Source organism: Panicum virgatum, chromosome 6N (assembly GCF_016808335.1).
Source record: "Panicum virgatum strain AP13 chromosome 6N, P.virgatum_v5, whole genome shotgun sequence".
Classification (NCBI taxonomy): domain Eukaryota; kingdom Viridiplantae; phylum Streptophyta; class Magnoliopsida; order Poales; family Poaceae; genus Panicum; species Panicum virgatum.
The window spans coordinates 49,773,375-49,840,978 of NC_053150.1; the positions used below are offsets into that span (position 1 = coordinate 49,773,375).

At 43.9% G+C, this 67,604-nt stretch overlaps 9 protein-coding genes across 32 annotated transcripts in view; 5 read left to right on the forward strand and 4 right to left on the reverse strand.

The window, feature by feature from the left end:
* Positions 1–2,183, forward strand: part of LOC120678715 — a 3,497-nt gene extending 1,314 nt beyond the window's left edge. For 4 of the 11 annotated variants that reach the window (XR_005676706.1, XR_005676707.1, XR_005676708.1 and 1 more), the window contains 5 exons: positions 281–586; positions 947–1,092; positions 1,241–1,375; positions 1,703–1,797; positions 1,893–2,183. Coding sequence is in view for 3 of the 11 variants with exons in the window: in XM_039960027.1 (XP_039815961.1) it covers positions 281–586; positions 978–1,092; positions 1,241–1,269 (450 nt within the window). In the remaining 8 variants the exon portion in view is untranslated. Of the gene's footprint in view, positions 1–280; positions 587–946; positions 1,093–1,229; positions 1,376–1,702; positions 1,798–1,892 lie in introns of all 11 variants that reach the window. The other 7 variants (XR_005676704.1, XM_039960027.1, XR_005676709.1 and 4 more) reach the window with 6 other exon arrangements.
* Positions 2,184–10,868: 8,685 nt separating this feature from the next.
* On the forward strand, positions 10,869–16,718 carry LOC120680175 (MADS-box transcription factor 7-like). The gene is made up of 8 exons (XM_039961794.1): positions 10,869–11,321; positions 12,677–12,755; positions 13,667–13,737; positions 14,580–14,679; positions 14,820–14,861; positions 14,937–14,978; positions 15,558–15,700; positions 16,327–16,718. Exons 1-8 carry the CDS (start codon positions 11,137–11,139, stop codon positions 16,394–16,396), a joined length of 732 nt encoding a protein of 243 aa, XP_039817728.1. The 5' UTR covers positions 10,869–11,136; the 3' UTR covers positions 16,397–16,718.
* Positions 16,719–25,520: 8,802 nt separating this feature from the next.
* LOC120677777 (MADS-box transcription factor 51-like) lies at positions 25,521–30,363 on the forward strand. Its single transcript, XM_039958972.1, has 6 exons — positions 25,521–26,083; positions 27,332–27,428; positions 29,508–29,569; positions 29,667–29,754; positions 29,885–29,963; positions 30,056–30,363. Exons 1-5 carry the CDS (start codon positions 25,809–25,811, stop codon positions 29,924–29,926), a joined length of 564 nt encoding a protein of 187 aa, XP_039814906.1. The 5' UTR covers positions 25,521–25,808; the 3' UTR covers positions 29,927–29,963; positions 30,056–30,363.
* Positions 30,364–31,183: 820 nt separating this feature from the next.
* On the reverse strand, positions 31,184–33,369 carry LOC120677778 (nuclear transport factor 2-like). Its single transcript, XM_039958973.1, has 2 exons — positions 32,936–33,369; positions 31,184–31,512 (listed from the first exon to the last, which is right to left on the reverse strand). Exons 1-2 carry the CDS (start codon positions 33,236–33,238, stop codon positions 31,441–31,443), a joined length of 375 nt encoding a protein of 124 aa, XP_039814907.1. The 5' UTR covers positions 33,239–33,369; the 3' UTR covers positions 31,184–31,440.
* Positions 33,370–34,886: 1,517 nt separating this feature from the next.
* Positions 34,887–39,931, forward strand: LOC120679240 (protein NUCLEAR FUSION DEFECTIVE 4-like). Of its 4 annotated transcripts, none has more exons than XR_005677057.1 (4): positions 34,931–35,933; positions 37,420–38,357; positions 38,595–38,730; positions 38,965–39,136. XR_005677057.1 is itself a non-coding variant. In XM_039960790.1 (4 exons), exons 1-3 carry the CDS (start codon positions 35,598–35,600, stop codon positions 38,653–38,655), a joined length of 1,335 nt encoding a protein of 444 aa, XP_039816724.1. In that variant the 5' UTR covers positions 34,931–35,597; the 3' UTR covers positions 38,656–38,686; positions 38,965–39,103. The 4 variants fall into 4 exon arrangements, 2 of the variants coding, with proteins under 2 accessions (XP_039816723.1, XP_039816724.1); XR_005677056.1 differs by having other exon boundaries at positions 38,595–38,722; positions 38,965–39,113; XM_039960790.1 differs by having other exon boundaries at positions 38,595–38,686; positions 38,965–39,103.
* A 1,791-nt stretch (positions 39,932–41,722) lies between these two features.
* Positions 41,723–50,369, forward strand: LOC120678393 (plant-specific TFIIB-related protein PTF2-like). 10 transcript variants are annotated; one of them, XM_039959571.1, is made up of 6 exons: positions 41,723–44,653; positions 44,794–44,896; positions 45,016–46,417; positions 46,949–48,643; positions 48,728–48,857; positions 49,371–50,369. In XM_039959571.1, the coding sequence occupies exon 1, from the start codon at positions 41,853–41,855 to the stop codon at positions 43,611–43,613; it is 1,761 nt and encodes a 586-aa protein (XP_039815505.1). In that variant the 5' UTR covers positions 41,723–41,852; the 3' UTR covers positions 43,614–44,653; positions 44,794–44,896; positions 45,016–46,417; positions 46,949–48,643; positions 48,728–48,857; positions 49,371–50,369. The 10 variants fall into 10 exon arrangements, with proteins under 10 accessions (XP_039815505.1, XP_039815499.1, XP_039815498.1 ...); XM_039959565.1 differs by having other exon boundaries at positions 46,949–47,020; positions 47,356–48,857; XM_039959564.1 differs by having other exon boundaries at positions 46,949–48,857.
* LOC120678394 (peroxidase 51-like) lies at positions 49,121–51,906 on the reverse strand. 2 transcript variants are annotated; one of them, XM_039959576.1, is made up of 3 exons: positions 51,552–51,901; positions 50,039–50,230; positions 49,121–49,951 (listed from the first exon to the last, which is right to left on the reverse strand). In XM_039959576.1, the coding sequence occupies exons 1-3, from the start codon at positions 51,789–51,791 to the stop codon at positions 49,376–49,378; spliced, it is 1,008 nt and encodes a 335-aa protein (XP_039815510.1). In that variant the 5' UTR covers positions 51,792–51,901; the 3' UTR covers positions 49,121–49,375. The 2 variants fall into 2 exon arrangements, with proteins under 2 accessions (XP_039815510.1, XP_039815509.1); XM_039959575.1 differs by having other exon boundaries at positions 49,145–50,230; positions 51,552–51,906.
* An 8,922-nt stretch (positions 51,907–60,828) lies between these two features.
* Positions 60,829–63,185, reverse strand: LOC120679614 (non-specific lipid transfer protein GPI-anchored 1-like). Its single transcript, XM_039961250.1, has 4 exons — positions 62,693–63,185; positions 61,666–61,725; positions 61,271–61,569; positions 60,829–60,937 (listed from the first exon to the last, which is right to left on the reverse strand). Exons 1-3 carry the CDS (start codon positions 63,042–63,044, stop codon positions 61,442–61,444), a joined length of 540 nt encoding a protein of 179 aa, XP_039817184.1. The 5' UTR covers positions 63,045–63,185; the 3' UTR covers positions 60,829–60,937; positions 61,271–61,441.
* Positions 63,186–66,047: 2,862 nt separating this feature from the next.
* Positions 66,048–67,604, reverse strand: part of LOC120679347 (transmembrane emp24 domain-containing protein p24beta2-like) — a 2,991-nt gene continuing 1,434 nt past the window's right edge. Inside the window, exons 3-5 of the mRNA XM_039960916.1 lie at positions 67,051–67,237; positions 66,857–66,964; positions 66,048–66,360 (exon numbers count right to left, since the gene is read on the reverse strand). Coding sequence (XP_039816850.1) covers positions 66,227–66,360; positions 66,857–66,964; positions 67,051–67,237 — 429 coding nt within the window. The 3' untranslated portion in view covers positions 66,048–66,226. The remainder of the gene's footprint in view (positions 66,361–66,856; positions 66,965–67,050; positions 67,238–67,604) is intronic.

Here is a 67,604-nt window from a genome sequence, read left to right on the forward strand (position 1 = left end):
AAGTGCAGTGTGAAGAGCCTTTTTAAACTGTCCCTAGATGACTGTAAAGGAAAGGGGTTTCCATACATACTACCTTTATATATCCAATTCCCTAGATCAGGTTTTAAATACATGGTTTACTAGGCAATAATATGGTTCTTATTTTATATAATTTTATAATTATAACAAGGCAAAACAATGTATTTTGTTAGGCAAAATTATAGTTACCAGCTAGGCAATAATATGAGAGGGAATTTGGAAATATTATGGTTCCTGATTATAAATCAATATACTTTATTAGGCAATAAACTACTTCGGAGCTGCCGCCGGCTCCTGCTACTTCGGAGCCAAGGGAATCGAGGGTGTTTTCCGCTCCTGCCTCCATCTCGAGGAGCTCTCCATCAAGCGCCTCTATGGCCTCGCTAAATCTGAGGCCATCAAGGCTATGGATCCGGGGGCGGTCATCAAAGCTGCACTGGGAAGCTGCAGCAGCGGCTTGGAACCATTGCCCGATAGTAAGCACAAGCAGCTGTCCAGCAGCGAGCTGCAACCTGCAAGCATAAGCAGAGCTATTTGCAATCGTATTGTACATATACGCAACATTAAGGTTCTTCACTAACTGATATTTATTTCTACTCACAGTTGTACTATTTTGTGTTAGCATTTTTTAGGAAACTTATGCTAAATCAACTAGCATTTTGGTAAAAACTCATAAGCATTTTGGTAAAAACTCATAAGCATTTTAATTGGGTTAGTAATGTCCTTTTACGATCTCGTATAGGCATTTTAATGTTGGTTCTCAAGAATATTCTACAAAGGCAATAATATTAGTTCCGGTAGGCAATAATATCAGTTTCCATAAGCAATAATAATGCTCTACCTAGGCATAACAATACAATTTCACAAGAATTGTGTCTGCAGGTGTTTTATAAACCGTAGTTTTAATGTTGATGTTTCTATTTGGTAGCTTGCTGAGCCTCCTTTACCGTCAACACCAGGGAACACATATATGTGATCCTCATGATGGAGGTCCACCACTGGGGGGAGAATGCTGGTACAATTGCACCCTTAAGGACATAGCTGGGGAGGAAAAGAAGCGACTGCTCCCGGAAGGTGCAAATCTTGTGTCTTTTCTTTTTCCCCTCTATAGTACCTGTTAAAAACAACCCAACTGACTTGATGACTGTTATAGAGATGGAACTTTTGCTATCTCCATGTGTTGTTGACTTCTGTTTTGTATGTTATTGGAGCCATTTGACAGGCACCGGGACAAACAGTAGTGTGGTTTAGAAAAGCTCTAGCTGTTGAACCTGCCAAGGGCAATCTGCGGCTCAATTGGTGCTCAGCTTGTGGTCATGATGGAGGTGTGTACAGCTCCCCCATGCGTATGTTGAAGGTAATACATCATTACGATGAGTCATTTTCTCAATCTTACTTTCTGACTGCCTGACTATGTTGTCATATGAACCTGTTTATCTAGGGGTCTTATTTTGCTAAATGATATTTTAATCAGTGAGCTAGGCAACCTAGTGCATTATCTAGGCAATTCTTCTGATTTCATGTATGCAACTCAATGCATTTATCTAGGCAATTATACTAATCTTAAAAAAAAAGTTCAAGCAACGTTTGTTTACTGAAGTATTCAGTCTTGGTGATGTTTTACTCCTGATACTAACTTCACTTGCTAATCTTTCACTAATTTGTGTTCCTTTCCTCCTTTTAGTCCTCCAAAAGTGTGTTCATAAGTTGGTTGGTGTGCTTTTCTTTTCTGCCTGCAAGTTTCTTCAGCAGATCAACACTATAACATGCTCTACATCTGTAAAGCTGCTAACATTTTTTTTATATCTAGAGTTTAATTAGAGTTTTCAATTTTTGATCCATAGTGAAATAAAGACATTCCTTTTTTATTACAGATTTGGTGTTTGGTGATCAGAAAGTTCATCAGATCATCATCGGCAGCAGTTTAGTTGCACCTCAACCTAGCTTGATTTTATTCATGTGTAACTTGATATTAGTTGTAGTACCTCCAATCTTTTTGTTTGGTGGTAGTTTTAATCATCGGCTGTAATCAGCACTACAACAGTTGAGGCAATCATGATTTGTATGTGGTAGTAGTTTTGAAACTATGTGAATATTTGGAATTTAGATGAGGTGAAACTTTGTAAATGTTCTAATTTGCTTTCAGATTTTTATAATTTTGCTTATGAGGTTTCAAAAGTTGCTTTTGTCATTGCAAATTTTGAAACATCTAGAAGCAAGAAAATTAGGAGAGGGACGGTGCCACAGTGGTACAGGTCTGATTTTTTTGGTGAAAACATTAATCATGACCGGCGCCAACTATTTTTTTTCCTGATCTAGCAATTCTTTGTCAAATAAGAAAAGCTAGTAACCCGCTTATCTAAAAAGGGACGGGCCGTACGGCCGGCCTAAATTACGGCCGGCCGTATGTTAGCCAACCCCTTATATTATTAAGGGAGTGTTAAAAGAAGCCACCACGTTCGACGAGAGGGTCTAGAAATTCTCACGTTAATCTAAAAAAGAGAAGAATTTGCACCGTTGGATTTTATGAAGATCTAACGGTTCAATATAACTCAAGAGTCCATGTCAAATATGATTAATAAATAGCTATTTTCGGATTTAAAAAATTTTAAAAAATAGGACATGACAAAGTGTCCTTGCCGAATTTGATTAGTAAATAGCTTAATTTGGAATTTAAAAAAAAGAAAATTAAGGCTTAACCAAAGAGTCCATATTGAATACAATTACTAATTAAAAAAATTAGGACATGACAAAGAGTCCTTGCCGAATTTGATTAGTAAATAGCTTAATTTGGATTTTTTTAAAAAAAAGAAAATTAGGGCTTAACCAAAGAGTCCATATTGAATACAATTACTAAATAGGCACATTTGGAATTATAAAATTAAGGAAATTAGCATTAGCACTAGACAAAAAATTAATATTAGCTGAATAGCTAAATTAAAAACTAAAAGTATAAAAAATCTATCTATTATATTATTAAGGGAGTGTTAAACGAAGCCACCACATTCATCGAGAGGGTCTAGAAATTCCTAAGTAATCTAAAAAAAGAGAAGGATTTGCACCGTTGGATTTTATGAAGATCTAACGGTTCAAACTAACTCAAGAGTCCATATCAAATTAGATTAATAAATAGCTAATTTTGAATTTAAAAAAATTAAGAGAAACTAGGACATGACAAAGAGTCCATGCCGAATATGATTACTAAATAGCTTAATTCGGAATTAAAAAATAAGAAAATTAGGACTTAACCAAAGATACTAAATAGGCAAATTCAAAATTATAAAACTAAGAAAATTATAGCGCTCGATAAAAATGATATTAGCCGAATAGCTAAATTAAATATCTAAAGTATAAAAAAAATTGGCATCGAATATGACTAATAAATAGATAAATGCAAGAACTAGAGTACAAAAAATTATTGTTAATGTGTATAGTTATTAAAAAGCATATTAAGAAGGAAAATAGCTAAATAAATAGTATAGGTCAAATGCAATAATAAATACCCAAATTTGAGTTTCATGCCAAATAAAGTTAATAAATACTCCAATTTAATGGAGATCTACATAGTATTTGTGTATAGGATTTACACCATTCGATTTAATGAAGATCTAGCAGTCTAAATTGGCCAAAAGAGTCCATGTCTAATTTAGTGAAGATGCAATATTCTAAACTACCCAAAAGTGTTTGTCTCTAATTAAATTAAAATATAGAGGCCGCATGACATAAAAACTCACGTTACCATCTATATCTCGCATTAACCCTCCTTAAAGATGAAAAAAAATGACAGCAGCATAAGCGTGACAACGCGACCATAGTTGTATTGTGTCTGTACTATAGAAAGAGATAATTGTTTTTAAAAATCTTCAGAATGCCCTGCACTACGGCGCCACCATAGTCTTAGCCAGAGATTCCAAATCACAACTTTTCGAGTTTTAAGAACGTCCTGCACTACATGCAGCTGCATGAAGCACACTGGATTCTACTCAAAATCATTGCTGAACTCAATCAATCCATTTCTTCTAGAGCAACCAAAAGTCAAGATAGGAATGAAAAAAAAATGACAATGCGCAGAGTTTCAGATATTGCAATCTATTGCAAGACCATCATCACCTTTATGATTGTCAGTGTGGGCCGATGAATACGCAGGCCAATCAATGTGAGAGAAATATCCACCGAAGAATCAATGATTTCTCCATACAAGAACTATCATCATAAATGTTGCATATTCCTGAAGAACTTTAGTTATACAAACTAATCTGATGGTGGTCAACAAAGATTCATGATTCTCTGGGCATACAAATAGTTCCATACAAATAATAATCACTGGGATAAAAAGTAAATCATTGGAAAAAAATCAAGGACTTAGTCGTGCGAGGAATCAAATAGCATAAATAATTCTTAACTTTATTATCCCTGTCTAATCTTCTATAAGTACATGAAAAAACACTAGGCACATATCACAAATGTGATCTATACCTCTAAAGAAGTATAAAAAAGAGAATAGAAAAGGATAAAGAACCAGTAAGGTTGAATGGATAAGGAAACTAGAAAAAGGAGAATGGAAGAGGCAGGCGGGCATAAATGTTGCATATTGCTGAACACCTTCAGTTACACAAACTAATCTGATGGTGGTCAACAAAGATTCACGATTCTGTGGGCATATAAATAGTTCTATACAGGTAATAATCACTGGGATAAAAGGGTAAAGCACAGAAACCTACAAATAAATATGAATATTTATTAGCTCAATCTAAATAGATGCATGGGAAAAATCAGGGATTTAGTCATGTGAGGAATCAAATAGCATAAATAATTTTTAACATTATTATGCCAAGCTAATCTTCTATAAGTACATGAAAAAATACTAGTCACGGAACACAAATGTGATCTATACCTCTAAAGAAATATAGAGAAAGAGAAGAGAAAAGGATAAAGAAGCAGCAAGGTGAACGGGTAAGGAAAGTAGAAAAAGGAGAATAGAAAAAGAAGGTAGAGAAAATGAGGGCAAAAGTGAATTTATTGGTTTAGTCTATAACTAATATCATTAGTCACTACTATGTTATTTCATATGAAGTTATGTTATTATGAAATCATATTAGATTATGAGAAAAATATTAAATTATAGCCATGGCACGTTGGACATTTGACATCTTTTATATATTCATGAATAAAATAGGAGAAGCAGATTTACTGAACAGTTTTCAAAACAGCTCTATATCGATAAGCGAAGCCGCTCTATTAAAGAAGCTACAACCAGAGTTATTTTAGCCATAGCTACAGGCATGGAGCCCTGCTAATCTATCCCAAAGTCGATTGCCTACAATACAAAACAAATGATTCAAACAAATTTACGTTGTTGATGCTCCTATTCGCTCAGAAAAAACAAAAGCCCTGAGACACAATACTAAACAGGGAACTTCTCCATTAGATGCATCAGACGCGATACATACTAATTGATGTCAAATATACGGAGGAACAAGACAGAGAAATCAATAGAAATAGCTAGAGAAAATGGAAGATAGAGAAAAGAGTTAGAAACAACTGCAAAGATATATATGGAACTATGTATCACCGAGATGACAAAACTCAAAAGTAGGCCAATTTATGCAGTCATATGGAGTAAAAACTAATAAATTGTGCAGTAACCAAAATGAAAAATAATAATAGGTTCGGTTAAATAAAAAAATTAAAACATATATACATTAATATAGCGCACATATATAAGTGTTGCATAACATTTATTTACTAAAGTCAGCAGGAGGCCCTAACTTATTTTTTCACATAACTATTTTTTGTCTAATTCATGATCATTTTTATTTCACGTCCATGATTAGTCAGATCTAGATCCGCTAGAAGCTATTTAAGTGCTCTAACAACTACACTAGATATATTTTCACTAAATAATAATCAAAATATTGCAAGATACAAATCGAACTCCAACATCTAAGTTACAAATTATTGGCAAACATAACTAACACATACATATAAATATTTTCATAACTACTTATAAAAACTTTATATAAATACAAATATGTACAGTATGCATCCGTATTTAAGGTGACCCAAAATTAAATTTAGTCCTCAAATTAAGATTTTGCAGGTTAAAATACTAAAATATACAACTATAATATATAACAAAACAACATAAAAATCGGATATGTTCCATTAAAAGATCCCAAAGTTAGATATATACCATCGTGACCCACATATCATTGACTCATGTGAGCCTCACATGTCAGTGAGATAAAATTTGATGATTGATATGAACTCCTATGCATAAAAAGCTGTAGGTAGTATTCAACAAGACCAAACGAGAGGTAAATAAATTACCAAATACATTTCTTCTATTAATGTAAATTTTTTAAAGAATTAAATAAAAAAACTAGCTACCCGCACTATTAGCGCGGGCCACCTTGTTAGTTTGTAGGAGACTAGAGAGGTTATTACTTTACACATTGCGGGGGATGATGATGATGATGGGCTTGTAAGAATTTTTTATAGGCTAAGGCCCAAGTGAATCGGTAACGGGCCCAGTTTGGTCCGTCTGGACTGAAACTGCCAACCTTTTTTCCCTACGGGCCTGCGCCGGTGCAGCCAGCTGCTACTGTGGACCCTCTCAAAAAAGAAAAAAATTGTAGAACCCTCTTTTCTTCCTCTGGTTCTCGGGGGGCGGGGGGAGTATCTACCTGCCACCCGAGTGATTTTGGCATAAATTTAAAATCACTCTTTCTATGAAACAAAATAATTTCACACCGCCGATAACAATTGATATGATTAAAGATAACTGAGCGGCACAACTTGTGTTTTCATTTTCATTGGAAAAAAAAAGAAACAAAAAATATAATGTAGCTCAGTTGATAAGATTTCTTGTTGTGGAATGTTTCCACCTAGATTCGAGTTTTGACTCAGTACCTGTGCTCATATTTCTCAACACTATTTTCAGTTGTAAATGACATGCTTGTCGACAGGTTAGCGCGCCTTCCATTACAAAAGTCCAAACCGAAGTTGAAGCACTGCTTCAATCCGACCCATAGCTAGCGGACAGGTGTGTGTGTGGGCGAATCTACCAACAATGAACAATCTCGCGCCAAAAAAAAAAACGTGTGAAAACACAAGACCGTAGTAACACCAAGTTCCTTTTTTTTACAAGGATATAAATCGGTCATCCGGAAACTCGTCGTCAGCTCGTTTGTCTCACTTTCTGTTTAGTACCCCATTTTTGCCAAAACTTTTGCTGTTTTTCTCACTTTTATAAAATGGATCTGCAAAACTTTTGGCATTTGGGAGCGAGGAGTTCCAAAAATCGCCAAAAACATGTTGGGTGGCGAGCCAAGAGAATAACTTTTGGTATTTGGCAAAAATTTGCTCTTTTGCCATGCATCTAAACACCAAGATGTAAAGTCTGTATGCCAAAAGATTTGGTGCAAATTTTTGGCCAAAGGTTCTGGCACTCCAAATGCATCTAAACAAACAGGTCCATAAAATACATAGCAGTATATAGCAGGCGCAGCAGCAGGAACGTGATCGAATTTGTTGCACGCCAATAAAGGCTGCCTACGGGAATCCCGTCGTCTAAGCGAAAGCCCCCTGCAGCCGATCGATCTCGCTCGGCGCCAGCAGCTCCTCCGGTAGCTACTCGTATTCGTACACGCACGTATCGTAGGCGTACAGTACAGCGCGCTCTGTGCAGACGCTTTCCGCCATTCATGGCACGTAGCACGTCGTCGGTACGTGTACGGTGCACGTGTACGCGCGCACTCGTCTGCATCATCAATTGTAAGCGCTAGGAGCACAGCGGTGGGAACCCACAGGCACCGCGCTCGACCGATCTCTTAGCACAACAAAGAATGGAAATGGTAATAAAATAGAAAAATGGATATCTGAGATATCAGAGTCTGTTTTTATACGTATCCGATTCGTATTCATTCTAGAGGGTGGAAACTGGAAGAAAACAAGAAAATCGATATCCGAGATATCTAAATCCGTGCGTATGTTTGCATCCTTCAAAGCATGCTCAGCAGCAGCCGGCTGGCAATGCGTCAGAGTCACAGAGCGCTAGCTAGCTCAAGGTAGGTCAGGGGGGGACGGTCGACGCGACGAGACGACAAGGATAGAAAGGTCAGGCGGCCGCGGGTGCGTTCCGTCCACGTACGTATGATGCATGACACGCAAACTTTTTTTTCGAAAAGAAAAGATGACACACGCGGACGTCCAGTCGTCGATCGATCGATCAAATCCGTCGTGTCGGCTGACTGATTGCACCTCGGCTCATCCATGCATCAGATCGGACCGACGGAAAGCAGCGCCCTTCCTTGCGCTTGCGCCCGTCGAGGAAATTAAAAGGGTGCGCGCGCGCGCGTCGTGACGTGTGTCGTGAAGAGAAGCATGCTGAAGTGCACAGCCACGCCGGCAGAGGCGCGGAGCACGTTCGCACGAGTACCGGAGCTGCCTCGCACGGCACGAGACCAAAATTATAATGTACTCCGCCACTTTACTATTCGTTCTAAATGATAGTTTCCTTTAGATTAATTAGTGTACCTCAAGTTAAGGTGCAGATCAAGTTTATAGGGAAAAAAAACACAGTAATACATACAATAGCAAGTAGAGTAATACGAACTAATAATTCAACGATGCTAGAAATGTTAAAATGTTGATGCTTTTTTTTTCTGTATAAGTTTGATCCAAATTTCAGAATGTTTCCCTTAGGGTAAGACTAGAATGAAATTGAGGGATATAATGCGCTAAATAAGCTCATTTACTATACTCTTTATCTTTGCTCAGAGTTGCTTTCTCTTGTAGACGCGGATTCAGCGGTGGGTCGTTTGGGGAAGCTCGAGCACCTCCTAGCTCTGGAAATCCCATGGAGCTCCTTCTAAGCCTTCCCTACAAATTTGAGAAGAAAGAAACAGGGAAGAGCAGGCGAGAGGATGAAGAACAACATAAGAGCCCCTCCTAGAGCTCAATTCTACCTCCACCACTGCTCTCATGTGCTACGTACAGGCCCCTGCAGGTACATGCATTCGTATACGTACGCTAAGCACAGTAAAATGACAGACCTTTTCTGTGCCGTGAACGACGCACCGGTAGCAGTTCGATCCTGTACGTGCCAGATCGATACCTGACCGACTCGATTTCCTGCAAAGGCGACGGAGGCCCCGTTTGTGCCTTCCCCTTTAGACACATGTATGGAACACTAAATGTAGTTAAATAACAAAACTAATTGCACAGTTTGGATGTACACGACGATACGAATTTTTTGAGCCTAATTAGTGCATGATTAGCCATAAGTGCTACAGTAACCCCACATGTGCTAATGATGTGGTCAAATGCCTCAAAAGATTCGTCTCGCGGTTTCCAGGTGAGTTCTGAAATTAGTTTTTTAATTAGTGTCCGAAAAGTCTTCCCGACGTCTGGTCAAACTGTTGATGTGACACCCAAAAAATTTTGGTTTGGGAACTAAACGGCCCCTTAGATCCCCCAAAAACTCCCACAAAAACCAAACTTTCTATCACATCGAAACATTAAATGTAGCAAATGACCCATGCATGGAGTACTAAATGTAGGTAAATAAAAAAAACTAATTGCATAGTTTTGATGTACATTGCGAGACGAATCTTTTGAGCCTAGTTATGTCATGGTAGGACAATATCTACCACAAACAAACGAAAAGTGTTACAGTGTGCTACAGTATTTTTCGTGTCTCTACAGTATTTTCCAAGGGAACTAAACACAGCAGGAGTTCAAAAGCTGAACCCCAAGAATCTCGTTCGCTTTTCTTTTTGAAATAAAATCGATCTCGTGCGCTTCACCCGCTATCTGCTCGTCCTGCGCGACAGGGCTGCGTGCGTACGCCCAAGTACAGGCACCCTGATGTGCAGCATGTGTGCTCTGTCTGTACCCGTACGTACGCTGCCAATGCAATTTCTCTCGAGCGGACGGTTCCAACTCGCAACGCGCCAACACGCACTCCTCACCCCACGTTCTGCTCACCCGATCGGCCGGAGGCGGGGACGGCGCGCGCGCGGGCGACGACCGTGGCGGTCGCCGGCCGGCGGATAATCGGCCGTCGCCGACCGGCGGCAGGCCCGGCGCGGCAGGCGGATCGAACAGTGGTGCCCGAGCATGCGCGCCCATGCATGCCACGGCGAGAATTAGTAGATCGGTCGGTCGCCGCTCCGCCCGGACCCCGGCCGGCCGGCGCCCCAGATCGGCTGCGAGCGGTGGGGGCAGGCGTGGTCGTCGCATCGCATCGTCGGCTTGCCTCGATCTCCCTCCCCCGGCCATTGATGCCCCGGCCGGCGGATCGGATGGCCGCGCGCGCACGGCACGGGGACCACGCGCGGCCGAACAGACCGATGGCATGGCAAGCGGAAGCGGCTGCGAAGCCCGGGGGGAGGGGGATTACGCCGATGGCTTGCTGCTGCAAGCAATGCTAGGTGGTCTGGACAGCGACCCGGCCGGCCCGGCTGCCGGGAGGAGGCGAGGACGCGCCCGCCGGGCACCTCGCTGGTGCGCGCGCGCGCGCGGCTACGCTTACGCTGCGAGTGGACGGCCACGGACATTAAAGCGGGGCATGTGATCGCCCGCTCGAGCACCGCGTGTGCGGAGCTGGTTGGCTGGCTGGCTCGCTCGCCGGCGGGGCCCGCCGAGATAAAAGCCGGTGGCAGGCAGGGGCCGACGGCGACGTACACGACGCGGCGGGGCCTACGGGCGGAGTGGAGTGAGTGGTGTGGTGGCGACTCCCATCCCCTAGCTTTCCGCAAACGCGCTACGCTGCTGGGGGCCTAGGGTTTCGCCCCCTACGGATGCTTTGCCGGAAACGGCAACCTGACGCCGCACCCTTGCGCCCACCGGCTACTTCCCTGAGCTGCGCCTCATCCCACCACCACCACCTCCACCGCTAGACTCTGGCTGGTGGCTGCTAGCCCCGTGCCGCCACTTTCCCCTCGTCATTTAATCCCCGCTCCGATCCGTCTCAGTCTCACCTCCGCTCCGCTCAAGCTCCCCGGCTCTCGAGTATCTCTCGCTTTGCTTTGCTGCTGCTGCGGTGAGGCGGTCGATCTGGCGGCGGCGGGGGCGGAGGGCTCGGGGGCCGTGGGGAAGGCGGGGGCGCCGGCCATGGGGCGGGGCCGGGTGGAGCTGAAGCGGATCGAGAACAAGATCAACCGCCAGGTCACCTTCGCCAAGCGCCGCAACGGCCTGCTCAAGAAGGCGTACGAGCTCTCCGTGCTCTGCGACGCCGAGGTCGCGCTCATCATCTTCTCCAACCGCGGCAAGCTCTACGAGTTCTGCAGCACGCAGAGGTATACACACGCGCACATGTTGGCAGGTTGGGCCGTTGGGGTACGGTGGCAAGTCTCGGCGGATCTCGCCAGATCTGCCCATGGAACGCATGCTGCTGTGTCGAGCATCGCGTGCAGCTTCTGCTGGCAGCTTAACCGAGCTGCGCGCGTTCGATTTTGAGCTGCCGGCAGTGGGATTTCGCGGTGGTGAGAGGTTAGCGTGCAGAGATGTATCATATCGATCGTCGCACGGACGCTTAGAGCTGGGTGGGTCTTTCATGCCTTCTGGACACAGGATCCGCCTTAAGGCCTCATGCCTGGGTTTAGGGTTTTCTTTTCTGGCCCCTTTCCTAGCTAGATAGGGGGTGGGGGGTAGCGGACAGGGGCTGGCCCCCCGGTCCCCAAATTTACATTAGAAATTTAAATTTTAATTAAATCTTTATATAAATTTGTATAGTTAGCTCCCTTAATAATGAAAAAATCAACTTCCTAGCTCCGCCCCTGGCTAGATAGATCTTACTTACTGTCTCGCCTTGGGAACGTATAATATATTTTGATCCAGCGGTCTTTCAAGTGCTTGTAGGCAGCTGTGGCTGTAGGCTCAAATTCAAGATCCAGACATGGTTTCTGTGGTACAATCATGGGATATATATAGCCGTAAATCTAAGGTAGCTCAACTACAAGAATTTCCTGGGGATCCGGTTTTCGTCCTTATTGTTTCTTTATTTTCATATGATGGCCTGATGTAATTACCCAAACTTCAAATTATCATAGTCGTTTAACAGACAGAAAATAGACATACAGACTCTTAGAGAGAAGCATAACAAATCGATCGAGCTGATCTATGAGCTAATAAGGTGTTTTGAAAATTTTGCCATCCCTGTAAAATATGATTGTCACATGATTTAGCATCCTAGCTCCCCTTTGGTTACTCAAGGATCCCACATGTCAGTGACATAAGTTAAGTTATGGACACTCTAAGAGAGTGGTAGAAAGTCAAGGTTCGTTTATGAGTTGAAGAAAACTTGCCCAGACACAAAAGAAGTTACCTATATATGCTTGTCATGAAAAAAAATCTTACTCTCATGACATTAGGGCATTATGCCATGTCAGCTCTTTATTTTAGCTTATGTTAACTATGAAATGATCAGTTTAGCACTTCCAACCGAACTATGGCTTCCCTAATTATGAATTGCAGCAATTTTTAATTTAAAAAATTATGCTACACATTCACATATTGCTACAAAACTTTAGATCAGATTCAACAGAATATTTTTTGCCTTATTCTTGTGCGTTTGCACACACTCTTTTGATGGCATGGTTGATTTTTAAATTGTATGAATTAATTATATGTATAATTTCTCATTCCCTTTCAGCATGCCAAAGACACTTGAAAAGTATCAGAAGTGCAGTTATGCAGGGCCTGAAACAGCACTGCAAAATAGAGAGAGTGAGGTAAAGTCGTACTTTCTCTAAGTTTAATTAGTTCAGACTAATGTGCAGAAGTTTGTATTCATTTGAGCACAATTTTAATATATACTCATTTATGTACCAGCCTATAGAAAGAAACTTCGGAAGTTATGACACTATTGCTTTGCTTCAAAGAAGTAACGACATTTTGCAATCTAATGGCTTAGATTTTTCATATTTGAAGGATCACACCTGACAACACACCTATTATGCATGTATAGATTCAAAAGAGGCACCTGTCAAAGGCTATTTTAGAGGATAGTATTAACGTCAAGCAAAATGCAAAAACTCATAAACTTCTTCTCAATAATATATAGGAGTGTGGAAATACAGATGTCGAGTTTCTCCTGATTATTCACTGTGTACATTTCCGAATTGAACAACCCTGATTCTGTTTCGGTTTTGTAATAAATAGACTCGTGACAATACCATTTAATGACTCAGAAATACAATTATGATTGAGCACTTAAGCAGATTCATTCTCTCGTACGAAAAAAATTTGAGCGCATTTCATGTCGCATATCAAATGTATATGAGTGGTAGCAAAAAAGTCTCGTCTATATGTGCACAGTTCTTGACTTGACTTGTATTCTGCAGCCACAAACTCTCGCTGGTCCTATGGCCTTAAGGTTCAGAACTACATATTCTAACTAACATCCTGTATTGCATCCTAAAGAAATATGGCAATTAAGCGGGGTATACTATCAGAGTGATAGTGCCTTGATAGAATATGCAATCTAGACAATCCTATCCCCTCTTCAATTATTCAGTACAATAATTTTCCATTGAAAAACATAAAGCATGCGCTGTATAACGTGTATATCTGTCTTTTCACAATACATCATGTTGAACAATTCATTCAGCTTATGATATTTTTTCATTACTTTTTCATTCAGCAATTGAAAAGCAGCCGTAATGAGTACCTCAAATTGAAGGCACGCGTTGAAAACTTACAGCGAACTCAAAGGTTAGATCTCTTTTTATAAGTTCATGTAATTCGTCTTTTTGTAAATAGATAATTAAAAAGAGCAATTTCTTTTGAAAATATGCTTTGATATGGGAAAACATACGTGAAAGGATCACATCCAGCAAATTAAACTTGCTTGTCTGTGATTAGGGGTGTCAATTAGTGACCCTCAGGTGCACCTCCAACCCTCTTTAATTCAAAATTTTGTACTACTTCTGCAAAATCAGATCTCATTTTGGAAAATTAGTACAAAATTTTGAACTAAAGAGGATTGGAGAGGTGCATCTAAGGGTTACCAATTTGCACATCTATCTGTGGTTATTAAACTTTTATCAGAAACCTTTTTTTGAGAGCATGTTTTATTTGTTCATCTCGATAAGCAAGTTGATGAAACAAAATAGTAAGTTTCAAATGTTTCTAAAGTTCAGGGTTAAAACACTTAAATATTTTGCCAATATTGCTATCCTCCCCAATAAAATATTATTATATTTCTCTAAAATCTTCATTTTGTGGACCATATTTGTTAGCCATATGGAACACAGCAAATGCAATTGGTTAGATTCCGAAACTAATTACCATGAAGGCAAGTGATCTATAAGTAGAACCATTAAATGTTCATCTAGTCCATGCATATCATCTACTACTGGAGCAACAAGAATGGAATTGTAATTAGCTGGAATGAAAATGAAAATTTCAAGTATTGTCTGCTAGCAAGTCAAGTTTGCAGCTCTCTATAGAGATACAAAAATTATCGATTTTAGTTCAATGCATTTCTGCAAATGATATACGGTTCCACATTTTCATATCCATTTAAAAGTCTGCATCTTTTTGAACAATCATAGGAATTTGCTCGGCGAAGATCTTGATACATTAGACATAAAGGAGCTGGAGCACCTCGAGAAGCAACTTGATTCATCCTTGAAGCACATAAGATCAACAAGGGTACTAAAAATTCTCAAAATATCAACAACTGTATATTTTGTGAACTATGTGGCACCAGACACTCTTAAATGGTATCTCAGCTAGGCGCCTAGGTCTACCTCCATGTATCAAATATTCTGACCATTATGTCCCTCTTGTAGACACAGCACATGGTCGATCAGCTGACAGAACTTCAGAGAAGGGTACGCTCTCAAAATTTACCAAAATAGATTTGCCTTCCCGCAACCAGTGAATAACTTGAATCCTTCAATTTGCAGGAAAAAATGTTTTCTGAATCCAATAAATGTCTTCGCAGAAAAGTAAGTCGAAGAACTTGACTATTGCCGTTCCATTTGAAAACTGCATTCATAGATGAACTTGATCAGATGGTTAATTAGGTTTCAATGCTCAGTCCCTAGAAAGGATCAGAATAACAATAGAATTCAGGGCTATGCAATATTTTATCTTTTCTCTGTGTAGGTTTTATTGGGGAATATAGAATTTAAGATTACAAGGTATTATTAGAAATTTTCATTTTCTTTGACTGAATGCTTTCATACACTCTCATTTCTTTTGGTACATGCTGTCTAATGTATATTATTTCTGTTGCAAATCTTAGATTCTGTGGCGTGCAATCATGCATATTTGCAATACGATGCTAAAATACCAGTGTAATATTTTGGAACTATTGATCATACTTTCCTTATTCAGGAAAAGGAACTATTAATTGGTCGAAGAAATAACCTATTCAGTTACTTAAGGCTCCCTTATAAAAAAAACTAAACTTCTCGGAGCTTGAATAATGGAGATACACATTATCCATCTTTACATGATAATAATCATGTATAGGCTTTAAGAAGTAAGGATGCTGACCATTATACTTGTTCTGAGATGTGCAGCTGGAGGAGAGCGACCAGGTTATCTGGCAGCAAGCGTGGGAGAACGGGGAGCCACAACCAGAAGTGCAGCATCAGCTGCATGGCGGCAATGGATTCTTCCATCCCCTCGACGCTGCTCGTGGTGAACCCACCCTTCAGATAGGGTAAGTTCTTCCTACCTTCAAATCATCTCGTCCTACTCCAAATCTCTCGGAGATTTCCCAATCTTGGCTATCTTCTTCTTTTATCTTAATACGAAACGGTAGCTCATCACATACCTGATTTGTTTAAAAAAAATACAAGGATCTAAACTTTGTGCAATATTTAATGATGCCCTAGTTTTGGATAGATGCATATATGCCCACAGAAAGCACACGTCGTTTTAATCCCACACAAATGATGATCAAATAATAAATGACGTTTTTTAGTTATTTTCATAATCCAGTTTTACCCCTGCTCGTTTTTCCTACATACAGGATCGTCACCCTTCAAAAAAAAAACATACAGGATCGTCAAAAGGACACCTTGTCCAGTTATTTTTCCTGGTGGCAAAGAAAGAGCATGGTTTATCTGTCACACGACCGTGTATACTTAGCCAACGAAATCATATGACATGTCATCCAATAGCTAGAGAATTGACTCTCTTTTTATGTTCTTTAACTTGGCCCAGCTAGATACATAATCGCTAAAACCTCAAATAGAAAACTTGCGTAATGTAGCACTAATTAAGATGTCGCCAATTTGCTCTTGGAATGAAATTGAAGTTGATCCTCCCATTGTACTACTGCAGGTACCCTTCTGAGGCACAGCTGCCTAGCTCATGCATGACCACCTTATTCCTACCCCCATGGCTGCCATGAGATCACACTACTGTGTGATTCTGAAATAATAAAGATGCGGCAGAGCCGCCCATCGCGCGCGCTGCCGTATGTTGTGCGACGAGTGATGGATTCGACTTTAAGATTCGTGCGTGGCTTGTATGTGTGTAACATTTGTGATGAGCTTGTTGGAAATTATCCATTTGATTTTCGAATAATGCATAAGATCGTGACTGCTTTGCCCCTCCAATGTAATGTTGTAGCGTGTCTGCGTGTGTGTGTGTGAATGTCGTGGGCTTGTAGCTGCACTATATTTATTTATGTTGCAATCGTGACGACCTTTTGTCTAAGTAGCCAATGTTTAAGGAAATTGGATGCACTGTAGCTACTCCATTGTATTGTGATGCTTGTCATGTTGTTGAAAAGTCATCCTGTGTTTGGAAACTTGGTACTCCCTCCGTCCTATTATATAAGCATTTTGAAGCTTTCAAATGCCAAAATAGCAGGGATGGAGAAAGACGCATGTGCCCTTGCTTTTGTCAGTACACAGGTCCTGGAGGAGACAGTGACCACGGCGTGGTGGATGGGGATTGGCGCAGTAAAAGGATGTGGGGTCCACTGGAGTCTAGGAATGCTTATATTTATGCACAAAGTTTGAATGCTTGGAATGCTTATATAAAGGGACTGAGGGAGTAGAAAGTAATACTGCATGGAAAGCGATAACATTCTTGCATGTGCTTATAAAAAATGATAATCTGTAGTAGTACTGAATCTATTAATCGAAATCTCATTCTCTATATGCTCTTTTTTTTTTGAGGAGGCTCTATATGCTCTATTGTGTTGATTGCCGGCGCCGCCCGTCCGTGTTGGCGCCAACAGCCCATAAACCTTCGGTGTGTCTGTGGGCTTGGTCCGGGGAGAATTTTCTTGGGCCCTCCCGATGTTGGTGGGTGGGACATAGGATAGGACGACGGACGGGCCGAGCCGCAGTAGAGGCGTGGATGGCAGCCCAGCACCGGAGCGAGCGGCCGCCGCCAAAATCCACCACCGGAGGCCGCCGGAGCCGAGGAGCCGTCCTCCTCCTCCTCCCCCTCCTAGGCCACCACCGAAGCCGAGACGAGGGAGGAGGCCACGCCATGCCAAGCCTACGCTATTGCGCTTCCGTCGAGCATGCTCTCTGCCCGCCAACGGTGCCGCACCGCACTGCTCTAGTGCTCTTCCGCGGTCTCGAGAGACCGCGAGCCTTCTGGGCTGCGCACTTCTGTCTGAAAGGCTTCCCAGCGCACATGACTCGAGGCATGCGATGCAGTAGGCACTAGAATTGATGGCATGACAATGGCTCTGTTTGGAACTTTGGATCTCTTCTAGAGATTCCAGAGACCAGAAGGCTACTTCTACGCTTCGCATGCAGGGCTAAATGAAATATATTTGCAAAAAAAATTTAATGATGAGTTTAACTTTTGGGATCGAGCCTAATAATAATAATTAATTGATGATTGACTATAGTGATGCTATAGTAATCATTCTCAAATCACGCGGTCAAAAATCTCATTAAATTCGTCAGGCTTTCTAGCATAGGATTCTTAAGTTAGTTTTATAAATTTTTTTATTTAATACTTCTAATTAGTGGTCAAAGCAGTGAACAACGTCTTCTCTAGAGATTCTAGAAGCTAACCAAACAAGGCAAATAAAACCTTCCCAGCACTGATTTTTGCTGGTGGAAAAGCTAGTTGATTTTAACTAATTTCGAATGACTCAATAGTATTATATGAGAGAGAATAAATCAGAATAAATCGAAACTCGGGTCCGACCTTATCGTGAAGTCATGCCACGGTGTCACAACCGAACTATATTAGGCTATCCGCACTCGTGATACTCTAAATCAATCCTTTAAAAAGAATATTCTGTCCTAGTCATCAATATGCTCTCCTCTACATTCAGTTTTTCCGCACTCACTTATACTCTATATCTATCCTCTATACCAACTACCAACTACGGTCCCACATGTCATACTCCATTCCATGTTTTCACTCTCTCTCTTCCTTTTCACTCTCTCCCCACCCATCCAGGTCCAGCCATCCTCTCCCTGCTCGGCCTCCCCATCTCCCTGACTCCCTCTCGTTTCCTCGCCGCGGACGGTAGGCCGAGCTCCGTCCTCGAGCTCCACCTGCTCGGCCGCCTCTGCCACCTCCTCCTACCCTCCTCACCTTCCTCGTGGCGGTGACCGGCTGGCCGGAGAGCTGCGCTCGCCGCGGGTCGACGGAGGCCCGCAAGGGGGCACGGCGGAGGACCGCAAGGGGCGGACGCGGCGTCCAGCTCCGACGGCCTCCTCGGCCCTCCTTGGCCGGCACCGTGCCTCCTCGCGGCCTCCGCGTTCGCAGGCCGCACGTGGCGGGACGGCGCAACGAGACGCGCGGCGGCGGCGTGCACGTGGGACAGCGGCGGCGCGCGCGTGTGGCGGCGGCGCGCGCGCGGGACGGCTGCCGCCAGATTTGCGCGCGGCGGCGCATCGACGCGCATCGCCGAGGAACCTTCCTCGCGGCGGCGGCGGCAGCGGTCGGCGCGGGCGGAGACGCAAGGAGGCGCGGCGGAGGCCCGCAAGGGGCGGACGCGGCGGCCATCTGCGGAGGCCCGCAGTGAGCTCCGCCGGCCTCCTCGGCCCTCCTTGCAGCTCACCCGCCCTCCCCTAGTCCCTACTCCCTCCGCCTTCCAGCTCTGCCATCAGCTCGCCCGCTCTCCTCGGCGCGGCCTGCGAACCCGCGGCCGCGCGGCCCGCGCGGCGGACGGCTTGGCGGGGACGGGGCGGCCTGCTCGTCGCGGCTGCCGGGCTGGCCGGCTCTGCTCGACGCGGCGGGGCGGGCCGGTTCTGCTGGGCGCGGCGGGGCCAGCCGGCCAGGCCTTGAGCTCCGCCGGCGAGATGCGGCGGGACGCCGTCATGCCGGCCTGCACCCGGCGCGGATCGAGGCGGCACGCGCGGCATCGGGTACGGCGGCGGGAGCGGTGACCGGCGCGAAGGCTCGGAGCAGGGGCACGCCGGCGACGGCGACGAGGCGAGCGGAGGCGGAAGACGGCGGGGAGCAGCCGCGGCCGTGCCATGCCGAGCTGCGGCGCGAAGGTGGGGGTGGTTGGGACGCGGCAGCGATAGCGTGCGGGCCGTACGACGCTGGGAGTAGCAGACGAGAGTCGCAACGCTAGCGTAGCGTGTTGTTTACAGATCCCCGTTGCGGGAGTTTTTACTGTAAAATGGAACTGCAGTGTGGCGTCCCGTATCGGATACAGGTCCCAGTGCGATGCCACTGTGGAGCTGGCAGGACTGATACTGCCCAGCCCGTCCAAAGGAAGGCTGTGAGCATTATCGCACGTGGGAATAAGCAACGTGGACCAATCGAAACCTCCTGCCATTACAGCCAGCCTTATCCTTATCCACCTGACCATTGGAGCGTTGGACAGTGTAAAGGCTGCCTCAAGGACCGCGCCCAACTAGTACTGTCTTCACACGTTGCCTTTTAATTATAGTAAATCATAATTATATAAATAATCTCATGTCTCAACCTATTAGAGTTTTAATTATTTTTATGGTCCGGGAGGGCTTTGGCTTCTGTTTTCGGTTCATTTCGGAAATGGCTGCTATGGGTTGTTTTTCTACAGTGTCGAAGCTGTTTTCCGTTTGATTTGATTTGACGCCGTCCAAGTTGTTTGGGTAGAATAGCTGAAGCCATTTTTTTTGATGAAACAGGAGGGGTTAGAACCCCTACTGATTATATTAAAGTAAATAAAGTTACAGAAAGCATTCTCAAGAGACAAAAAAAAACAAAGAAAATAAAGAAGATTACACATGGGCTGTTAGCCATGAAGACATCGGGTCTTTAAATCTAGCTTTTGCTTTTAGAATAACTAGAGCAAATTCTTTTCTGAAATGTTGAATACAAGCTTCCACCGAGGGCTGGATTCCTTTGAAAATATAGTCATTGCGTTGCATCCAAATGCACCAACACAAAATAATGATGATATCCATGAAGAAAGGAACCCCTAGCTGAACTCTAAGAGCCTGTTCGGCTGGTAGAATGAATAGTACTCGGCTGGTAGATTGAATAGTATTGTGTGAGAGGAAATAAACCGTAAGACCGTCCACAGCGATAGGAGGAAATGGAGGAGTAAATCTACTGTTTGGCACTGTAGATGTACTGTTTGGCACTGTAGACAGAGAGGGCGTGGGAAACGAGGCAAGAGTAAATTTGCTCTTGCTCTTGCCATTGTGGACAGCCTAATAAGCCAAGCCTACACCAGCCGGACAGGCTCTAAGTTGAACCAGAGTGGTAAATGGATTGCTTTGCCCAACAAGTAAGCCCAGTCCATTCCAGCATGCCCTTGCAAAATGACACTGGATGAACAGATGCTCTAGGTATTCTTCCTCAACTTGGTCATAGCATATGCATGAATAATATGGGAGATACATATTTTTTCTTCTCAGAATTTCTCTTGTGCTAAGTCTGTCCTTCAAAAGTAGCCAGAAAAAAACTTTGTGCTTGTTTTGGCAGCTTGATTTTCAAAGCCATTTAAATGCTGCATGTACAACTCTGTGACTAGTTAGATGTTTGTAGGCCTTGGCTGAGGAGAAGAAGGGCGAGCCCCAAATATAGGACCAGAGATCCAGATCGTCTGAATCTGTCAGGCTATTGAGATTTTCAGCAAGCACAATGACCTGTTGCAGAGCTGTATCAGATATAGGGAGGTGAAAAAGATCAGGAGGGCCAGAAGCTGAGAGAGCATCATAAAGTGTAATCTGAGGATTGATGGCGAATGAGTATAATTCAGTGAAGTTCAACTTTGGTATATGGCTGAGCCACATGTCTTGCCAAAGGAAACAACTTTTACCATCCCTAACATTAACTGCAGCCATTCCTTTGAAAGAGTCTAAGAGTTTGAGAAGGTCTCGCCACCAGAAGGAACCTTTTTACTGTGAGCATGGCAGAGATCCATCACTGTAGTGTAATTCCCAAATCAACTTTACCCAAGGGATATCCATTCTGTTAAAGAATTTATGCAAATATTTCAAAAGTAGAGCTTCATTTTGGGTTCTGAGATTGAGAACACCAAGTCCTCCCTCTGATTTTGGAAGACAAACCATATCCAAGTCTGCTTTAGGTGGCTTCTTGGCATTGATATCTGACCCTCTCCAAAGGCAGTGTTTTCTATATTTGTCGATCTGTTTGATAACAGTCTTGTGCAACTGAAATGTACACATGAAGAACATTGGCAGGGCTGTGAAAATTGAATTTGTTACCTCAAGACGGCCAGCCTGAGAGAGAAGAGCTGAGGTACAAGTTAATCATATTGGATATTTCCTTCAGAGTCTTCCATGGTTGTGATGAGCTTCTTTCTATGTTTGATAGTAGCATTGGCATGAAAAAACTTAGTAACTGCATCACCTTCTTTGACCCAATGAATAGTACCACGTTGTTTCCAGTAGATTTTCTGCTGTCTTAGCAAGAAGAGAAGTTTTTCCTCTAGGAGAGATCTGAAGTTCCATTCAGAAATAGAAAGATCTCGAAATTCCTCCAATAATGAGATGAGCTCAAGAATAAGCTTCACATTTTTGATATTTTCCTTAAGACTGGACAAATGAATCTGCCAAGCTTTTATAACCCTCCTTAGATTCTTAAATTTAGCCGAAATAATTTTAGCTTTGTTAGTTGCAAAAACTAGGAGACTCCAACCATGTTAAATAACTTCTAAGAAATGTTCATGTTCCATAAGATAATTCTCAAATCTGAAAGTGGTACCTTTGGGGATGACTGTCTCCATGGAAATCAGGCAAGGAGTATGGTCAGAAGTTGGTCTGTTCAGAGTTTTGACTGAGGTTGCAGGAAACATGGTTGTCCAAGAATTTGAAGTGAAGAACCAATCTAGTCTTTCCAAGAGAGGGGGGTGTTGCTTATTGGTCCAAGTGAATCTCTGACCTTGTAGTGGAAGCTCAACTATTCCCAGTGAGCTAATGGCTTCATTAAATAAAAAGATCTCATTGACATCACCCCAGATCGGTTTCTGTCATCTAAAGATCTGATAAGATTGAAATATCCAATCAAGAGCCAATTAACTTCATCAGGCATTTGGATATTTTTTAGCCAATCAATGAATTGGAGTTTACCAGCCGGTGCATGGTGCATAAATATTTGTCAGAACCCAAGCACTAGCATCTAGGCAAGAAACAAATTCCACCGAGATACCAAAATCATTGCTGAACACAAGCTGCCCACTGAATAAATGTGATTTCCAAATTGTAATGACACCCCCTGAAGCTCCCAATGATGGGAGAAATTCAAAAGAATCAAAGTCTCTGGGGCAGAAATTTTTGATGAAATAAGTATCAAAGGACTCTCTCTTGATTTCTTGCAAGTAGATAATGTCACAGTTTGTTTCAGCTATTTTATCACGAATTGCATTCCATTTTTTTTCTACATTGAGACCACGAATGTTCCAGCAAAGAACCTTCCAGGATCGAAAATGGGTCATGGTAGATGGATTATTCATAAAAAAATAAAGAGATGAGAGAAATTGTGCTGAAATGAACTAGCATACAGCAAAAACCACACCAAAAAGCAAGACAAATGGGATAGAATGAATAGTTTAAGCTGAATAAAGATAAAGTTCCAGGAGAAAGAGATAGAGATGACATGCAACCAGGAGTATCTGAGAAAGGTTGGAATATAACATAGCAGAATAAAATGTAGCACATGGCACTTAGCCAACAAAATCAACAGGAACCAAATTCTAAGCCCTAGAAGCTTAACTTTACTTCCTAGGCTTCTTCTGATCTTTTTTGGAGACATCTGCATCCTTATCAAGGAGAGAGGTTTTTTTTCTTGATTGTCTTTTTCCCACTAGAGGTAGGTTGGGCATCAGCATCATTAGATTCAGGGACAACATTCTTCTTGGAGACTCTCTTGGTACCAGGAGCCAGGGAGGGAAGCTTTTTCTTCTGTAGAAGAGATGATTCAGAAGGTGGCTCCTAAATTTTTTATCATAGAAGGTGACAGGGTAGGTGGTTCAACAGTGCACCCAAGGCAATTCTTTTTAAAACATTGGAGGTCTTTGAAGCTTCTTTTCTGATTATGCATCCTCTTACTTCTTCTCTTGTGAGGATCCTTTAGGACTGACTCTTTCTTGGCTTGTTCAGCTTGATCGAGGAAGACCTTGGACCAAGGGCCAGTGGAGGGAGAAATATTGCTGGAAATCTGCTCAACTGGTGTGCTAGGGGAGAGAGCATCCTGGATGTCATTCTCTTTCTTTTGCTGTAAAGGTGACAGATTACTAGAGTTGAGAGTCTTTTCGACATCCACCTGGTTGGAAAGATCTTTAGAGCAATCAGGAATCTGGATTGATGGGAATTTTTCTGGCAGAGTAAAGGTAATCCCGAGTGAGTCCTGATTCATGACCTTCCAAGCTTGAGAAGCAAGAAAGTATTTTGCCCACATGAAACTAGTGGGGTTTGAGAGGAGAGCTGTGAAAAAATCTGCCCAATGATGAGGAATGGTTACAGAGTTTGTACCACCACTGGAAGAGAAAAATTTTGCCCAAATTCTGACAGCTTCTGCATTGGGCAAGAAAAGTGGAAGTGCACGATTCAGGTATTGCTGGAAAAAAGGATCACCAGCAGGCTCAATAAACTCTACAAAGCCAACATTAAGATGCTGTTGATTTTGAGCCTCATTCTCAGGCAAGTTAAGCTGCTGCTCTTCATCAAATTCTACTTCATCCATTAACTCATCAGGGTGAATTTCTTCAGGATTGATCGGTTCTAGAGGTATGAAGACTTCCACATTGACTGGTTCATTGACAGGGATAGCCTGGTCATCAGATTCAGCATCAGAATTGATATCTTCTATAATGATGTCCTCAGGCACCGGGTGGCTGTTCCTCAAGATTTTCTGCTGCATGGAGAAGATCTTCTATTCCACCAAGGTTATCATCCAGAGGTTCATTTAAGTCTAAATTAATCTCTAGGGCTTGAATTAGACCATTCATCTCCAGGAAAGCTTCACCCTGCTGAATAGGCACCTGAACCAGATTGTTAACAGCCCGCTGATCTTGTTGATTAGACCATAACCCCAGCCTTCAGCCATTGGCTGGTCATTTGGCCCAATGCCATTATCATTATCATTGATCTCCTGATTAACCTCAGCATTTGCAGCAATGTTAGCCGGCCCAGCACCAGATTGTCCAAAGCCAAAGAATTCAAACATGCTGGGCTACACCCCATCAGGCCCATTGGGTGGATCATCCTCACCAAGTGGACCCCCACCAAGTTGATGAGGAACCCTCCCAAACAAAGCCATTGATCGATGCATACTGTTTAAACCAAAGTTGCTATGAAGTTAATAAGTACTGAAGCAAGATTTCTTTTAAATAATATGTAGTCTGAGACTTTGGATACTATGCCATATAGATTAATTCGATGTAAGTGTTATCTGAAAAAAGAACTTTTATATGATGTCTATTTTCATGGTTCAATGCATGAGATACCTGAATGAGATATAACAGTGCGTCTGAATGTAACGTCAAAGACCATGGTGTATTGGGTTACAGTACTAGATAACATGGAGTAGTAGTAGTACTATGAATTATGGATAACATAGCTTGCTGTGGTCTCGTTTGGTTCGCACTAGGATTTTAGCGTGCTAATGAATAGTGACATTTTGACCGCTAATTACGGTGTCAAATAAAGTCAGTTTACAAAACTAACTCTAGAACCCCCGCACTAGTGATCCTGAAGAATCTAATAAGCCTTTGGCCACGCGATTAGAGGATGGTTACTGTAGCATCACTGTAGTCAATCATCGATTAATTACCGTCATTAGATTCGTCGCGAAAAGTTACATCCATACCTAGAAAGATTTTACAAATAGACTTCATTTAGTATTTTATATATGTGAAATTTTTTTTTCGAAAAATGTGCGCGCTAGTTTCGAAGAATGCCAAATAAGGCCTGTATGGATGACATTGGGTTACAGTGAAGTGAAGTTGCTGCCGTTCCAGCATTCACGGTGAAGACGAGTCTGGGCTGGCGACACATGCACCGTCCAATGCCGTTGCGAAACGCGTCCTCGCGCGGAGCTCCTCCGCTTTCCGGGGTAGGGGACACTGACAGCCGGGCAGGGGCAGGATGGCCACCGTATCCTTTACCCATGACCCATCTCAGTCGAGCTCGAGCAGGAGATGGAGGTGGAGGCGACAGGCGACATGCATGTAGCCCACCCCTCCTGCTGCCATCCACAACTTTCTCAGGAATCCATCGCCCATAGCTCTCGCTCGCCTCAATCGATCCCCAAGACCAAGATTTGTTCCGATCCTCCCTTTATATCTTGCGACCTACCTGCCTCCGTCCGGCTCCTCCATCGCTGGCAGCAGTGAAGAAGTGACAGTGAGCTGTAGCTGTCCTGGTTGGGCGAAAGGAATGGAGGAGCGGGAGGAGGCTACGACCGCGAGGAGGGCGGAGCTTCAGCTGCTGCAGCAGCTGGACAAGGAGGAGATCAAGGGGAAGAGGAAGCGCGGCCGGGTGGAGCTGCGGCGGATCGAGGACCGGACCAGCCGGCAGGTGCGCTTCTCCAAGCGGCGGAGCGGGCTGTTCAAGAAGGCCTACGAGCTCTCCGTGCTCTGCGACGCCCAGGTCGCGCTCATCGTCTTCTCCCCCGCCGGCCGCCTCTACGAGTTCGCCTCCTCCGGCTCCAGGTGATGCTTTCCTTCAGGCCTCTCACGCGTAATCATCCAAGGTGCTGGTGCGGTTAACAATCTGCTGTTCCTATTGGCTCTTGCGTTTTTCCCTTTCTAAATCAACCCATATGCTCGATCTCCTGGCTTCTTCCTCGATCGTCGCTTAATCCTGGCCTTGTCTTTGCTTGAACTGATCGATTCGTCTAGAAATCTCGCGGGTTCCTGCTGCCGCTAGACTAGAGCAAGCTGGATCTGTGCAGGACGCAGCTTATTTTTATATTACGCGTCGTGAACACGGTGCAAAGGAGCACGCTAGAATGATCTACAGGTAGGAAGAAGATTGACGAACTCATCAATGCCAGTACTAGGAAGCCAAGCCCAAGCCCAATTAAACTGGCCTGTAGCTTCGTCAATGGGATATGGTAAACCCTGATGAGAGACAAGCATGCTTAAGTTTTCGCACTGGACTTCTCCGATATGTCAGCAGCCCGACCTAACTTTTATATATATATATATATATATATATATATATATATATATATATATATATATATATATATATATATATATATATATATATATATATATATATATATAACTTGATGTGCTAGTTCGAAAACATGCATAAAATATATGTGGAAATGCAAATCAAGTCATTGCAACTGTGCCCTGGGCCCTGTTTTTGGTTCTTCTAGATCAAGATTTTAGATCAAAAAATCTTGTCATTTGAAGTGCTAAATAAAGTCTAATCATAAAATTAATTGTAGAACCCTAGTGCTACTTTGCGAGATGATTCTAATGAAGTATATTAATCCACTATTAGTGGATGGTACTGTAGCATCACTGTAGTAAATCATGGCTTAATTAGGCTCATTAGATTCGTCGCGCCAAATTACATGAAAAGGTTTTGCAAATAAACTTTATTTAATGTATCATGCATGCAAGATTCCTTGATCCAAAAAATTTGGATCCAAACTTCCAAACAGGGCCCTGGAACCGTTCAACACAACAATTAACCAAAACTAACGTAGCATAGAGTTTTTTTTTTGTAACAAGCCCAGATTTATGTAGTTTTCCTGGAGTGATCTTGTTAATTAATTTGAAGTAATTGTAGGTCATGTTCTTTTGTGCAGTGAACATTAATAAACAAGATTGTGCATTAGTTAATGGAGCTTCATGCTATTTAGCAAGCTATTTTCTCTATGTGTGTACCAACTTCTCCATTTGGAGTTAAACTTTAAGCTTTTTATGCATTCTTCCTTGCAGCATTGAAGAAATTTTTGGTCGATACTGGGACCTTGCCAACACAATAAATGACCTCAATATTGAAGCACGAGATTCAACAGTTGACTGCAATACACAGGTCAAGCATAAATAGTTGACAAAATCTACTCAGTATAAACAATAAAGCTAACTTTTTGTTTATGATAAATAAAGGTGCTGTCTGTTACTAACGGAATGCATTACCTTGATTAAATACACAAACTTTTAACATTACTGGATGCATCATGCAGACAAACTATGATCAGAAAATACACAAAATTATTAATACTTTTCAAACAAAAAAGATTTAATAGGTTCATCATGACTAATATATTATTTTCAATAAACTGAAAAAGGAAATTGCTTAAAAAGTAATGGTCAAAGGCGTGTGTTGGAGGTCATGCCAATTATTATTAAGACACAAGTAAGAAGAGAAGAGAAGTAGTAAGAAATATCCAAAAAGGTTTAGAAACTCATCAACTCTCCTGGAGATCATTAGATTATCATATCTCGAGCATTAAGTCATATACCTTCAAAATACATGTTTTCCTACAAATTTAGTCTAGCTTTTTCAATCTTAACGACTCTCTCTAATTGTATAATTTTGTCTACCTCCTTAATTCTTGTGCCCAACTCTCCAACAATTATTGTGAACCGTATAGTATAAGTATCTTGGATTTTTAAAACTTCATAGAGTATATACAAAAATGGTTTGAAATTCACCATTTTAAATTACCAAGTAACATTTGATTTGGTACTTCTAATCTTTAGGTTTACCAACAGCATTTTTTAGTGAGCTTTCATTCTGTTTTTCCTTTTTTTTATTTAGCTAAATGTCATTATATTGATATAATTACTTATGATGCTTGTCAATTGCCTGTATCTTGAAGAAAATAAGATAATTTAACAACATATATAATCTACTTATGCATTCTTTATTTGTGAGATTGTGAGCAGGTTGGGTATAAAAGAATTGCATTGTTAACAAAAGAGGTTACGAATGGCTGAAATAATTTTCTTGAATTTCATTACAGTAATCTATCATTATTGTTTAAGCCAAATCTTCAAATATTTTGGTAAATTTAATGGGAAGTTACATGCGAAAGCCTTGTCAAAATCTTTGCATTGAGCATATTCAAATGGTTGTCTACTAGATGAATTGTAAAAGTTACGATCAGATATCCTAATGACTCCTCAAATCAGGGAAATTTAAACTGAAAGGTGTTTGCACCTTTTCTTTTGCGAAAGAAGGCTGGAGTTACCACTTACCAGGCAAAGTGATGCATCTACTTGTGATCAGAACGAAATGCTTTAACTGTACGGTATGGTTAGCATGAAGAAGGGTACACTAACAAAATTTTGAGGTTAAGATTCTGATATAATCTAATTACTCAAATGGCATGGGTTCTACTACTTGTTTATGCTAGCGAAGATATAGCAAGTCTAAATTTTATATCAACATAAAGTCACGCAAATCTATACTGTTTGTCAATCTAAAGTGGAACTTAATGCTGTGGACTTCTATTATCAGTCTCCTTTTCAAGTTAATGCAGACTAAAATCTCAACCTAACTGTTTTCTTTTGCTTTTGTCTGAATCTAAAACAATCCAGTACGATATTAACCAGATGTAAAAACAAAACAAAAGAAAATCAGCACATCCAAATCCTTCAGAAAAATTATATCTCATGTTGCCTTCCAACTTGCAAAGATGCTACATTGCTACTAGATAGCCAGATAAACTTCCCAGCCTGTTTTGCATAAAGTTAATAGACCTTGTGAACTTTGTGCGCAAACTCATATGGACTGAATTTCTTCCACAACCGTGATCACATAATTCCGAAAATAGAATTGTAATGTATAGCGGATCTGGTTTTATTCCATGCACGAATACCATCTGCAAGGGCTGCAGACCATCAGTAGAACGCACCAGTACCAATTTATGCAAATCTTCACATTATTCTGTTCTGGGTAATGAAAGGCCTGCATATCTGCACAATGGTGGATACGCCTTTTTAGTATCAGATTCTTTCAGACTTGGTATTTAATTTGTATATTGTTTATTTTATTATGTAAAGAATGTAGGTTTTCTAATCAAGTTCTTTTTTGTATTTTCTTTTGAGTTCTCCCTGTGTACGCTAATCATCTGAATGTTTTGTGCATTCCCTCCTGGTTGTTCAGAATAAGGAGCAGCAGTCATCTGTCAGCTCTTTACCTAATCAGCTGAATATCATTGCTCAATGGTAAACACATGTAGTTGATGAACAATATTTGGTTCTAGCTCAGGGAAAACGTCCAATGTTGTGTTAATCTCTATCTAATTAGTTTTGTAAATTTCAGGGGCATGGAAGCAAATGCGGAGGAGATGAGCATGACTGAGATAAGAAACTTGGAGGAAACAGTTACCGACGCACTGGCCGCTATCAGGGTCATACTGCCCAACAGATATTTCTTCCAGTAGAACTGCATGAACTTGAACTGCGTCACGAACTCAAAATCGTGCAAAGTTCATGCTGCGCACGTTAGATTTCTGAAGCATCTTAATTCGGTGATTGCAGAATAAACTGAGGATGAAGGTGGTTGGGTTGCCCCAAACCTAAGATTAGGTCTGGAACTAGATTTTGCTGCAGGAAAAAGGTACAGTCCTTTTACGAAAACTTACCATCTTACTAGCTCTCAAACTAATGTCATACTGACCCTGGTTGTTGTGTTTTGTTGGTGAGTAAAAGGAGGAGAAGCCCTCTGAACACTTTCATCAGCTGGTGTGCGTGTTGATACTTTCATTCAGTACTGCAAGTTGCCCACGTACAGCAACCGTCTAACTTTCTCACCGTGTGTGTGCTTGCACAAAACGTGGAAAAGATGATGATACGTGTAACAACCCACTCTACGTATAAGTAGTACTTTGTTGATTGAAAGAATAATCCGGCAATATTCCATTTGAGTGGGTGTTGTGAAGAACACATCTTGCGCCTGTTGTTTTATTGCTTGTAGTCATGTACGTTATTTATTTAATTTATCGGTTTGCATTGTATCAGACATGGAGACTGGCGAAGAGGAGCCATCGAACTATGAGTACCCGAAAGATATGGAAGATGGCACCAACCTCAGATGCCATGTTTTTATCAAAAAAAAAAAAAAACTCAGATGCCATACTCGGCCACATATCATCTTATTCAGGCATTGCAAAGATAGAGCATTACTTTTCTGTTGATTGCATGGTTATGTAATGGGTTTCAAACAAGGCAGGGCCTCAACACATCATGCAATCAATTAATCATGCGATTAACACAAAAGTAGAGTGCAAAACAACAAATAATATCAGTGTGACTACAAGCAACAAAGCACTAGAAATCCATCGTGGGCCGTCTTCCTTCCCCCTACTGGGCCCTCGTCGCTGCCCGGTGCCTGCTTTTGGCCCATGAATGAGGATGTTTAACACTGCAAGCGCAGTATTTCCGAGCCATGTCACACTATCAGAGTATATCCCAATTTTGCAACTGGCACTTCCTTTCAAATTGTTGTACAATTAACACTTGTTCGAATTAAGGGGCAGAAGAAAAAACCTTTTGCTGCTGGTACATCTCGATTTTGTACTAGAAACTTCTTTGAATTTAAGTTTTTGTTTGTTCCAGGCGTACAAGAAAAAAATTGCACCAAGTCAGCAATCAAGTTGGGAAAATAGAGTATCAATGTTTTTCAACAGAATTATCGAGTACGAAACTCTGCCAAATATAGAGTGAAGCAAACGAAAGGGACTGTTCTGTTTAGGCAACACAATGTTTCCTGCATCCTGCTAATCACAAACTTTCGTGCAGAGCACTAGAACGGCACCAGTGTTGGGCGAAAAACGCATATCAACCAGGACAAACCGGAGATCCCTCACATGAATAGATCTGGACCGTTTTCATTCACAATCCACAGAACCGGTGCCCATGCAACCAGAGTACATGATCCAAAATAAGAAATTATCCAACAAGCATATCAAGTCTAGCAATTTTCTTGCAGCAAACAACAGCAGCCAACCAACGGGCAAGAGTAGCAGCATCATTCATATTAATCAATTCAACATGAAACCCTTAATCACTTCGCTTCCGGCAACTCTTGACTGTCTTTAACCATAGTTCAGGCGGAACATGTCATTCTGCACGTAGAAGGAATTTCCAGCAGGCATCAAATGGAATGCCTGCAGCAAGAATTAAAACATAGCAACGTCAACTTTGCTTACTGGAACAGGTTCGTAAAAAAATGACTGCAATCAAGAGCCATCAAGCAAGACATGCACCCTGTATGTTTAAAAAAAGTCGCACTACAAGCATATTATAGTTTTGCAAACAATCAATTGGTTCAGACCAAAATATACAAGCTGCATGCCAGAATCGTACTATCATTGACAAGGTTAGCTACAGGAACAGGAAGTAGGGCAACTTAAAAGTTGTATATTGCTTCCAACATATGATTGAAAGATACAAGTGCATAAAACTTAGCTTTAGAAACTGTAACTTCAAATGAAGTATGTGTTTGTGTTTGTGAGGTAATAAAGTGCACGTTTGCAGTCTGAGGTTATACAGAAGACAATAACACATGCTGTATAAGCCATTCCTGAAGTCATAAACTTGACATTAAAAGATACAGATTAGCGTGTCATTTGGTTCTAGTTACTGCATAACTTGAAACACAAAAGTATGTAAAATGCAGGTATATTTCACACTTGCAAGATAGGTTGGTATCTAAAAGTCATTGAGTTTGTTCAAGGTTCAGAGGCAACTAAACAGCTTCAAGAGATAATCCCAAAACACAAGGTCTACACTTTTCTAAGAAATACCTACCATGGATACAAACACAAAAATACGGTGCATTCTAAAAGGATTCATTAATCGTTTATGAAACTTAACACAAAATGGAGCAACAAATTTGATCCACTGGAATCTTTGAATCGTGCAAAATTGAAAAGTGCAGAGCCCTGTATCTCTAGCATTAACCAGCAGTGTTGCATAAACATTGCCAAAACCAACGACTTTGCCATGTCACCAAAACCAGTGACTTTGCCATGTAACCAAAACCATTGACTATTATCTAGCAAAAATTTCAACAAGAGCTGTACATATGAAAATAGCCTAAGGTAACAAATAAGGAGCATAAATATATACAATAGACTCAACAGCATAGCTAAAGATCGAATTGAAACACAACTGAAAGGATTAACCAAGATTAACCATGGATAACCAAACAGATACATGTAGATCTAAACGAAACAGATGACCTCGCAATATACGTGACCAGCAGTCAGCAGCTAATAAAATGTTCCAATATGGAAATTGACTTGGATCAATGGATGAATACTAAACAGAGAATAGTGAGAGACGAACCCATCACAACAGTAAGCACAGATCAAGCAAGCAATCCAAAATAAATAAACAAGCCGAGGTCCTTCTATTGAGTACCACGAGATCGGGACCAACCCAACCCAGGAACCACACGAGTGACCACAGATCAGATCAGCTGAAAGGTCAGGGCTGACTACGCAGAATCAAGATAGGCCTTACTCCTACGCGGCGAGTGCGAGAGAGGGGGAGGAACTGGATCGAGGCGGCGTGGGGGTTGCAAACCTGGGAGAACTTCATGGGGTGCTCGTCGGGGGCGGTGCGGATGGAGCCGGAGACGAAGACGAGCATGCCTCCCTGGGGCCCCGACGGCTGGCAGTCGACGGTGACGATCTGGTGCTCGCAGTGCTGGAAGGGGAGCGAGCCGAGCTTGCCGGCGATGGCGGCCGGGCCCTGGAGCTTCTGGCCCTCGAAGGTGAGCATTGAGGTCTCCTGGTACAGCGACACCAGCGCGGCGCGGTTGGTGTCGAAGGTCCGGTAGTAGTGCTCCACGAAGGCCTTGGCCACCGCGTCCGGGTCCATGGCCATGCCTCGCCGCCTCCGCCGCACGCGCCTAGGGTTTCGAGCTCCGGGTTGTGGAGAGAGAGAGAGAGAGAGAGAGGACAAGGAGGCGTCGCGGCGTGATGAGGAAGGAGAGGATCGGGGCGCAGGGGGGGGGGGGGGGGATCGTGAGGTGAAGGCGTCAAGTGCTCGGGAATTTGGCCCTTGGGTGGGGCCGTGGGTCGGCGGGGTTCGCGTGGAAAGAACGCGACGCTGTCTGGGCTGGGCCTCGGCTGGAAGTGCGGTCTGGCGGGCCCATGAGAGGGACGGGCCGGAACCGGAAAGTGTTGGTTGTTCATGGGCTCCAACTTCGTGTCGTTTTTCTTGGGCTCCAAGTGCGATCCGGGCCTATGAGAGGGACGGGCCGGGCCAGCAGTGTTCGTTGTTTCGCTCCCGTTGCTCTGCTCTCTGGGAAAGACGACGTATTAATATGCTCTGCCATTGGTTTGGAGCAGGAAGAATGGATTCAGAGTTCAGAGAGGAGGTAAGCTTGGGTCAACTGTGCTCTGATTTTGGCCGAACTGAAGGAGATAGATGGGGAGATTGATCTGATCCCTTGAGTTCTGGGGAGCAGGTTTTCATGGCTGTTGTTGGCTTGTTGCTTGCTTCTCAGTTTCTGAATAGAAGGTGAGGTGAACTCACCACATGCAACAAGTGGTGAGGACATGCAATGCAATTCAGACAACCACACACAATCTATCCAAAGACGGGATAAAGCTTAGCACAACAACCAAACAATCCGATCTTGGGGGTGTTTAGTTGATGAAAATTTTTAGTTCAAGAGTCACATCAAACATTTGACTAGATGTCGGAAGGGTTTTTCGAACACTAATTAAAAAATTAATTTCAGAACTCACCTGTAAACCGCGAGACGAATTTTTTGAGGTCTTTGACCGCATCATTAGCACATGTGGGTTACTGTACCACTTATGGCTAATCATGCACTAATTAGGTTCAAAAGATTCGTCTCGTCGTGTACATCCAAACTGTACAATTAGTTTTATTGTTTAATTACATTTAGTACTTCATACATGTGTCCAAAAGGGGAGGCACAAATTTCGAGGTGAATTTTTTTTAACAAAACGCCCCTCTTGTACTACTGCAGCCAGGCTAATAATGGGTGTGTTTAGATGCCCAAAAACTCCCCCAAAATCTAAACTTTCCATCACATCTCCATCACATCGAAACATTAAATATATCAAATGACCTATGCATGGAGTATTAAATGTAGGTAAATAAAAAACTAATTGCATAGTTTTGATGTACGTTGCGAGACGAATCTTTTGAGCCTAGTTAGGTCATGGTAGGACAATATTTACCACAAACAAACGAAAAGTGGTTCAATGTGCTACAGTGCCCGATGTGATTTTTTCTCCCACTTTTCCAGGGATCTAAACACAGCGAATGAGTACTCGCTAATAATTCCTAGCGAAGGCTTGGACCAAGACAAACAACCCATCGGTACCATACTGTACCAACTGGGGAGTGGCATCGGGCCCACCAACGTGGACGGTAAGCGACGCGACAGGTGCATGCACGGCAGGTAGGGACGCCGCTGGAGACGCAAACGACGCCGAGACAGTGAACAGCCACCATCCTATGCCTAGTCGAGCTGTCCAGCGGAGCGTCCGTGTGAGGTACACCTACACAGTAGGCGGCCAGACCGGCCTTGGAATCCCTCAGCTACCTCGCCGTCGTCGCCCATGAGGCAAGCCGGCACGGCGGCGCCTGACACCAAACGCACTCGCTCGGCCTCGTCCCCCCGGCCGCGACACGTCTCGGCGCGGCGGTCGCGCAGGCCATCGTGTTCGTGTCCCCGGCCGCGCCGACGAAAGCCCCTGGCCGCGCGTCACCACCGCGCCTTTTGTGGGTGGCCTGTGCCGCGCGCACCCGGAGCAGCTAGCGTGTGCTCTTGTAGCCAGACGTGCACCGGAGAAAAAGGGGGCCCGCGTTTCTCGCCTCGCCTCCTCCTCCTCCTCCTCTCGCGGCGGTCTCGCCGAGTCGCCATCGCCGATCCCGCACCCGGCCACCCCGACCGCCCAACTCGCGAGGAAAGGGAAGGGAAGGGACGGGGAAGCGAGCTCAAATCCCCAGATTTTCGTCCCGTCATTTTGAACGCGCGGCACTGGGACAAGGCACGCTTGTCGCCAACCAACCAACCACGGCGACCGCTGCCGGAGCCGCACGCCAATCCCGGCCGCTCGCTCGCGCGCCGCCGCCCGCTCGGTTGGGCGCCGCCGCTCCGGTCTGAATCGGCGCGCGTTGTTCGGCGCCGTCCGCCGGGTTCTCGGTTTCGGTTCGGTTGGGAGCTCGCGGTCCGGTGGAGGAGGAGGGCGGCGGGGGCGCAATGGTGGACGTGGGGAGCCGGGTTCATGGGTTCCTGCGGAACCGGTGGCTGGTGTTCGTGGCGGCTATGTGGATGCAGTCCTGCGCGGGGGTGGGGTACCTCTTCGGCAGCCTCTCGCCGGTGATCAAGAGCTCGCTGGGGTACAACCAGCGCCAGGTGGCCGGGCTCGGCGTCGCCAAGGACCTCGGCGACAGCGTCGGCTTCCTCGCGGGGACGCTCTGCGCGCTGCTCCCGCTCTGGGCCGCGCTCCTCGTCGGCGCCGCGCAGAACCTCGTCGGCTACGGATGGGTCTGGCTCGCCGTCACGCGACGGGTCCCCGTGCCACCGCTCTGGGCGGTGAGATCCCAAATTCCCAATGCCTCTTCCTCTCATCACTGGAGTTTTTTTTATTTGTTTGTTTCACCTTAACAATTACCATGCTCCCGTTTCCATTCAGTTTTCCAACTTCCCGATTACGATATTCCCGTTTCATTTTCCTTTTCGTAACACGGCGGTCGTTTTGGTTGGTTGCGTGGTCTCGATCGCCTGTGTCCTCTACCAGCGCTAAATTTCCTCACAATTTCTTGACCGTTGTTGATTGAAGCGTGCACGATGTTTAGTTGGAATTCATGTTGAATTTTTGGGTTCTATAATAAGTGCTGGCATCGTTGAAGTTTCAGAGTCTCGTCCGATGTTTGATAGAGTTCTGCTGTCTCTGCTACAGTCTAGTTTTCTAAGACTACCGTAGGAAATCAATCATGGCGTCTTGGACTCTTTCGATTAGAAAAAGGACAGCTAGTTTCTTGTTTTCTGGATAGCATTGCAGCTGAACTTCAACCTTAACTGTTATGTGTTTATCTAAAGCACAGTGTACAGTTACAGTGGAAATGCATACTCTTAGCCTCCTTTGGAGCTCAGTTGTTTTTCTTATTGTAAATTTCGCTTTGAACTCGGACAATAGCCCATCTGGTCTTTTTATTCTATGAATTCAGACGCATGAAGTTTTTGTGTTCGCAGAAAATGAAATGAATACTCTTATAACTCCGAACTTCTTGAAGTTTCATTCGAACAATTTGGCATAAAACCTGTTGAATATGGTTAATTGTCATCCAAAGTGTACTTCTCTTGTCAATGGGGTGGCTTTCCTGCTTTCCATGTGCCTTTAGCTGTACCTCATTATCTAATGCCCTGGAAACAATATGACATATGCGTAAATTATTCAGTGATTTAACTGCGATTATCTTATTAAAATCCCTTAATGTACAATCAAGAACGTCAACATTGATTACTATCTGTATATCAAATACAGTTGCAGCAGGCTACCTTGATTTCTTTTGTTGGTAAAAAATATATGTGAAATGGCATCTGCTTATCAACCAGAATTTTCTGTCGCTAGCATGCACATGCAATGCATCTGCATAATCAGTTAGTAGCAAATTGGTGGTTGGTCTACTTGCTATTGGTGATCTTTGCCAGCTGGTGTCTAATCCAAGCTCTCATGGTTTTGAGTCTCCATGAGTAGATATGAGGTGGTTTATAGTTGATTGTCTGAGATTTATCATGCGATCTCTCACAAATCACAAGATAAACTTAAGCGAAAAAACAATTATAAGAAACCAAGTGGGTTTTTTTTACCAGACACTACATATTAACATAACATCCAATTGCTATGGTACATTTTGGTTCAGGATCCCATGTTCCTATATTCACGCTATCGGTCGTCAAAACCACGGATCTTTTCATAAGTGCCACATGTGCTAAATGGAAACTTTACTACCGTTTTATATACTTCAAATTGCTTTCATGTCGGTTGTCATACTAAAAGTTAATCATCCTTCCCCAGATGTGCATTCTAATCTTCATTGGTAACAATGGTGAGACGTACTTCAACACTGCTGCACTCGTCTCGTGTGTTCAGAACTTCCCCAAGAGCCGTGGACCAATTGTTGGTATCCTCAAGGGATTCGCTGGGTTAAGTGGCGCAATTCTGACACAAATCTATGCAATGATAAACTCGCCTGATGATGCTGCACTGATCTTCATGGTTGCCGTTGGCCCAACAATGGTAGTTATAGCTTTAATGTTCATTGTAAGACCAGTTGGAGGTCACAGGCAAATACGGCCTTCTGATGGCACAAGTTTCACATTTGTATACAGCGTCTGCTTGCTCTTGGCCGCTTATCTGATGGGCGTCATGCTACTTGAAGACCTTGTCGACCTAAGCCAGTCAATGACTGTCTTGCTGACCATCATTCTAATCATCTTTTTATTAGTTCCAATAGTCATCCCAGTGCTACTCAGCTTCTTTTCAGATGATGATGATACTTTGTATGCACTATTACTGCCATCACCTCGGAAAGAAGAACCAAGTGCATCAACATCTTCTGAGGAGCAACAAGAGGTTATACTCAGTGAACTGGAGGATGAAAAACCAAGGGATGTTGATCTTCTTTCTGCCTCAGAGAGGCAAAAAAGGATTGCAGCATTGCAGGCAAGGCTGTTTCAGGCAGCTGCTGTTGGTGCAGTGAGGGTTAAGAGGAGGAAAGGTCCACGACGAGGTGAAGATTTCACACTGATGCAAGCGCTCATCAAGGCAGATTTTTGGCTTCTATTTTTCTCCCTTTTATTGGGCTCTGGATCCGGTCTCACTGTGATTGATAATCTTGGGCAAATGAGCCAGTCATTGGGTTACGATGAAACCCACATTTTTGTGTCGATGATTAGCATTTGGAACTTCCTTGGTCGCATCGGGGGTGGTTACTTCTCAGAGATTATTGTCAAGTAAGATTCTTATGCCTCTTTGTTGACATAGAAAGTACTTCATATGCTGCCTTATTAAGTATTTGTTTAATTCATATCAAGAGCATTCTCTAATTATCAATTGAATAAAATTAAGTGCCTTTTGGCATCTTACTTCACCTTCCAATCTTCCACATTGATTTATGTTTTTTTTTTCAAACTATACCAAGTGTTTGGTCTTACCATAATTTTATTCTCTTACTTGGAATGGATTTTCAGACTGGTGCTAGGAGACCTTACTACTAAGGATGACAAAAATCATCCTACAAAATGCAAGTAGATAAGAAGAGGGAATTAAAACATAAAGACAGGTGCTGGAGCTAACAAACTGAATAGAAGTGACCATAGTAAGGCAGTATCCTAAACAGATATGAATATATCATCATTTTTACATTTACATTCCCATGTGAACTAAACTTGCAATACCTACAATGTTTGTTTCAGCAATCATGAATAATAACATCTTTTATGTATTAATGAAAATCTTGACACCGAATTGGTCAACTACTAATTCCAAATCTAGGATGCATCTTATTCATTTTAACTCTTTTCTTCTCTAATCCTTTTGCGTTCCTTCATCTATTTTCAGAGATTATGCATATCCTAGAGCAATTGCATTAGCTATAGCTCAAGTTTTGATGGCAATTGGGCACTTCAACTTTGCAATGGCTTGGCCTGGGACAATGTACATCGGCACACTGCTTGTTGGAATTGGCTATGGCGCTCACTGGGCCATTGTGCCAGCCGCTGCCTCTGAACTGTTTGGGGTGAAATATTTTGGAGCACTATACAATTTCCTCACTGTTGCAAATCCAGCAGGCTCCCTGGTATTCTCGGGGATTATTGCCAGTGGCATCTATGACGCTGAAGCTGCAAAGCAGGCTCAGCAGCGCCACAACTCCACATTGTTGGCAATGCCTGCTAGAGTGGTTAGCATGATATCTGAAGCTGCTCCATCACTGAAGTGCGAGGGTGCCATCTGTTTCTTCCTCTCATCCCTGATCATGTCCGGGTTCTGCATCATTGCTGTTATTTTGAGCTTGATCCTGGTCTATCGGACAAAAATTGTATACACAAATTTATACGGGAAGCCGCGTACTTGAAAGATCAATTCTTAAGGGCTAAAGGGCATGATATAGTTTCAGAGTTTTGAATTCAGGCTATATGATATCCCGGCATGGTGTTGGCCTTCAAGTTGTTCTGGACCACGTTTGATAAGCCTGGAACTCTTAGAGTGGCCGAAGTTGCTCCCAAGCAGCATCCAAGTTTGTGGCTGCAGATGAGATCATGGGGGTGCTGGGTACGAGTACAACATCGTGAAAATGTATGAAAGCTAATGGTTGAATTGTGCCTTTTGCTTGAATTTTGCTGTATTTAGTTGGAAAATATTGTATACACGTGTAATAAGCTGGAGATCTTTCTATGTTCCCTCACACTGGGAAAGGCATTCTTTCTTATTAGTTAAAAAAATTCGTAATATAGAAACATGTACAGAATCAGGAAAATTGTATGAATGAATCGTGCCCCCCTGGTTTCTCTGAGCTATTTGATTCAGATGTTAATGCACACCAAGATTGGTATATTTTGCACTAAAAAAGATTGTTATATTTAAAGTTAATTACAGAAAAAATCATGTCTGCACCTTTAGACCTGGTCATTTGGTATGTTTATATTTTTTTATAGAAAAAGAAACAAATTCATATTTGTACCTTGGCTCGGTCAATCCATTCTGTTTTCGGAACGCTTGAATTTCTTGAAACAATACGTATCTTGTTAGATTGTACTCTCTTCATTCTAAATTGTAGGTTGTTTTAACTTTTCTAGATACATAAGTTTTATTATGTATTTAGGTGTAGTATACATCTTGGTATGTAACAAAAGTTGTATATCTAGAAAAGTTAAAATGATCTATAATTTGGAACAGAAAGAATATGATATATTTGGTTCATGGACCTAATTAACCAAAGTAAGGGTATGTTTGGATGAGCTAAAATTGAGTGTTAAAGTTTACCACATATTAGCACTCAAACATGTGCTACAGTTTTTGAGTCTTTAGCTTACATGTGCTAAAGTTTTTAAGTCTTTAGCTTACATGTGCTAAAGTTTTTAGTCTTTAACTTTAGTTTAGCCCACCTTATTAGCACTCCCATTTGGATGAGCTAGTGCTAAAATTTAGCACTTTTACCCATTAGCACTTAGATCCAAACGGACCCTAAATATACTAGTCAATGTCCGAGAATTGTGCTGGCATATTTGAGATTAATCGCTGCTTTTCGGCTTATATGTTTTCGGTTTATTTCAGTTCATTCCAGCTTATTATCTCTCACAGAGCAATATAGAATCGTTATAAGCATCTCACGTATGACATATACCATGAAAGAATAATCAATCGTAAATACAAGCACATGTGATGAGCATGATTTTTTTTTTGAAAATAAAGAGCAGGAAATTTTAGGAGAGCGAGTTCAACCGCAGTAGACCAACCACTGTGATTCTTTTTTTAGGGGCACCATTGTGATTCCCAACCTAACAAGCAGGAGACAAAAAAGAGGCGGAAAAAATTCCAAGACGAACGAATTTGCCAGTTTATTGAATTATCAATCATGGTGCAAGAAGGCCCGCACGGCGGCATGAATTTCAAAGTTTCAAACACGTCGCATATACTGCAAATTATCAACGCCATATACAGGCCGTGTTTAGTTCCAACGCAAAATTTTTTGCAATGGAATCTTGTTAATTTGAAGTACTAAATGAAGTCTATTTACAAAAATTTTCGTACAGATGGGTTGTAAATCGCGAGACGAATCTAATGATGCTAATTAATCCATAATCAGTGGATGGTTACTGTAGCATCACTGTTGCAAATCATAAATAAACTTCATTTAGTACTCTATGCATGTGTCGAAATATTTGATGTGATGTTTTTTGTGTTTATGGAGTTCATGTGCGTTTAGTTCCCAAATTTTTTTGGGAAAGTTACTGTAGCACTTTTTCAATCGAAGATTAGGAGGACTAAACGTGATTTAATTATAAAACTAATTACATGGATGGGACGGAAAATCGCGAGACGAATCTATTAAGTCAAATTAATCTGTCATTAGAGATTGGTTACTGTAGCACAACATTGTCTAATCATTGCATTATTAGGTTCATTAGATTCGTCTCACGATTTTGTTCGGGGTTGTGGAATGAGTTTTGCGAATTATCCACATTTAATACTCTAAATTAGTGATCAAACGTTACAAGTTACTCTAACGAGCAAAAATTTTTGGGAACTAAACGGGCTCTAAAAGCCCATAATCCATCTTGCGCGGTACGCACATAAAAGTCGGTCGACGCACCCATACAAGCAGTAGAGGCCCCGGAAATTCGCAAAAGATCGCCGCGGCTTCCAATCGAATCCCCCCTCCCCACTCCTTTCCTTCCGCCGCAAGCCGCCGCCGGCCCCCGCCGCCGCGCCCGCCATCCTCGCCCACGATGGGATCCACATGCCTGTCGTGCGGCGAGAGCGCGGTGATCCCGGACCCGGACTCCGGCGTCCACGTCTGCACCTCCTGCGGCGTCATCGACGACGCCGGCGCGGCGGAGTTCGTCCACCAGGCCACCTTCACCGACTCGGGCGGCCTCGACCTCCGCGTCTCCAGCCTCGTCCGCAACACCTCCGACTCCGCCTACCGCGACCAGAAGCTCGCCGGCGCCACCGCCGCCATCACCTCCATCGCCACCCGCCTCGGCCTCTCGCCGACCCGCGCCGAGGAGGCGCTCCGCATGGCCAAGTCCGCCACCGACGGCCAGCTCGCCACCCCGGGATCCGCCTTCCTCCCCGCCCTCGCCGCTGCCTGCTCCCTGCTCGTCGCGCGCTCCCACCGCCTCCCGCTCTCCCTCGCCGAGGCGGCGGAGGCCGCGTTCTGCTCCGTGCCCGCCCTCGCCGACCTGGTCTCCCGCGTCGCCGCCCAGCTGTCCCTCCCTCCCCTCCCGTGCTTCGACTACGCCGCCGCGCTCGATCGCGCCGTGCACCTGTCGCCCTCGCTCACCGCCGCCGCGGGCGAGAAGACGGAGGCGATTCTAGCACAGGCCCGGTTCCTCCTCCGCTGCGCCTCCAAGTGGTCGCTCACCACCGGCCGGTACCCACTCCCCCTCGTCGCGGCGCTGGTGGCCTTCTCTGCTGAGGTGAACGGGGTCACCTCTCTCTCCGTCCAAGACATTGCTCAGGACATCTCCGCCGGAATCAAGACCAGCATCCGTCGATACAAGGAGCTCGTTGGTGCGCTCGTGCATGTCGCCGGGAAGCTGCTTCCATGGGGCGCCGATGTCAATGCGAAGAACCTGCTCCTTAACGCACCAGTCCTGCTCAGGCTCATGGAGATGAGGTCACAGTCAGATCCTTCTGAAGAGTTTCTTGAGAGCTTCGCTCCAAACATCGCTGGCATTGTGCAGGCATACTCTTCTATCGATGACGACGAGTCCAAGTACCTTCAGATTGCGCCCGTTGGTGCTGATGATTTCGATTTCGATAATTTTCTGCAAGAGGGGAAAGAATTTGAGGATCAGAAGATCACAGAGAAGGGTCTATCAGATGCTTACCAAAATGTCTTAAACAGGCTTGCCCAGCTACAGAAACTTGGGAAGGTCAGTAAAGGTGGTGACAAGAGGAAGCTGTGGAAAGGAACACTGGAGCTGGAGCCATGGATGGACAGTGTGGATGATGGTTGGAAAAGGGACATGCAGCTTGAGGATGTGGTGGATATTGACATCGGATATGATGCACCTCCACCATCGTTTACTGCTGGAATGAAATTGAAGAAGAAGAGGAGAGCCCGTATTGAAGCTGCTAAGCAACGAATTGATGCGATTAGGAAGGCCCCTGCTGCTCTAGCTGCAAGCACCAATCATTTACAGCCTGGTGTAAGAAATGAAGATGTCTGTCCTCCACAGAAATTGGCCAAGAAGAAACGCCGGGGAAAGAGGATGGATGACATAGATCGAATCTTACTTGATGACAATTTGGCAGAGATGCCGGATAGTCCAGATGGCAGGAAGAAGAGACGAAAAAGAGGTTCCTGTGACAGTATTGATTGGGAAGATTGCATTATTGAGCTCCTGTTATTACATGATGCAAACGAAGCAGAGATAGAACAAGGCCAATACAGAAGATTGTTGGAGTTGCATGTATTCAGTGCAGTAAGTGGAGGAAGATTGAAAAATGGTGATGCAGCGTCTCAAGTCTTCAGTACATGACCACAATTTTGCTCAATGAACATAGGTTCTTACTGTTCTGTATTTGCATTCTTTTAGAAAGCTCGTGCTAATTGCTAAGTGCAATTTTGTGAAGTTCAATTGTGGGAAGAACATATTGTGATAGAGAAATGATAACACACAACTATTGCTTTTGTTCTTCTGTGCTAATACTGATAGAAAAGTACAGGTTAAGAATGATATGGCTCCTAACAATTCCAATTACTTAGATGACCTGGAGTTGTGTAATTTTGTACATTGCTATATGACTTATGAATGACATACATTTTAGTGTTGCATTCAGAATGTTTTATTACTAATATGAGTGTGTCACAGCTGAAGCCACTAAGTGAAAACTTAGGTTGGTGCAATGTCATTTCTGAAGTTTGTGTTCAAATGGCATGTTAGTTGGAACTGGTTTATGATGTGCCTTTTCTAGTAGATATTTGATGTGCATTTGGATTTCAACATTAGTTTCAAATTTTAAACAAAATATATGCTACTCAAATTGCTTCATTGATGTTGAACATACCCTTTTGGATGGAAAGATCATTTGGTGTTTGATCTTGGAGAACAGGCCTGCTATCCCTCTTCTTATCTGTCTACGTTGTTGCGTAGTCCTTGTATAGCTGAAGTTTTCTCCAAAGGACTGGCTCCTAATTTATTCATGTGCTATTCCAGTACTCAACTGAAATGTGTTCTTCATTGGTCAATATTCTAGGGTGTAAAGTTCTGTAGATAGAGTTTCTAGAGAATCTATCTATACTATAAAAGTTGAAACATTCTAAATCATTTTTCACAAAGAATTAACCTACCCACCCTCTCACAAAACATCTCTTAATGACCTAGATGTAAGGGGTCAAAAAGCAGTTTACTATGCTCCAGGTAAAGCATTATCCCTTTATTAAGTGAACTTACCAAAGTTATGGATGTCCAAATAATCATCATGTTTGTGCTATGCAGACATGGCCTGTGCGCTCACCAAGGCCTGTTGCATCAAAGCTTGCTGCTGATACACCTCTCTTAATAGGACAGCTGGACAGGTATATTTGGAGCTAGCTAACCAAGGCTTGTTTAGTGCCAATATTTATTGCTGCATGCTCTAAACACAACATTAATTTTTTCCCCTACTCCACTCTATTGAATCTTTTTATATCTCACATGTACTGTGAATTGGTTTCAGCGTGTGCTCGATGCATTGTTTCCCTCAGTGCTTGGAGGGACATGTGCTATTCCTGCCGCGTTTGGTTGTGGAAAAACTGTCATTAGTCAGGCACTTTTCAAAGGTCTTGCTGCTATTCTATTTCTGTTTCGTAGCTGCCAGTTTTTTCCTTACTATATATGCTAGCCTTTTAGGTGTCTTGTTGACCCCACTCCTTTTGCTGACCCAAATTTGCTCGTACAGTATTCCAATTCGAAGCTCTGGTTTATGTGGGCTATGGGGAATGAGGGAATGAGATGGCTGAGGTCCTTAAGGATTTTCCTTAATTGACAATGACATTGAAGGATGGACGTGAAGAATTAGGCATGAAAAGAACAACTCGTGTGGCTAACACCTCAAACATGCCTGTTGCTGCTTGTGAAGCATCCATTTATACAGGTATACTTATAGTCTTATTACGGTTATGTTTCATTCACTTGTATAGGCACAAGTTCTGCCTCCGGATATTTTTCTTGACCAGATTATTTTTGCTTTTCAACAAACAATAATACTCAAAGTATCATTTTGAGATGGCATTGTTGCAAGCTTGTATTGCCTACTTATGAACTATCATCTATCTGTGACTACATGCTACCTCTCAGTTCTTCGAGATTAAATCTGATTTCACAATGAGCTGCATTGATCACCTAGATTTCTATGTTTTAATTGTGCTGAGTGCTTGGGAACTTGTCCGCAACAGAGAAGGTCCTGTCATTCAGTTTAGAAACAATAGGAGCCAGATAAGCTGCAATGACCTTTTGAGGTCCATTTGAGCTGTACATATTGATGATTCCTTTGAAAAAATAATAGGTCCAGAAGTTAATTCATGAGCTGGTATGTTTTAAGAATCACCCTAAACTTGCTTGAAATAGCTAGCAGCTTGATGAAGGACACCAAAGATGCTCAAATGCTGAGTAGGAATCTAGCTGCAGAGTTTCTTGCTCAGAAGTGCCCTGCTGGTGAACCAGAAATAATTAACACAGTTTGTGGTGGCATTTGTGAAATCCAATTAGGTAAACCTCATCTCAGATTACTGCCAGGATTGTTTTCTATTTTATTTAGTTAAATGTCGGGGCACCATGATGCTTTTCTTCTCTTTTTTGTTTTTCGATGTAGCAGTGCGTATCTGCCATTAGAAATTGTTAGATAACATTTGACTGATTCAAACTCAAGCTATATTATTTAGTTATACGAGGCCTCAAAATCAAATATAGCTAAGGCTTCAATGAATAGAACTTACGTTCACTGTAACCATAGAGCTGGGTATATGAAGAGCAAGTATCTTGGAACGGTATGTACACAAAAATTAATGTTGCTTTCTTTTGACTTCTGAATTGGATTTGATTGCTTTGGGTATTTGCTCTTTAATTGATGATTACTATTTCAGTGGAGAGGATCGATGTTCTATATATTGCTTTGGGTACTATTGCGAACTATAATGTGGCTAAGCTTTGGAGCTGCTACTTGACAATCTAGAACAAAACATAAACTTCAGTAAGGTTGTGGTCGTCTGCCCGTCTCAGAGAGCCTCAGCGAAATGGCAGTATCTATTGGAAGATGGGAAGCCAGATCTATTGTGTCCAACCTGCAGCAATTTTGTTTCTCTGTAAGAGCTTATGCTGCATTATCATCTCGATTTTTCCTGCATTGGTTCATTACTGTCAATTTCCCTTCTCTGTGTTTGATTCTGATTGTATTAGCAAGATATGCGTGGGCTCTATGATTTCTCTTATCTTCCTTTTTGGGCTTTGTGAAAGATAAGTATAAGAGTCCTTCGAAAATTGCAATCAGTTTTGTTCAGTTAGCCATTTGCTAAGCAGAATAAATAGTTTCTTTCACTCAGTTTGCTTCTTCATTTTTTTCACACACATTAAAGTCCTGTCTTTCACTTATTGGGATGCACCATTAGCATGGATCATAGTTCATGTTCCTGATTACAAGGCACAGTTTGTGAGCCTGTAGAGACAGCTGCCATATCCTGCACACTGCAAGGAAAACCATTACTCTGTGGTGTATCTCTCCTTTCTTTTTGCACATCTCAAAAGTGTCAGTATGCATGTCCAAATGTGTGTCACAAGGATGCAGGTCCTCTTGACTGCACGTGTACTAATTTTTTTCTTTGGTTGACACTTGATAGGAATTCAGTCATGGAAGCTCACAGACAAGATCAAAGAGGCAATATTTCCACTGTCCTCTGCTTTTTACTCAGGTGAAACTCTTGGTGCAGATGTCTTCGTTTCTTGACCATGTTTATGCTGTTTCCATTCTTTTCTTGGTTCCCCGTGTCAAGAAGGTAACGGTTTGTACAAGGGTTCATTACTTGAGCCGAAATAAGGGAGTAAACTGTAAGCATGAATAAAGCATTTTTGTTCAATAGTTCAGATTCAATTGTTGCCATATTCCCATATCCTTACATTGTCAAATGTCAATTTAGATGTCTATCATATCACATTGTGTTATATCCTATGAAGCTACCTCATTTTATAAACTAATAAGCCTGTTGCGTTCTAAATAAAATATTTGCCAAATTTGTTAAATTTTCAGCCATAGTGTCGACGGAGGAGGCGCCCCTCAGCACTCGTCTCCCATCTCCATTTTGTAGCATACTTGTTGATAAATGGGCACCTTCTACTCTCTACTATGTTCTTTGCATAGTTTTGTACTCGGCTTCAAATGCTTTTAAAGGTGATGCTATATAACTCCACTGCCAATAAAAATGTTTTACTAATGGTCGCAGGATGTGTTGTCAAATTGGTTGGAGCAAAGAATTGAGCTGATGTAATTACTTATTAATGGTCACGTGATGTCAAATCTTTTTGTTGTCAAATTGGTTGTACCCGAGAGTTGTGTTGATGGCATTTCACATGACGGGCTAATGATAATGCCTGATCTGGTTTGGGAGGTCAAATTGATGGGAGGAAGAAGAAACATGATACTCTGTTTGATATGAAACTTCCAGAACCAATAAGGTGCAAAATCAATGGAAGGAAGAAACATGTTACAATGACTGCAATGCCGTTGGATTGTAGCATGAAAAGTAGGTTGACTTGGTACTTGCATAAAAGTCAATCAAATTGATTTAAAAATATTGTATTCATGTACACAGTTTGTTTAGGGTACAAGTAATGCATCTCATGGTACCAACAATATCGTTTTCATGCTCAAACTTAAGGTATAGATATAAATTTGTTAATTGGGTAAGGGATCAACATATTGCGATGCTTTGTTATATCAGTTTTGAATGTCATGTTATTTAAATATAATTATTCTTTAAACATGTGATATTTTTAAATATAAATATTCTTTAAACACGTGTCTGTGGCACGTGCATCTCCACTAGTTTGATAAATTGCCAAAAGATAATGTACAGGCAGTCAGGCACTGTCAAGGGAGTATAGTCATCTTCCTGCATGACATTGAAAATTTAAATAGCACCAGCTGTTATACTGTTTGTTATTAAGAGTGAATCCATATGACATCCTTGGTTCATGGTTATTTGCCTTCCAGTTAATTTGTAAATCAATATCCATCAGACATGCAAGAAGGTAAATCAGAGAGGGACAAGAGAACCAGTGAAGGGAAGGAACACTTAGTGCACGGCGCACCTGATAAGTGGCAACATGCCTTCAGAGCAGACGAGGACTGCGGTTAACTGATTATGCAGTTGTTTCTGTAGGCTATTTGGAAATCAGTTATGGTTATTACCTGTTACTTCCAGGTTTCAGTTGTGCCTTTTACTTAATTGGCCTCTTCAGTCTGCTGCTTTGATCAGGTCACCGCTGCAATTAATTGCACATGGAGATTATACCTTGAGGAATCGGATGCAACGGAGGTAAGGACCAATTACAGGCACGATTCCTGGTCTCAATCTTCCATTTTGAAGCAAGTCTTGGCTTGTGTTAATTCTGTTCCACAGTTACAACTTCTCTGGTATTCCTCTCAAAAAAAAAAAACTTCACTGGTATTTATTGTGATGTTGGAGCTGACTTGCTATTTGGAGCTTCTTGAAGTCAGCTGGATGAAGAAATAATCATCAGCGTTGTCAGGTCAGTGGTTACAGAACTTTCTCCAAAGGCTTGCAGTTCAATATGAATTCTGAAATGTTGTGCCTCAGGCCCTCAGCGGACATTTTACTTGATATAAACATGTTACTATCTTTTTCTTTTGTTTTGTTTTGATATGCCAAGGTTCTTGAAATTGGCCAATCCATTAATCATCCGTTCACTTCTTTCGAAATGCACTTTAATTGAACTTATGGCGCGGATCTTTCTTTCATAAAAAGAACATAGATCCTGTCACAACATTGAACTTATATAAACTGATCACAAGCCTCTTTCTCTTGTTAGCCCTATCATCAAATTAACCTTTTCAAGTAAGTATCCTCAAGTTGTTCATGGTATTACACTCTTCAGTCTGTACAAAAATGCACCCAAAGAAAAGAAAAGAAAGAAAGAGCACCTTCAAACTTTGGCAACTGTATGCAAAAAAGAATCAATCTCAGTATATGTATCTCAACTCCAAACAGCATCAGAAAATCTGAATTACATTTGCTGCTGCAGGCCCTCTAGTGGTTGAAGGCAGTGCAGACTTTTCTGATTTCCCCATCGTTTCCGGTCTTCACTCCCAACCTCCCGAGCTTGATCATGGCGGCAACAAAAGCATCAAAGAACTCCTTCTGGTTCCCGGCGAACCTGTCTACGATGTTCTTGGTCGCACCATCTGTGTACAGCACCTGGTCGGAGGTGAAGAGCCCCAGCCCGTACTGGAGGTTGGTGTAGTAGTTGTTGTCGAAGGTGATGGGGCTCACAGGGTCCATGTTGACGGCGATGGTCTCGCCGACGTTAGGCGGGCACGCCTGCTTGAGCTGCTGCGCGTAGTCGGGGTTGAAGGAGGGGTCCGTCGGCGTGCTGCTGCTGTAGTTGTACAGCCGGTTGAGGAAGCGGGTGCAGTGCGCGAAGCCGACGGTGTGCGCGCCCGAGAGCGCGACCATGTCATCCGGGGAGAAGCCGCTCCTCTGAAACAACGGGGAGAGCTCCTTGACGTGCATCTTTGGGTCGGGCAGCTTGCCCTTGACGTCGCTGGCCCTGGAGACGAGGCCGTCGCGCCGGCCAAGCTCGACGGACCAGTAGGGGCCTTTCGACTGCGGCAGTTGAAGGTGATGGGATTCAGGTGAGGACGGTGAAGTGAAGGGGGGATTGGTTTTTGCTGAAGGCAGCTGGGTGTTTACCAGGAAGACGACATCTCTGGCGGCCAGTTGTATGATGTCGGCGCAGGAGACCACGCCGGGGCAACTCCTCTCGACGGCGGTCTTGACTCGGTTGATCGTGTCGAAGCCGTCGCCGGCGAGGGAGTCGTTGTCCTCGGCGTCCTTCTCGGCGTCGTTCTTCTTGGACGATATCAGGACGGCGGCGTCACAGCCCTGTAGTTCAAAGAGAGCGGAAGGGGTTACTCACAATGTTTGTTTTCCTCTGTACTTACTGCTTGATAATGTTCAGTATGGCAATAAATAAATAAATTTTGCTTGTATATATATGAGGTTCGAAATTTGGATATGAAAATATGCTCGGTTATTCGTGCGCGCGGGGTCCTATACAACTGGTGCTCGACGTGAGCTCACGCAGCATCCCAATGTGTAGGTCAACCCAGAAAGGAAAAAAGGACCAGAACGGCGAGAGATGCCAGCTGCTTGATTGCCAGGACGCCACTACCAGGCAGGCATCTTCATCAATCATCATATTCTTGGCACCATGGAACCAGCTGTAGCAAAATACAAAGGATGAGCACCCAATCCTGCCTACCCTTCCCAAAAAGAAAACGAATCAAACCATCTGCAAATCAGTTTGCTGGTTGGTGGCGGTGGTGGTCATATTTTTATTTTTGAAAAAAAATGAACATGATTGAAACCGTTTCAAACCCAGGAGCGAGCTTAGAGCTCTGTGAATTTCAGAAGTTCAGAAACAGATGCCCGTCCTCGTTCCCGGCTAGAGCTAGCTACCGCTCGGGATTCACGTCGGGGCTTGTGATCTCTGACGAGAACCCTCCGACAGGGCGGCAATTTGATAATCGGCGGGGGCGTGATGAAAAGTCGCGCTGGCACATGCGATGCGAGGAGGCCCTGCCGGCTGCCGCAACCGACGACCACGCGGGGCAATCGAGTTGATCCCCGGACTAGCCAGCCAGCTTTTAGCGAAAGGGGATCCAGTTTTCTATTGACAACATCTGAAGAAACCGGTTTCTTTTCCTTTTCTTCAAGCAGAACTACTAGAACACCAGCACAGCTAGGGCGTCAGTCAGGGCTGCAATGAACTGGACAGCAAGACGATGCAGTGTACTGAGCGCAGAGACAGCCCATGTTAGCAAGGCTGGAAAAGGAGCTTGCAACTTGCAACTTTGTGGTTCCAAAGATGACTTCTTGAGGAAAGGAGATTGGGGGGGGGGGGGGGGGGGGGGGTAGAAATGATTCCGAAACAGAGCAAGTTGATTGACAGAGAAGACTGAAGAGGATGGAATCGATTGGTCAGGGGAACCCAAAACTCTACTGTTGCTCTAGAAGCACGAATCATAACATAGATCAACGAAGAACCAAAAAAAAAACAATAGTAATAGATCAAATGCACCCTGGATGCATTGCGCATCTCGATCGAAGCAGGGATGAAAGCAGAACGATGAGTGCGGTGGAAGCAAAGGTTCGATCAGGAATCAGGATGCTGCGAGCCGGGCAGTGCGCTGCCGCTACTCACCCCAACCATGCAGTCGTGGAAGACGAGCCGGAGCGTCGCCGGGATGGTGACCACCGTCTCGTTTATCTTCCTGGCCACCTCCTCCCGCACGATGGCCTCCAGGTTGCTGCAGCTCTTGGCGTAGTAGTCCTTCCGCAGCGGCGGCGTCGCGGCCTCGCCGGGGTACGGCATTGCGGTTGCGACTACAACCAAGAACGCCGCCGCCGCTATTAGGCACAGGCTTCTGCGTCGTCTCTCCATGGCACCGTTGCTATTGTGGTGATGCAGTGGAGGCTGGGGAGGCGGGGCAGAGGAGGAAGGAGGAGGAGCTGAGACGAACGGCTATGTATGTAGCGGAGACGCCGAGCTTGAAACGAGGAAAGGAAGGAAGGTTTTATAGCAATGGAGACTAATGATTGGTCATCGGTGGACGTTTAGCCGGCCTAGAAAAAGTGCTCAAAGTTAGTCATAAGCGGTTTATTTTCTTTCAAAGAAATTAAAACGGGCGGTTTTTTTTAGGGCGAAATTAAAACGGGGTTACGCCTGGAGCTTTATCCATTTTTAAGAAAGGCTTGTTTTAACAAAATTAAACAAACTTATAAATTAGATATACACTTCATTTTCCTCTTAAGCAGAAAAGAGAGGCCATGTAAAAGGTGAAGAGAGGAGCCTCAAACCAGATGCTTTTCTCGCATCTCATCTTGTGCTGCCGGCAAAAAAAAAAAAGTGTGCTGTGCTTTTCTAAGAGATCTATTCGAGCCGCTTGCTCATTGTTTTTTTCCTTTTTTTCCACAGGCACTACTATTCTCCTGCAATTACTCTACCTAGCAATGGTTTCTTCCAACTGTGTTCATAAGAAAAAGTTTTTTTTGCATCAAAGTTCAGTCGGCCAATGACCACCCGACATTAAACCTACCAATGACTACTAGGTATAATTTTGGAGTTTTTTTTTCTTCGTACTTTCACGGGACAAAACGTTCATCAGCATTTCGGTCAAACCTGCGGAGGATGAGGATTCAGACTGCGCGTGCCGGCACGCATGTGCTTCGTGAGGCGCATGTAGTTTCCGGGGATACAGGCTTGCTCCAACAGAGCCCTGCAAACCACATAGGGGGAGTTTTGGAGGAAATTCCCTCCAACGGTTCTCCTTAAAACTCTCCCTATATATATGAGGAGAGTTGAAACTCTCATTATATATAGGGTGAGTTTTAACTCTCCCTATATTCTAATCACATTATTTCTTCATGATATTAATCTTGTTTGAGTCCCGTAACATAATGATAATGCGTATTATGACAGTACAAATATTATATGATTTTTTTAAATTCAAAAATGATAAATAAATAGTTAGTTAATGAGTGATAGTATATAGAGGGAATAGATATAGGGAATGATTGGAGTGAAGGATTTATAGAGGAAGGAATCTTTTAGAAAAAAATAGTAAAATATAGTAAATAGTACGTTTGGGGGGAATTGGATGGGGAAATGGTCGCAGATAACCCCGGCCCCTTGTTCATCGAGCCCTGGCCCCTTCGTGCCGGCACGCATGTGGTATCCCATCTGGGCAGGTTGCATCGGGACCCAACCCAGAAAACTTGACTCCAGTTTCAGGCTTGGATCCCGGGATCGCCGGCCAACGGGCGCCAGATAGTACGGCGCCACATGCGTCGCGCGTACGCTTAATTCGGGCGCTCCTTGACTCCTTGTGCTCACTCGCCGTATTTGGTAAAGTGTCCAATTAAGATTTCACAAAACAACGAACTTCCGCGCATAGAATACTAAATATAGTCTATTTGCAAATTTTTTTTAAGGAACGGATATAACTTTATGAGACGAATTTAATGACGATAATTAATTGATAATTTGCTACAGTGATGCTACAGTGTCCAACCAAAGCAATCTTAGGTTTTTCCAGAAGTTTGGATAGGAGCTGTTTTTTTTTAAAAAAAATTACACTCCAGATTCCCAAACTTATTCCGAGATTTCACTTAGATCTCTAAACTCTCAAATCGTCCACTGAATCCCTAAACCGTGTGTTAAGTGTTTCATCTGAGATTCCAAATACGCCACGTGAGCACCGAAGCCGACGTGCCACGTATTGCCAGGCTAGTAAATATTTACAAAAACACCCCTTCAAAGTTCCATCTCTCATTCAATCCTCCCACTTTCATCTCTCTCTGGCATGCTCCCCCTTTCAATCTGGCATGCCCATGGCCGTGCCCGCAGCCGTCATGCCGGCCGTCCAGCCCGCTGCTGTGCCATGCCGCGGCCGCCGCACGTGTTTGACAGCCATGGCCGTCGCGCGGTGCAGGACGCCGCGGTGGACGCACCGCCGCCTGTGAGCTCCACCACGCGCCGCCGCTGAGCTCGGGCAGCTCCTCCCCCGCGGCCGCCATCGCGCCACGCCCACGGCCGCATCCGGCGCCGGCCTCCCCCACGGCCGCCGCCGCCGCGCCACGCCCATGGCCGCCTCCCGCGTAGGACCCAGCCGCATCCGGCGCTGGCCTCCCCCGCGGCTGCCGACGGCCGCCGCCCGTGCAAGTCGCCGACGCATCCGGCGCCACGCCGACGCGGCAGGGCGCGGGCCCCTTCTTCGTCTTCGTCTCCACGCAGGAAGGCCTCCTCCTCCGTCTCTGAGGCCGCCGCACCGAGGGCGCCAGAGCAGGGCCGCCGCCTGCCCGACCTGCTCGCCGCAGCCACACCCTCCGCTGCCCCCGCCGCCACCGAGCACGCCGCCGCGCGCACGTCGCAGTGCGCCCACCGTCGCGCGCACCCCGCCGCGGCCGCAGACTCCGAGCTGCGACGGGTCGGGCTTGGTGAGCGTGGAGGAGGCCCTGGCGCCGTCGACGGAGATGAGGAGGATGGAGCCGCGGGAGCCCCGACGACGGCGAGGAGAAGGGCCCCTGCTCCGCCGGGACACCGCGAGGCCCGCTACCGGACGCGGGGGCCCTGCTCTGCTGCGAGGCGCGCTGCCGGCCGCGGGGCCCCTGCTCGGCCGCGAGGCGCGCCGCCGGCCGCCGGGCCCCTGCTCCGCCGCGAGGCGCCGCCGGCCGTGGGGCCCCTTCTCCGCCGCGAGCTCCAGCAGAGGGAGGGAGGCCGCGAGCTCCAGGGACCCGGTCGCATCCGGCGCTGGCCTCCCCCGCGGCTGCTGATGGCCGCCGCCCGCGCAAGTCGCCGACGCATCCGGCGCCACGCCAACGCAGGCCGCTGCTGCTCGCGCCGCCCCGTGCGGCCGCCGCCGCCCCACACCGATGGCCGCCACCCGCAGCCTCCCGCGCAAGCCACCACCGCGCCACATCCACTGCAGCATCCGCGCCGGCGAGGAGCAGCAGGACGGTGCGGTGCGCGGCGTGGAAGAGGTCCATCCCGCCGCCGACGAGAGAGGATTAGATGGGGGAAGATGGAACTCAGGGTTTTTTTTAAAGGTCAGTTGGATTCATGCCACCCCAATTTCTTGAAATTAGATCTCATGTTGAAAATTATGCTATTGAGTGGCATGATTTTCAACATGACACTTAACTTCACGGAGTTGTGGTGGCATGAATCGAATTTTCCCTTTTTTTAAAGATTCGCTGGTGCCAGGTGGCATGTCACATCGGCTTCAGACGTTTGTGTGGCGCATTTCGAATCTCATATGGAACACTTAACAAAATTTAGGGACTCAGATGAATGATTTGAGAATTTAAGAACCTATGTGAAATTTCAGGATAAATTTGGGACCTGGAGTGCAATTTACTTTTAAAAAAACGAACTAAGCAAGGAGAGTTACTGATACGAATTGCTAGTAGCAGTAACAACGCATGTGATGGTGCGATACACCGTATCATCATCAGGGTTCACCTTTTCATTTTTCTACTGAATCCTGCCAACTCCCGGAAACGAAATTTCGGCTGAAATTTCGCCGAATTTCGCTAATTCCGAACGGAAAGAGAATTCAAATTTAAAAAACGAAATTTCGGTGAATTCCGACCGAAATTTCGATGATTTCGACCGAAATTTCGGTGATTTCGACCGGAAAATGATGTCCGTTGTGATTTTCGTACTGTTTCGGAGGTCAAATAAAAAACTTTTGAATACCAACTTTGTTCAGTTTTTCGAGATCTACAACTTTTGTTTCAGGAACTTTTTCATTTAAGCAATGGTTTGAAAGTTATTTAATTATTTCAAAAACTACCAATTAAAAGTCTTGTCATTTCATGTGACAACTTCCATTTTCTCTCTTAGGTCTCAACTAGACTTTTATTATTCTTGTTATTGCGAATATGCCTATTAAATTTCAGGGACATTAGTTGATCCAATTGAAAGTTGTTTTAAATCCAGGACAAACATGATTTGAATTGGTTATCAATTCATGTGATAGTGTTTGAATTTTTTTGATTCAATTTATATAGAGAATTCCTAAAATGTAATTTGTATAGAGCGAGGAGGGGTCTGGAGAAATGCAAAGCTGCGTCGGATACTAAAAAGCTATAAATTCTACCTCATTAGACTACAAATAACCTTGTTTTTCAACTAAAATACAATTTTAGCCTAGCAAATGATCTTAGATTTGAATGTGTTCTAGTCCTATTTGCTCAGAAGAATACCTAGTTTTTTATCACATTTTTTCGAATTTTTTATAAATATTTTTAAATTTTTAATTTTGAAAACAAAAAATAGCAAAAAATACCGAAATTTCACTTCCCGGTAACTAGCGAAAACGAAAAAAACACCGAAATTTCGGCGAAATTCGAACGAAAAGTTGAACCCTGAGCATCATCTCATCTCGGACATAAACAGAACTGTCAACAGGCCCGGAGTCAGCGCCGCCGGCGTTGACGTCGTCCTCATCTCCTCCGTGCCGTCCGCCGTCCTCTCTCTCTCCCCTTCCCTGTTTCCCACGCCACGTTCGCATGCGACGCGCCGCGCGCTGGCCGCTGGCTGCTGGCTGCCTTAACTCGCCTCGCTGCCGCCTTCGCCACCTAGCTGCACTGTTTGAAGCGAAGGACGTCGAGGTGTCGAAGGAGCAACAGGGGCAGCCGCAAGCCAGCAGCCCAGCAAGCCCAAGCCCCTTTCCTGTTCTCGGTGAAGAAGCAAACCAGCAGCGGCTGCTTCTGGCAGCCACGCCAAGCACAGCAGAGCAATTAACTCTCTCTTTGTGCACCTCAGTACAGAGCAAGCGGCCAGCGAGTGGGGCAGCAGCTAGCGCTGCATCTGCTCACTCACACACTCTTCTCTCACTCACTCACTGCTGGTTCTCCACCGAGCAAGCATTCAGCACAGCTTAGGCCGTGTTTAGATTTTTACCCATAAATCCCATAAATACAAAAAAATCACATTGAATATTGGGACACATGCATAAGTACGCCGGAGCTCCGCGGCGCTGCCGCGGCCTCGGCTATGCCAAGTGCCCGTGGATGCACACGCTCGGCGTACCAGTGCCGCCCCTTTTTCCTTAGCCACCACTGAGCACGCGCGGCCGCCGTAGCCTCGGCTGAGCGCCTGCGCGCGTACGCACCGAGCACCACCCAAGCCGGGCACCAAAAGACCCTACCTCTGCGCCGCTCTAACTTAATCGCGCTGCTCTGCCCCGACGTCAAGACGACGATGCCGAACTGAAGTCACTGCCGGCAACAACGACGACGTCAACGGCCACGAGCACGAGAAAGCTGAGCCTGTCCTTGTAGCACACTGACACACCGCAGCCACAGACGCAGGTCCGCCACGACCGAGCACGGAACACATCCTGACCCGGCCCGGACCAAACATGCACACCCGTTCCGTCGTCGCCGACGTCGCGACACGAGCTATCTGTAGCTAGTCACCGAACGCGAATGCACATTGACCTTACCAAACCTACCTGCGGTGCCACGGCTGCTCTGCCCCGCGCTCTCGCCGCGGGCGGGCACGTCACGAACCGGCCATCCCGGGCACCGTGCGCAGGCATGCCGTCAGAGGCCGTCGCGCTTGCCACTGTCCTCACACGCTCCAACCACAATCCAAGTCGCCGCGAACCAGCTGACGTTGGACACCGTGAGCGCAAGGCTGCACACGCCCATACACCCTGAGCAAAGAGCTCTAATTAAGAATGCAAGTGGCCGTTTTCCTTTAGAAAAATAAAAGAAAGGAATACGGTGGACCTCACGGCAACACGTGTCTTGCAGTCTTGCCGTTTTCCCTCACAAAGATAAAATAAGAAATACACACTTAATTTATTTTAAGTTTCAAACCTCCCCAACTTGCTCAAAAGAACTCCAAAATTAAATGCTTCTATATAGGAACTTTTTATAAAATCATGCTATCATCTCATGGTATTTATTTGGTTGTTCATTGTTCTTTTGCATGTGTTGCCGTTCGTTCGATTCGCGTAGACGACGAGACGTTGTAACTGCGCTAGACGACGAGCTAATACTCGAGAATATGAACGATCATCAACAAGGCAAGCACCTCCTTGATCATTTTTGCTCCTATATGAATTCTTAAGCCTACAAATATATGCATGCGATGATGATTTTATGAGTCCAAATGTTATTTTATGTTGGGTAGACACGTCTTACCTTAATGCATTTACCTCTCTTGTTATTTTGTACCTCTTTTATACCTTGTTACCCTAAGGTTATGTGTTATTCGTGTAGATCAGAGTTACATGCTTAGTTGGCTTAGTATATGCGCAGTAGTCAATTAGTATCACATGGGTTGGTTTCTTTAAAAAAAAATATATTTATATGGTTATTTTTAAAAGATAAAAACTCTTTGGTAGACGCGGGTGAATATATGGTCTAACGGTTATGATGGTACGAGGATGAAAAAAAAGAATGTGGATAAAAAAATAAATGGTAAAATGGATGATGGATATGGCTTTGTACTGTATGCGCTTTCGGCGCATTTTAGGGATTTATCACCCGTGTCAAATCAAAGACCGGTAATTGGCACTATTCTAGCCAAGTATTATAGTACAACCACACGGCTAAATGGGTACTGGCCTTAACTTATTAAGTCAGTTGGCCCCGAGAGGATACTACCGCCCGAGTGCTCGAGGAGTTCGTCGGTGTCGGGGTAGCTAACTCGGGCAGATGTACGGAGCCAAGAAACTCGTACAGTCTGTCGAGTAGCATATCTTGGGTCCAGTTGATGTAACAGCTTTGTCATGTTAACTTGCCGACACATCTTAGGAATTGTGTAAATGCGCGTTGGCTCCGCGCTGGCATCAAAGCGAAACATGTCGTATGGGTAAAGTGTACAACCTCTGCAGAGTGTAAAACTATTCGAATAGCCGTGCTCTTGGTTATGAGCGCTTGAGCTAGTCGCCGGTTTTAGAACTTTTGGTTTGAAAACTTGGTGAGGGAATTGTTTGATAACACTTGCACCGGTTTAAAGGTTGTGGACCGATATAGATGGTCAAAAGGACCGCGAAATGAGAAACGGGGAATCATGATTGGTAAAGTCGGTCTATTTTATATAAAACAAAATATTTTCAAAATTATGCGTTTGATTATACACCCAAATAAAATGCAGCCTAGTAGTGCTAGTGAACCTGTCAGCCTTCTTTGATTAACCATACATGTATTATAGGATTTTTGATATACACCCGAAGTCTTGCGAGTACAAAATTGTACTCACCCTTGTTGCTAAAATTTTAAAATCCAGAGTTCGAAGAAGAGCCGTCTCAGTTCAGTTTCTTGCCGAAGGATGCGGGTTTTCAATGTTGGTTCTTTCTAGGACTAACTTCCAGTTAGTTGACTGTGTGAATGGTGAGGCACACTACTGTAGGATAAAAGTCCTGTATTTCTATTTAGTTCTGCTATAGATTATATATGCTTTGATTAAATTTTAATATTATTAACAAGTTTTGAGTACAGTTGTAATACCGGTGCTATTATACGTACCGGTGCTGTTATGCGTACTTGCGGACTGACTGATCATGGGACAAGTACCATAAAGCACAACTGAAACCTGCTTATTTTGCTAGCCCGAGCAAGCAAGGCGCCCCGTCGTCGTGTCAGCGTGTCTCTAGTACGCTGTACGCGTCGTGCTGTCGGTCGCCGGGACCGACCAGGCCCAGACGCCAGCTCCAAATTCCGGCGGCCACGTCATCACCTAGGGTCCGATGCACATGTACCGCCAGCTGGAGTGCAATTCAGAACGGGCACGAGCAATTCTGCCCATCCTTTCGTTTCAATCCAAAAGAAAAGAAAAAAAAAACAATTCTGCCCGTGGCCGTGGGTCATCTTTCTTGGATTTGGGCTAGTGGAAATTCTCGGAATCTTTGCTTGGTTAAGTAGTTGCAGTGCGGTCACCACCATGCACAGCTAGAGCTACTAGCTGATGACCAGCCACAGAGCTGGATGCAGACAGGCACAGCACCAGCACCAACAGCATGATGGAAAGCAACGGGTGGTGCCTTGATGCAGCATGCAGACACAGGCAGGTGCAATGCAAAGCAGCCAAGCAGGCGAGCAAAGGGAAAGGCTAGTAGCCTCCAAAGGAAACCTGAGCGGCTGAGCTGATGGTATTTGAGCGATCAGCGAGGAAGAACAGACAGACCCACACAGTGACACAAGAGCAAGCGCCGCCTCTCTATTTCGCCTCTAAGGTTCTGTGAAGACTGGTGGCGGAGTTGCTTCTTTGCAGCAATCCAGCAAAAAGAAAAAGAAATCAATTTGATTCCTTTTATGCATCCAAATCCGTGTTTATATCCAAAATCTCAAAATCCAAAAAAATTATAAATCGTCTGCATGGTGTATTAAATATAGTAGAAAAATAAACCGCATTACACAAATGGACTGTAAATCGGGAGACGAATCTAATTAGGTCGTGATTGGACACTAAATTGCTAGAGTAAATCTACAGTAATTATATACTAATGATAAATTAATTAGGCTCATTAGATTCGTTTTGTATTTTAACGAGATTTATAATTAATTTTGTGATTAATTCACATTTCATACTTTAAATGTTGAAAGATTCTCTTTCAAAAATTCAAAAAGAGGAACTAAACAGAATCATTGCTGTTTGTTGCTGATTGCTGTGACAGTTTTGTCTGCAACTGCTAGCAGCTGCCTTGCTGAAGCCAGCAGCAGGCGCCGCATCTTTATTCAGGTTTCAAAATCTAGACCATGATTCTAGGAACACCAGCAGGGTTTCCTAACTGAAAAGAATTTGATTTATTCTATACACTTTTTTTTTTCGTTTCTGATTGTTGCGACACTTTTTTTCTACAGCAGCAAGCAGTTGTGCTGAAGCCAGCATCGGGCGTCGCATCTTTATTCAGGTTTCAGAATCTAGACCAGGAGCCATCAGCCAACCAATCAACCAGCTATAGAAAACAACTGCCATTTCTTTCTTTCTTTTTGGCTGGAAAAGCATAACAACAACTAAATTATTTCACTTGGTTGCTGCACTGACAATCTATTCCTCCGAACAAAGGGCGCGTTTAGTTCCCAAAAATTTTCACCTCCCCTTTAAACACATATATGAAGTACTAAATGTAATTAAATAACAAAATTAATTACACAATTTGGATGTACATGACGAGACAAATCTTTTAAGCCTAATTAGTGCATGATTAGCCATAAGTGCTACAGTAACCCACATGTACTAATGACGCGGTCAAAGGCCTCAAAAGATTCGTCTCGTGGTTTCCAAGTGAGTTCTGAAATTAGTTTTTTAATTAGTATCCGAAAAGTCTTCCCGACATCCGGTCAAAATGCTGATTTGACAACCAAAAATTTTTGGATGGGGAACTAAACGCACCCAAAGGGTTGTGAATTGGTGATGCACAAACCATCCACTCTCATCGCAACATGATACAGGAACAAAAAGTCAAACTCAAATCTATTTTTTTGTTGATACAAAATAGACATGCACTAGCGAAGCATCAAGAACGAATCCACAGGGTAAAAACTGCTCTGCTTGCTCGAGGAATCAGAAGTTCAGAACACGGACGAGAGCACCGCGGAGAGCACGGCGAGCACGACGCTGCCGCGGAACCCCGTCTGAAGCTTGAAGCCGCCGCCGGCGGTGGCGTCGCTCGCCGGAGTGCCGCCAGTCGACGGCGTGACTGCAGGAGAAGAGCGACGACGATCCGCTAGTTAGTTGAGTGTGCAGTTTGGCGTGACTACTGAGACCGAGAGGGTTCAGATTTGAGAGCACTCACTCTTGGAGGCGTTGGCGAAGAGGGCGTAGTCCGGCGAGCCCGGCTTCAGGTTCAGCAGGGCTAGCAGCAGAGCAGGTCATCGTCAGTCATCAGGAATTCAGAATTGAACCCGGCAGCAAAAATAAGTATAAAACATTGCGAATATCTTAACAATTCAGATGTGCTAATACCATTTGGAGTATGTTACTATAATATTAGCCTGAATCACTGACATCAGTATGTGGGGAAGAAAACAAACAGAGAAAAATTCACTTCTTTTTTTTTCCTCTCAACGCAAAAAATATATCAGAGAAATGCACTGGACAGTCGGAACATGGGCTGATGTTGGCAGAGAGAGATTAGATCCACTGAAGCTCGGCCCAACCAAAGCACACAGCCCAATTGGACAGTGTTCAGTTCCACCTCAAGCTTTTGTTTAAAGTCCTTGTTTAGTTGCATAATTCAAAAATCCAAAAAAAATTTCCGACACCGGAGACTTAAATCTAGACGAAATAAAAAGCATTGCAAGTTTGTCTGTAAATCGCGAGACGAATTTAATTAGGCCGTAATTAGACGCTAAATTGCTACAGTAAGGCTACAATGAACAACCTCTAATGATGGATTAATTAGACTCATTAGATTCGTCTCGCGATTTACAGACGAGTTCTGTAATTAATTTTGTGATCAGTCTATGTTTAGTACTTCAAATATAGAAAGATTTCCTTTCAAAAAATTTACAACCTACAACTAAACAAGGCCCTAGTTATTCTTCTACATCCAGACATTGTGTGAGCTAGTGTTGACCCTGATCTGAGGCTTGACCGCTTGAAGGACAAGAGTCATATGCAAATTAGTAAAAAAAAACATAAGGGTACCCTGAGATATTCTATTCCCCTCCAAGAAAATCAACAAATTTGTTTGCCATAATTGTAGAAGTATGTCACTGATTGCATCTGGAAAAAAAATTTGAGCAGCAACCAAAATTGGTCGGGCAAGGATACAGTAGTGAGTAGCAACTAGTAGCAAGGGAGAAGGCAGCAATACTGACTGACGCAGAGCGTGACGTTGGCGTTGGTGAGCTTGCAGGCGGCGGGGAGCGCCATGAGGCGGTCGAAGCGCAGCCCCAGCGACTGCACCTCGTTCCGGCCGCTGTGCACCTGCTGGATGATGTAGCAGAGGCACTGCGGCCGCGCCTTCTGCGTGTCGGCGGCGTCGGAGCAGCACGTCGACGAGGGCTGCCCCTCGTGCCCCGTCGCGTAGTCCATGCAGTCCGTCAGCTTCCCGAAGTCCGCCGAGCACTTGGCCTGCAGCGGGTCCGCCGCCGGCGGCGACGACTGCGCCGCAGCCACCGCCGCCACCGCGCACCACGCCGCCGCCAGCCACCACCGCCTCGCCGCCATGCTGCCTGCCGTCTAGTTTCCTCCCAATCTGGCTGATCGAGCTGTGGATCGGGGAGGAGGGGTCCGGTCGTCGCGGGAGACTCGGCTAGTGGAGGGAGGGGGAATGAACACACGGCGAGGGCGGCCGGCCGGCGTTTATAGGCGGCGCAGGCGCATTGAAGCGGGGGCGGTGAGGGTTGGATGATGCATTCAAGACGGGGTTTGAGAGAGAGAGAGAGTAGCAGTCATTCCTTCCCCTTCGGGTACGGTACGTGTCCTCGTCGCGTACGCCACGTAGTAGGTGTCAGTCGCTGTGGCGGGCGGCATACAAGTGTACACCCACGAGCGACGTGTCCACGATCTGCTGCAGGCTCATGCGAAACGCATTGCTTTGCTGCTCCTCGCGAGATCCGTGTAAAAATCCGTGTTACTGTGACGGCGAGCTGCTTCTGGATGCTGTTTGGCCGGCGAACGGCGGCTGGGTCGTGGACTCGTGGCCGGCGGCGGTGGCCGGCCCCGCCGCCGCCCGCGAAGCGGCCTCGGGCCTGGCTTGAATGCGCAGGCAGGGGGGTGGAGCGGGTAGATGGGGGCGGTTGCGCGCGCGGCGGGCGGTTGCGCGCGCGGCGGGGTCGCTAGAAGCCGGAGCACACCGCACACGCCACCCCGATCCCTCCTCTCCCCATGCCGCCCTCGGTCCCCACGTCGCTGTCGGCGAATTCATTGCGTCCTCCATCGATGCGTTACTGTTCTAGATGCAAGCTCCCTGCTCACACGCGCCCAGCAAAGCTCCCCACAGCACTTGAACTGGTCCAAGAACGATGCAGGGAGCCGTTGCTTTCGCCGACTGTGGCCCTGTTTAGTCCCACCCTATAAACGCAAAAAAGTGTAAAGAAATTTTGCTAATTTAAAATACTAAATGAAGTCTATTTACAAAACTTTTTGCATGGTTGGGCTGTAAATCGCGAGGCGAATCTAATGAGCCTACTTAATCCATGATTTGCAACAATGATGCAACAGTAACCATCCGCTAATTATTGATTAATTATGGATTAATTGGCATCATTAGATTCGTCTCGCGATTTACAATCCATCTGTGCAAAAAGTTTTGTAAATAGACTTCATTTAGTACTTCAAATTGGCAATATTCTCACACAAAAAATTTTGCGTTTACATGTAAAACCAACTAAACAGGGCCTATGGTAATTGTTGTTTAGATCCGTAAAATAGTGGTAAAAAAGGTCACATCGGACACTGTGGTATACTGTAGCATTTTCGTTTGTTTGTGGTAATTATTGTCCTATCATAACCTAACTAAGCTCAAAAGATTCGTCTCGTCGTGTACATCAAAACTATACAATTAATTTTTTTATTTATCTATATTTAATGTTCCATACATAAGGTAAAAAATTTGATGTAATAGGTGAATAGTGAAGTTTGGATAGAAAAATTTTAGAAGTGAACACAGCCCCAAATGTATGTGCTCGGCTCGTGTCAATGCCTCTACCATCTGCTATTTTCAGATGACACGCCCATGGTGAGGGCATCAAACATGAGACTCACTCTCGTTAGATGCGGCAGAGTTCATCCCATGTTCAGAGGTCGCACAAACCCCCCTCTGTTAGTTCGATCGATGATAAGTGATAACTACTGGTTGGATGGTGTTCATCAATTGGCAATTGGTTGGGCAGGCCCAGGCGTTAAGTAAGACGAAGCAGCCAAAGCACATCAACACGTTTACACCCGTCTAGAGTGAGGCAGCTCAGGCTGGCAATCTTTTATATATATATATATATATATATATATATATATATATATATATATATATATATATATATATATATATATATATATATATATATATATAGCACCCATTAACTATTTCTCTCTTCATGCAAAGTGTCCACATCATTCTCCACTGAGTGTCCCACTAACTTTCAACTACCTTATTAATTACAAAAAATGTCCATGTCATCTCTACAATATGCAATACTTTTAATTTTTAATTAACTAAAGTAAAGTCATATACATACGCTATTTTTTCATCACATATTCTTCTATAACGTGATCAAATATTCTATTGGTGTTTCTTCTATTAGCTTATCGATTTTTACGAGATTCAATAAACAAAAAAATGTCCATATCATCTCTATTATGTGCAATACTTTTAATATTTAATCTATTAACGTAAAGTCATAGGCATATTCTATTTTTGCAATACTTTTAATCCTATTCATGTTTTCCTATTAATTACAAAAAATATCCATGTGATCTCTACTATATGCAATACTTTTAATCTTTTATTTTAGTCATATACATACGTTAATTTTTCATCACCTATTCTTCTATAATATGATCAAATATTTTATTGGTGCTCTTCTATTATCGTATAGATTTTTACCTAATTCAATAAACAAAAAACATCTCTACTATGTGCAATACTTTTTATTTTTTATCTATTAAGGTAAAGTCATATACATACGCTATTTTTTTCATCACCTATTCTTCTATAATATGATCAAATATTCTATTGGTGTTTCTTCTATTAGCTTATCAATTTTTATCAAATCCAATAAAAAATAACATGAAAGTAAAATTCATTTCATCTATTTCTTTCAACATGCCAGCTATATATCCAAATCATATAGGAATTTATTATATCAGAAGTCACAGCACTATCCACGGATAGGACCATCTATTTATGTCTTCCACCAACTTTTTTTTTGTGAATGTTGCCATGCAATCATCTTAGTATATCTACTTTCGAATTTCACCTTAAAATTTTATTTAAAAAATTTAAGAAATCCCGCAGCAACACGCGGGGTATCACCTAGTTTATTTGGTTGACAAAATCGCAGCCCCAAAAGCCCCGTGAGCAGAGAAAACTACCACATCGTGTATCCATCTACGACAAGGGCATATGTACAACACAGGCACAGCGTGTGGAAGTACAACACAGGCACAGAAAACTTGTGACGGTACAGGCTTGCAGACAACCGTGCACGGGGGCTCTACGGAATCAGGGTGAAAACTCGGAGGTAACATGAATGCTAAATTGACATTTTGAACTGGAGTCACATAAGTGATTACATGTAACTGGAGTCCACAAGCAAGTAGTGTATTAGCAGATCTAGCAACCACTCAATCCGGTATAATAGTCACGTTGGGATGAACTTGGCTACATTGGGGGAGCGGCTACTAGAGTGTTACACCCTAGATGACCCCAGCTTGCGCTCAAAGAGCCGGCGCAGAAGATAGACCTGGATGACGCTGGCTGCGATGAGCGCTGCTGACTCGAAGAGCGCCTTGTGGACTGCCCTCCTGCTCATGTTTTCGTTCACTGTGACGCAGCAAGAGAGACACGATTAGATAGCTGCTCATGGGATGATACCACCCAAAGAGATTAGCACTTAGCAGCTTAGAGTATGAACCCAAGGGGAAACATAAAGAAGCAATTTGTTGCGTAGGAGAGAAAAGCATTGAGAACAGATATTGAAGCTAGGGGTATCAAAAAGCATGTTGGAAGCAAAGCAGAAAAAATGAAAACGAGGAGAAAGCAGAATTTAGCTCGTCACAACTAAAATCAAACATATTTACCCACTTATCTTAAATGTCAACTGTTCACAACACCTGGCAAGCAACCACCGAGGACTATGGTGACAGAAACATGGCATTTAATTTTATTTGACCAGCTAGAATTGGTTAATGCTGATGCTTTAACCAGAGTGCCGCTCCCCATGATAGATAGGTCACGACGTTGAAAAGAGGACAGGAAAAAATATAAAGGGGGCAACTCGAATTAGTATTTTTTGGAGAAAGTAAAAGGGAATGCTTACATATTGCCTGTCGGTCAGTTTGGGCCTCTAGCCAGTGCTGTTCAAACTGAATATTGTAAAGCGCCTCATCTAATTTGGCAATTTGCTCGAACAGTGGTGCAAAATGTTCTGCATTAAATCCAGAAAATAGAAGCTCAATGCTAAGCCCTTGCTTACCAAAGTTAATTGACCCTCAGGAATCAATAGATTCTTACCATCCTTGGCATGCTGCTCGAAATATGAAAAATGGCCAACATGCACATCGAAGTCTATGGTTTCGTGATACGGAGATTTATTGGTGAAGCAGAAACGATGGACACCTCTCTTCTGAACTATGAACTCAAACTTATCACTAGTCTTATCTCTAGAATCACGGACTTGAGCACCATTAGGATCTTTAACCTGTCATTAATCAACATGAGGTCAGCTCCACAGTAGCTTATAACGTAATGACTAATGGGTATGGTTAAAATGGTATGAGTATGGTTAAAATGGTATCAAAGATCTCAAAAAGGGCCACTGGAGTGATCAAAATCACACCATATATTATTGAGCTAAAAAAGTGTTCACACAATCGTATCATCAGGTGAAGGAAATTAATAGCATACTACGTATGATGTGGGAAACCTTATAAAGAGCAGTGTAGTAATGAGCCAAACAAGCATAAAATTAAAGTAGCTGACAATTTTCTTGACTCAAACAGTCTGCCCCAACAAAACTTTGTTCCAGTGAAACAGAGGACTAATTGACATTCACAAGCAAAGTGAAA

Bases quoted from the DNA above. Each gene is read 5' to 3' on its own strand.
- LOC120680175 (XM_039961794.1), top strand. From the start codon at position 11,137: ATGGGGCGGGGCCGGGTGGAGCTGAAGCGGATCGAGAACAAGATCAAC. The intron at 12,756-13,666 runs GTAAAGTCGTAC...TTTTTCATTCAG, and splicing joins TGCAAAATAGAGAGAGTGAG to CAATTGAAAAGCAGCCGTAA. The intron at 13,738-14,579 runs GTTAGATCTCTT...GAACAATCATAG, and splicing joins AACTTACAGCGAACTCAAAG to GAATTTGCTCGGCGAAGATC.
- LOC120677777 (XM_039958972.1), top strand. From the start codon at position 25,809: ATGGAGGAGCGGGAGGAGGCTACGACCGCGAGGAGGGCGGAGCTTCAG. The intron at 26,084-27,331 runs GTGATGCTTTCC...TCTTCCTTGCAG, and splicing joins TTCGCCTCCTCCGGCTCCAG to CATTGAAGAAATTTTTGGTC. The intron at 27,429-29,507 runs GTCAAGCATAAA...CTGGTTGTTCAG, and splicing joins CAGTTGACTGCAATACACAG to AATAAGGAGCAGCAGTCATC.
- LOC120677778 (XM_039958973.1), bottom strand. From the start codon at position 33,238: ATGGCCATGGACCCGGACGCGGTGGCCAAGGCCTTCGTGGAGCACTAC. The intron at 31,513-32,935 runs GTTTGCAACCCC...TTCTTGCTGCAG, and splicing joins ACCCCATGAAGTTCTCCCAG to GCATTCCATTTGATGCCTGC.
- LOC120679240 (XM_039960789.1), top strand. From the start codon at position 35,598: ATGGTGGACGTGGGGAGCCGGGTTCATGGGTTCCTGCGGAACCGGTGG. The intron at 35,934-37,419 runs GTGAGATCCCAA...ATCCTTCCCCAG, and splicing joins CCGTGCCACCGCTCTGGGCG to ATGTGCATTCTAATCTTCAT. The intron at 38,358-38,964 runs GTAAGATTCTTA...ATCTATTTTCAG, and splicing joins TTCTCAGAGATTATTGTCAA to AGATTATGCATATCCTAGAG.
- LOC120678393 (XM_039959564.1), top strand. From the start codon at position 41,853: ATGGGATCCACATGCCTGTCGTGCGGCGAGAGCGCGGTGATCCCGGAC.
- LOC120678394 (XM_039959575.1), bottom strand. From the start codon at position 51,791: ATGGAGAGACGACGCAGAAGCCTGTGCCTAATAGCGGCGGCGGCGTTC. The intron at 50,231-51,551 runs GTGAGTAGCGGC...TTTGAACTACAG, and splicing joins TCCACGACTGCATGGTTGGG to GGCTGTGACGCCGCCGTCCT.
- LOC120679614 (XM_039961250.1), bottom strand. From the start codon at position 63,044: ATGGCGGCGAGGCGGTGGTGGCTGGCGGCGGCGTGGTGCGCGGTGGCG. The intron at 61,726-62,692 runs GTCAGTATTGCT...CTCTGCTGCTAG, and splicing joins CAACGTCACGCTCTGCGTCA to CCCTGCTGAACCTGAAGCCG. The intron at 61,570-61,665 runs GTGAGTGCTCTC...CTTCTCCTGCAG, and splicing joins CTTCGCCAACGCCTCCAAGA to TCACGCCGTCGACTGGCGGC.